Raw genomic sequence first — 69,870 nt, forward strand, 5'->3', positions numbered from 1 at the left:
GTTGGCGCTGCTATTTACAACCTCAGCGCTGAGCCGACGATCTATTTCTAGTTGAAGTTTTTGGCAGGGGCTAGTTTCGAAATAAGTTTTTCAAAAGAACCAGTTTGTAAAAAAAATGGTGAATTCCAACCACGGAGTGAAAAGACGCAATATAACAGTGGTGGCAATTAAGAAGGTTGTTCCTGAGCATGCAAACAAAGATCGATGGATCACATGCGTGCATTCACGCACGTATCGACAGATCCCGAGGGTCCCAATACGCAACCACCGGCTGGTACATATGCATATGCATGCACGCTCAATAATTCTAGCTATTCTATTAGCTAAACACAGTAGATCATCTCCCATCTCCGGCCGGCCGGCCGATCTGGAAGTTTCCTATCGCTAACCAGCTAAGCTAACCTAATTAACCCGGCCTTAATTTCTTTCTTCTCCACCTCCATCTATCGCTAGCTATTTATACCACCCCTCCTCGACAGCTTTGCTCACTCCAGTACTCACCACAAGCTATAGCTTACAGCTCACTACCAGTGTACATTGTTGCTAGTTAGCTAGAGCTAGATCTCGATCGAGACAATGGCGGGTGCTCGCAGGACGATGGCGCTGGTTGCGTTGGTGGCGGTGGTGGCGGCGGCGGTGGTGGCGGAGAGGGCGTCGGCGGCGGTGAGCTGCGGCGACGTGACGTCGTCGATCGCGCCGTGCCTGTCGTACGTGATGGGGAGGGAGAGCTCGCCGTCGTCGTCGTGCTGCAGCGGGGTGAGGACCCTCAACGGCAAGGCCTCGTCGTCGGCCGACCGCCGCACCGCCTGCAGCTGCCTCAAGAACATGGCCTCCTCCTTCAGGAACCTCAACATGGGCAACGCCGCCTCCATCCCCAGCAAATGCGGCGTCTCCGTCGCCTTCCCCATCAGCACCTCCGTCGACTGCTCCAAGTATTCTACATTTTCTCTCTCTATCTGTATTTGCTCCATCCATGTGTTGGCCTAATTAAGCTAATTTCCTCTTTCCTTTTTTATGCAGGATCAACTAATTACTAGCTTGATCATCTCCAGCTGAGATCGATATGTATGGGAAGATCTAGAGAGTGACTGTTCACTGCTAGCTTTGCTTATTTTCTTGCTGCATGCGTACGTGCACTATATAATGTAATAATGCGTTTCAATGTTTACATGTAGTGTACTATGTACACTACATATATATTTTTCATATATAATAGTCTAATAATGATAATAATGTCGTACTGATACATGCGTACACACACTTGAACTTGCTGTGCCCCGTTTTTTTACTTCAATAAGTAATAGTATATGGATGGAATGATATGAGCTGTTATTAATTTGAAGAAATGCCAAATGGAATTCTGGAATATAATTAATGACGGATCAGTGACGAGGCTCCATGCGACCACGTAATGATGAACGTACTTCCGTACATACGTTTTTTATGGGCCGGCAGCACACCATGCCTCAAAACTGAAAGAAAAAAAAACGTAATGCAGACTAGCCTGCTCTCTTTCTTCATATATGGCCCATCAATTCATTTCTTGGATCCTAGCCCATTAAACAATCCAAAGGGAGAAGGAAAAAGTGCACTGAAGGTCCCTCAACTTGTCATCGAGTTACAAAATCGTCCTCCAACCACAAAACCAGATATATAACATCTCTCAATTAACAAAACCGGGTCACTTTAGATCCTCTAGCGGTTTTAACCCCGGTTTTATCCTACGTGGCAGCTGAATCAGCATGGGACCCACGTGGACCCCGCATGTTAGGGTGACCACGTCATCACACACCATCTCTTTCTCTCTTTCTTAGTTTCTCCCCTCTTCTCGTCTTGAAGACCTGGGCAAGCTCCTGGAGGACATCCGCTTCTTGGTCGCCGCCAGCGGCGGCGGCGCTCGCTTCGACGCGACATCGGCCGCATCGTCCGATCCCTCTGGACGCGGCGGGGCGGTGGCAGAGCGGTGGGTGCGGAGGTTCCACGGCCACTGTAGACCCCGCTGAGGTGAACCGCTGATGCCTACGCCGTCAGTGAAGCGGTGGGGCGGCCTTCTCCTCGTCCGACGACAGGGGTGTCCGGCGTCGCGGGTGGGGGCGACGAGGCGGGGTTCTTGGAGCAGCGGAGGAGGCGGTGGGTGCCCCAGCTGAGGTTGGGGAACGAGAAGCGGTGAAGCCACGTGCGCGACAGCGACGGCGTCCTCGCTCTCCCTGTCCCCTACCCGCCAGGCCCCGACGCGGCGCGATGGCAGCGGCTGCTCGGTCGCCGCCTTGCATGACTGCGCAGGTCTGGGGATGTCGCATGGACGGCCATCCGCGCGGCGTCGACGACCTCCGCGGCGCCGCTCGGGCTGGGGGACTTCAAGCTTGTGCGATGCATCGGCGGCCGCGACATCGGGTGTAACACCCTGCCTCCAAAATCCGCATTAGTCCGCTCTATACGTTGAGCGGACCCACGTTCGCATGGTATCCCGCTTACACTTTCGTCCTCGCTTCGTGTAAAAGGGTTAACCCGGGGATACCATGGTTGGAGCACCAAGGCTTATAAGCAGGCCCTCACCCACCTAAACTTCCAAGGTGGTACTAAACCACCACTACACAACCACTTCTGGGCCACATGGGCCAAACACACACTACTAGGCTTCAAACGGGCTGGGGTGTTACATCGGGACGGTGTACCTGTGCCGCCTCCGGAGCTCACCGGCGTAGGCGGCAGTGAGAGAGAGCTGTGCCTGTACGCGATGAAGGTGGTGGACTGGTGGGCGGTGGCGAGGAAGCAGAAGCTAGAGCGTGCGGCGGCGAAGAAGCGGATCTTGCGGCAGCTCGACCACCCCTTCTTCCTCCACCCTCTTCGCCGACTTCGATGCCACGACTCACTTCTCCTGCGTCGTCATGGAGTTCTGCGCCGGCGGCGACCTCCACTCCCTCATCCACCGCATGCCATCCCGCCGCTTCCCGCTCCCCTCCGCCCGCTTCTACGCAGCCGAGGTGCTCCTCGCCATCGAGTACCTCCACATGATAGGCGACATCGACGACGAGCAGGACGACACGGCTGGCGGTGGCGCGTCCTGCTTCCCAGACCACCTCCTCCGGTTCAAGCGGCGGCGGCGGCGCCTCTGCGGTTCGTGGCCGAGCCGGTGAAGGCGAGGTCGTGCTCGTTTGTCGGGACGCACGACTCACGAATATGTCGCCCCCAAGGTGGCGAGCGGCGACGCACATGGCACCGCCGTGGAGTCGTGCAAGGCGGCGTTCGCAACGCCGCCACGAAGCCGGCCTGCCCAGAGTCCAGAGTCCAAAGAGAAGAGAGAGAGAGAGAGAGGAGGAGGAGGAAAGGAGAGGCTGGCCTACTTACGTGGCAGCTTGACATGTGGGGCCCACGTGGGTCCCACGCTGACTCAACCGCCACGTCGGACAAAACCGGGATCAAAACCACCGAGGGACCTAGTTTGCACTGGTTTTGTAAGTTGTGGGATGTGCTGTATCTGGTTTTGCGGTTGAGGGACTATTTTGTAACTCGATGACAAGTTGAGGGACCTTCGGTGTACTTTTTCCAAGGGAGAATGCTCTATATCCTTTTACCTCCTTTTGCCAGGCCCATGCCACACAAAATTTAATTAGTTAATCAGAAAAAAAGGGGTAAAATGGAAAAAAAAGAAGAAGAAAAGAACAAAACAAAGAACTATTGTACACAGTTCAATGGGATGTTTATTGTAAGTAGTAGTCCTCACATAAGTTTGTGTATACCCGCTCCCCTTCTCTCACCTTAATTATTATGAAAAAAAATTACTCTCACCTTTATGTGATACATTAGTTCTGTATAGCAGGATCTTCATTTGTCTCCTCCACTCCCCACTCCATAGTTATTAAGACCGGACCGGAGAATTAACCAGTTGAGCTCTCGGTTCACTAGTCTGGTGGTTCGACCATTGGTTAGGCCGGTCCAACCGCGGTTTAATGTACAATATGACGTAAATGTTTGGTACCAACAAAAGTGAAGAGATAGAGGGTTGGGTAGTGGGTGCTCTTCTCAGCCATGCGACCCAAGGTCGATTTTTGATGGAGTTTGCTCAGTGGGCTAAGGCTTTTGATGGAGTTTGCTCATTGGGCCTCGCCTCAGCCCATCAACAAAAGCCTAGTAGCTTGTTACCCTGTCTGACCACTTCGGTTCAAAGCCGGGTTTATATAAAAATCGCCCGGTTCAATGGGTTTTCCCCGGTTCAATTGCATAGCCGATCTTTTAAGGGGACTAGACCGGCCGAGGTCTTACCACTCCGGTTCAAAGCTCGGTTTATATAAAAACTGCACGATTCAATGGGTCTCCCCGGTTCAATTGCGCAGTCGATCTTTTAAGGAGACCAGACCGACCGAGGCCATGGTTAGGGTTTTTCCCGGTCAGACCGCCAGTCCGGTCCTAATAACTATGCCCCACTCTTTCCTCTTAATGTGAAAGAATATTTTTATCACCAAGATTGATATTCTTTTTATGTTCATAAACAAGGGATACTTCTTTTTTCATCGTAAGAGGATGAGGTGGCCTCTCAAAAAAAAAGAGCGGGTGTGGGGAAGGGGAGTTACAAGATAATTTTTATACTCTAGAAAGGTTGAGAGTAATCTTTTTTTTTCGTCAGGAGGTTAGGGAGTGCCGAAGAGGAGGGTAGGAACGAGAGGGGCAGGAGGGGTCCGAGGGGAGTTTGAAGAGTCTAGGACAAAACCAATGCTTGTGAGAGTATATTTTTTTTACATCACGAGGGAAAGGGAGGGAAGAGGGATAGGTGGGCAACTATGAGGCTCAATGCGTTATTTACCGCTAAAATAAAACTTATCGCTTTTTTTATTTCTCCCCTTATTTTTCTTATCTACTTGTGTTCTATTCATTGACCTGGGTCCTAGTTGGCTAGCTAGCATTTTGTAATAAATCTATCATATATTTATTGAGTTTCAACCCAATAAAAAGATTAAAGGACTTGTTTGGGATGGAAAAAAAACCCTAGCCCATATATTCGTAAGGACATCCCAAGAATTTATTTCAATTTACTGGTGCACCTCAAATCATAATTTCAACTCTCATCGTTTGATATATAGCTAATAGCCGTAAAAAAAAAAAGAACAGAGCAACTAAAATAATTTACAGGATAAAACTTGTATATCCATGTTGGCAATTTAAAACACAATGGCGAAAAACAAACCAAGATAGAGGAAACCTGAAAATCAACTCTAGAATTATGGTTGAAAATTCAAATTTTTGATGTGGTTGATAAGCCAATTTGCAAACGCGCGGTGATAATGTTGTAAACGCTACAAACTGATAGTTAAGGTCCTTGTGTTCGGGTGGCTGCCTAGGCTCTGTCGTTGACATCTCCACTGCAAATAGCCATCGATGTCACGAAAAATTGGTCGACCACTGGAAAACATTATTAGTCGTCCAGACTTCATGATAACGCTCTTTCTCTTGTGATATTTCTCTTGTGATAGAACCTTTTTATCTTGGTTCAAGCCATAGTATAGGCACATATGCTTGTTTCTTTTAGATTTAATCTCTTGAGAGAATATATATATATACTCTACCTACATATACATATACGTTCAACAGTAAAACGTGTGCCCACCGAAGTTATGTGAGTTAGGCCTCTAATCTTATTTATCATATGCTAGTGAGCGTGTGACGTCCAATTCTTTTTTTTCAAACTCTCTATATTAGGCCTGGTTTAGTTCCCAACTTTTTCTTTAAACTTCCAACTTTTCCATCACATCAAAACTTTCTACACACATAAACTTCTAACTTTTCCATCACATCGTTCCAATTTCAATCAAACTTCTAATTTTGGCGTGAACTAAGCACACCCTTATTTCAAAGGGAATAGTGCTCTATCATACAAGCCTGATGAAAACACCAAGGTTGTGTTTAGTTCACACCAAAATTGAAAGTTTGGTTAAAATTAGAACGATGTGGCGGAAAAGTTAGAAGTTTGTGTATGTAGGAAAATTTTGATGTGATGAAAAAATTGAAAATTTGAAGAAATATTTTGAAACTAACACGGCCCAAGATGAACCGATCGTAGCCCTCTTTAATTTGTCTAACGTCTACATAGAAAGTTGGCCACGGGTTGCTGTACGTGGCATCATGATATGCATTAATACCTAGGAGAGGAGTAACGGTTGGCAGGTAGATCGATACGAGAATGACATGAACATAATGGATCGTCGGCTTCAATTTGGAAGCCACCTGCTGGCGACCGACAGCCGTCCCGGCCGGGAGGGATAACCTACGTCAACGATAAATAAATACTCGTACTAACTGGAGTAGCTAGCAGCTTGGTCTTGTGAAAAAGAAAGATAAAATTCTACTACTCCATAGTGTACGTGGTCTTATCTAGAGCTTAATTGGAGTACTCCATAGCATACAGCTGATTGATTAAAAACTACGTTAAACTTAGTAACTGAAAATTCTTAGATTTAATTAATTGATCGATCTGCTGAGAGCTTTGCATTGTGGAGCACATGCCAGGCCATCTAGTACATTTTTGTGATAAGAAACATGAAGTTTCGGTTTAACCTCTTAAATACATGCATGCATGGTTGATACAATACACGTCCTGAACATGAATAAATACTATTAAATATATGTTATCCGAATTTTATCATATAATATATTTGGATTAGTTTCTTAATATGACTTTTATTCTTTTATCCCAATTGTATATCAATCTCTTGTGTACTAACACTGGTGGAGAAGTGCTTTTTAGTCCCGTTTTGTAACCCCCTTAGTCCCGGTTTTTAAACCGGGACTACCAATCCGAGACTAAAGATCGCTATCTTTTGTCCCGAGTGAAAAAACCGGGACTCAAGATCGATCTTTAGTCCCGGTTGGTGTTATCAACCAGGACTAAAGAGAGGGTAGCGGCGGTCCAGCTGGTCCTTTTTTTCTTTTTTATTTTCTCCCGAATCGAGTGGTATGCATATCGTCAAATCAAACCCCAAATCCACATCACAACTCCACAGCACGATTCACAGATTCATCACAAATTCATTCACAATATCCATTCACAACATCACAAATATATTCACAATATTGATTCACAGGTTCATTGACAACATCGAGTCACATACTCATTCACAACATCCCAGATTCATTCACAACATCGATTCATAGATTCATTCTCAGATCAAAACATCCAAACCACAAATAAAAAAAACAAAAAAAAATCGACTCACCGGGCGGCCTCCAATCCCGTCGCCGGCCAGCCACCCATCTCGCCGCTTCCCCTCCGGCCGGATCTGGGGGAGGGGAGGGCGAGGCTGCAGGCGACTGGCCTTCATCCCGCCGGCCCGCGCCGGGCCGCCGCCGGCCGGCCTCCATCCCGCTGGCCCACGCCCGGCCGCCGCCGGCTGCCTCTGCAAGGGGGAGGGGAGGAGGAGAGGGGGTGAGAGAAGAGCAAGGGGAGGATGGAAGGAGAAGAAAAGGAGATAAGGATGGAGAGATGCGCATGCACATGATTCAGAGAGAGAAACGTGGGCTGGTGCGTGCGCTTTCTTCCCGGTTGATGTTATCAACCGGGATTAAAGATCCCTGAGATCTTTACCGGGACTAAAGATCCGGGGGCCTGACAAGGTATGATAGGTTTTGAACCGATATCAAATATATCCGCTGTAGCCACCAACCGGGACTAAATCTTTAGTCCCGGTTTTTAGTGGAACCGAGACTATTGTAAATTTCGGCCGACTGATCAAAGATGGTTTCTCCACCAGTGTAAAATGTGATGTGCTATTGAGATATTTCACTGTGTTTCCTAAAAATACTCATCGTCGTTAATTGTTGGTTGGCATTCGTAGTTTATTTTGTAGCAGCTGAGCAATTTTAATTAGTCTATTTAGCTTGTAAGATTCTTATATTTCTTAGCAATAGCCGAGCGCATTATTGGGCTATAGTGTAACCAGGTGAAGCGTACGCGTGTGCATAAGATGTCCTTGTGGTTGAAAGAAGAATACTGGAAGGATCGTTGGATGTTACTGCTGATATGATGGACACTTGGATCCAAACATCATGAATGCGCTCAACTACTTGCATGTTCCAAGTGTACAACATGCATGCTAGCTGCTACAAACGACTAGCTCTGTTAGGCCGCTGCTAATCATTTTCTCATCACTAATACTAACACTGTGTGACTAGCTAGCTAAACCAGCCCTAACAACCAACCACCCTGATTCAATTGAATTGAATTGAATAACATTAGACGCACCGACGACTAAGTGCAATCCCAACCCTCCATCTAGAATGATGTCTATATATGGTATTAACTAAATTATCATGTAGGACTTTTAACTTATGTGACACCATATTAATTAAGAAGGAGAGTGAAGAGAGAAAGAAACTGGGTCTCATGCAAGACACATCTTTAACACGAGAACCTATGCACTAGACACTATCAAGTTTTGCATTGGGAGATAATAGTATCTTCATAATAGTTGAAGAATAAATATGATTGGTAGAGAAGAGAGATGATGTATTTATTAATGGCTCACTTTAAGAAATCATGAGTTGTGGAGTGTAGTTTCTATTGTGATGTCTTATTGACATGACACTATAGACACTGCTTATGGACATTATGGGTTGGGACTGCCCTAATAACGGTGCCTAAACACTAGCACTCCAAGCTTAATTACACCATGTGTACGCCAATTAGAAAATGTCATGAAACATTCTATAAACAAATTAGATATTTACTCCTAATAGTATTACACATATCTAGAAAGTCTCATACTCAAATTTAATATATTTTAGCTGTAACATAAAGTGAAAAAACCCGACAGTTTTAAGGGTAAAAATGTCAGGATACTGTCTTTTTTGTTATGGCTAAAATATAATGAAACTAAAGATAAGATTTCACATGTAGGTGTAAAACTATTGGAAGTATGTGTCCAATTTTTTCTAGAATTTTTTGTGACATTTACTAATTAATATGTATAGTGTGTACATAAGTAAAGCTTTTGTGTATAGGATATGTTGACTATATATTCCACGTAGTAACTACATTTGACTTGGTCGATGCATCGGCACAGATGAAATCATAGCTATTTAAAGCCCCCTACATTCCCGGGAATTCTCATCGATCGATCTCACCTGCAGCAGCAAACGATCGAGCACCACACACCAGCAGCAGCAGCAAGTCGATCGATCGTCAGCACACACGACCAAGATCGAGATGGCCCGTGCACAGCTGGTGTTGGTCGCCCTCGTGGCAGCTCTGCTCCTGGCGGGCCCACACACCACCATGGCCGCCATCAGCTGCGGCCAGGTCAACTCCGCCGTGTCGCCCTGCCTCAGCTACGCCCGCGGCGGCTCCGGCCCGTCGGCGGCCTGCTGCAGCGGCGTCAGGAGCCTCAACTCCGCCGCCAGCACCACCGCCGACCGCCGCACCGCCTGCAACTGCCTCAAGAACGTGGCCGGCAGCATCAGCGGCCTCAACGCCGGCAATGCCGCCAGCATCCCCTCCAAGTGCGGCGTCAGCATCCCCTACACCATCAGCCCCTCCATCGACTGCTCCAGGTAATCAAATTTTATATCGTTTTGCATGATCGATCATCTAATTAACTAAGTACATATAAATTAATTTGTGCGTGTACGTTTAATTGCAGCGTGAACTAATCTGATCGATCGATCGCTACCGGCCGGAGGGTGTGACATCGCAGGCCGTACATGCACCTGTCGTCGTCTCACGCTTTGTATCTTGTGTTATATCTGTGTTTATGCTGAATAAAATGAGAGCTAGCTAGCTAGGTCGATCGATCGATCGCCATGCATGACGAGACTAGCTAGCATTGCTGCTAGATCGATGCATGCATATGGTTGATCGCCCGGTCACTACGCTATCTGTTTCCTTAATTTATTCGTCGATCGACTACGTACGTACCTGAGAGCTAGAGATCAGTTTTTGTACCATGCATATGCATATGTACTTCTGCATGTACATGCAGTACTACTTGTACTACGTGCGTGTACGTTGTGGATTATACATTATATAGACAGCTCCTTTTGGTATACATATACATGTTCTACACCGATTCCTCCATCTTCCTGGCATTACACATATATACAAACTTGGGTAAAAAAACAGTACTGTGTTAATTTGTCTTGAAATATGTATACTCTAATAATCAATTAATAAATTACTCCCTCCATCCCAAAATATATAAGCATTTTTAAAGTAGCGTCAAGTCAAATATTTTTAACTTTGATTATTAATAGCAAAAAATCAATAATGTAAAATTGATATTACTAGATTTATTATTAAACAAACTGTCGTAATATGCAACTCTTTTCATTTAAAATATGCTGAGTTTAAGAGGAGAAGAAAAGAGAAGATTGAGAAGATACGCAAAATGAGGTGTGCCATTAGCGCATGATTAATTGAGTATTAACTATTTTAGTAGTGTAAAACACACCGTTTAGTAGTGTAAAAAAACACACCACTAACGAGACAAACTTTCTCTCTTTCACATGTTGTCGAAAGCAGCCCTACTTTACAAATATTGTTAGTCAAAGTAGCATCGTTAAGACAATGTCAAAGTACAACAATACTTATAATTTTGGATGGAATTATTAATATAGTCGAAGCCGCACTTTGAAAGACTATTGAAAGGGGTAAAACTATGACAACACTTAATTAAGTTGTTCAACGAATACAATGTTGGAGTATTGTATCAATTAGATAGCCAACAGATATCTTGCAATCATCTGACCAAGCTTTATATCTCTACCCCGCAAAAAAAAAAAAAGAAGATATGTCCAGTTATAACTTACCTCACACATTTTATAGGCTCGCAGAGTGTGAGAATGATTATCCTATCTGCTGCATAATAAAAAGATGCTTATTTTTCTAGACCTTTAGAGTGAATATGATAACTTCTTCAATTTACTCTTATCCTTTTGATATATAATATAATGTTTGAAAAGATGGATGGACGATATATATACAGGCAGGCCGGTGTACTACTATATATAGTTCCTAAAGTTTCTTGTTCTTCATTTGAATCGGATGCACTGCAGGCCGGCCTTGTTTCATTTCTCCTGGCGAAGAAGCCCTTGGCCCAAATACACGTCAAAATAATCTCAAATATGGAAAAGAAGCTATGCCATGCATAAATATTTATCCATTTGGATCATACTCCCTCCATCCCACAAAATATCAATTCCAATCCCAAAAAGAAAGTAGTGGAGAGTAAAAATGACCAAAATACCTCTTAAAGCCTGTTTGGTACAGCTCCAACTCCTAAATATAACTCCAGGAGTTGAGTCTGGAGTGGAGTTGTGGAGCTGCCTAAACCCAGCTCCACAACTCCAGTACATTTTGTGAGAGAGCTCCACCCAACTCCACTCCTAGTTTTGGTGGAGCTGAAACTGTTTGGCTGAGCTCCAGCTCTAGGAAGGGTGGAGTTGGAGCTGGAGCTGTACCAAACAGGCCTTTATTGTTGCAAAAGGTAGTAGTAGTGATAGGTAGGTAAAAGGTATTTAAGGGATAAAACTTCTCGTTTTATGCGTTGAGGGTAGGTAGGATGATAGAAGTTGATTTCTTTGGGACAAAATTTAAACTCTAGAAGATAAGTTTTATTTGGATAGAGGGAATATATACAAGGGAAAGGGCTTCATGGTCCATACATCCTTACTTATCCACTGCTACAGAAGCACTAATTGGTGCCAGTTGAGAAACCCCCTTAGGTGCCGGTTTTCCCAACCAGCACCACGGAGGTGGCGTTGATTACTCGGGTCAAAACCGACACCTTTGAGGCATACACGAGCCAAAAAAAACGGCTTGATGTATCGAGCCGTCAAGCTGATCTCAAATAATAACCAAATCCCAAAATTGCGTCAAATCCATGAACACGTGAACTAAATTGCGTCAAATCCATGAACACATGAACTATAGTAAAAAAATCCCTAGAAAAACAATACATCTAGATCAAATAATACACATCTAGATCACATCAACATGAACAAATCACAAAGAGGGAGGAGAAGAGATGGATCCGCGGCCGCCAACATCGTCGCACCTCCAACCGGCTCTCTCCTGCCGCCGCATGCCGCCTCCCGCCGCTGGGCCGCCCCTCCGGGCTGCCACCGGGTCATCATCTCCACTCTTGCCAGATCTGGCGGAGGGGAGGGCCCCGCCATGTTGCCGCCTCCCTTCCCGCTAGATCTGGCGGAGGGGAGGGTGCCGCCACTTTCGGGCCGCTGCCTCCCCTCCCGTCGGCTCTGGCATAGGGGAGCACGCCGCCGTGCTGCCGCTGGACCACCGCCTCCCCTCCCATCGGATCTGGCAGAGGGGAGGGCCCCGCCATGGTGATGGAGGAGGAGGAGGAGAGGAGTGCTGCCACCGTTGTGGATGGAGGAGGAGGAGAGAGGAGAAGGAAGAAATGGAGAGAAAGAAGGAAGAAGAAGAGAGGAGGAAGTGGATTGCGGGTGCGGGAGATAGAGTTCGAGAGAGAGAGAGAGGCGAGGAAGAGATAAGGATGGGAGTAGATATGGTGGCTCAGCTCGGCTCGGTCAGTTCGGCAGATAGGTGTCGGTTTTTAAAAAACCGGCACTTATAATATATTATAGATCTCGGTTTTTAATTAACCGACACCTATAATATATTACAGATGCCGGTTTTTTTAAAAAAACCACCATCCATAGTATAAGTGTCGATTTTTCTTTAGAACCAACACCTATAGTTGTTTAAAGGTGTCGGGTTTTTATGTTTTCATCCCGTTGAGGTTTGAAAAACATTATATATAGGTGCCAGTTTTAGCACGTCCGGCACCTATAGTGCCGATATATATGTCCCTTTTTGTAGTAGTGATCCCTCGGAATAATAGTAACCAAACAATATTCTTATTCTGCAGGTGTGAACAAATTAAACTTAGTTTTGTCTTGATCATCTGCCAACTATTCTTTTTAAGGTTGACTGTCGACTACTCGCATTTCTCATATACCCATCCTCCTCATGGAAAACAGCTCAACCCTCCTCCTAGGCTGTGTTTAGTTTCTAAAAAAAGTTGAAAGTTTGGGGAAAGTGTGGAGATTATGGATACCCCATATCTACATGACGGTTGTAATTTAGTCGGATATACGGTACCAAATATAGATGGAATATCTCTATGTAGACTCGGGTTAGGTTCTAAACTTGTATGTCAAGGAAATACCCGGGATCTTAGTCGGTTACGATTGTATTTTATCTATAATTCCATATTCCGTTAGGATATGGACTGTATTTTGTAAAGCGGACTCCTTCCCCTATATAAGGAGGGTCCGTGTGCCTCTTGGGGGGCGATTCTTTTTTCCAGTTTATACAATCAATAACATACTCGGCGGAATCATTCCCGGACAGGAGTAGGGTATTACTTCTTGAATAAGAAGGCCTGAACCTGTATAAAATTCCTTATCTTCAAACCCATCCACTTTCCTAGCTTGATAGCCACCCCCTTTTATTATTGCCGAAATCTTGTTTCGACAGTTGGCGCGCCAGGTAGAGGTAGCGTCAAGTTCTCGCCGACTAAGTGCGATGGGTTTCGTTTCTGGCATCGACGACTTCGCCTTCCCTCCCAGGCAGGCGTTCCGGTTCGGCAGCCTCAACTTCATCACCAACGACTTCGGCAAGATCTCTCTCCTTGACTCGGACTCAAACCAGTCGGGGAGAGACCAGGTCCCCATGCCATTCGGTATCCCGAACTCGGCCGAGGCCTACCCCAAGATCATCTTTCCCGAGTCGGCTTCAAACCACTCGGATGGGATCCAATCCACTCTTCCGTGACCAGATCAAGACGACGGGTCCTACCCCTCAATCCTGATGAAACTTTCTGATGATTTGGCCGCTGTCTTCACTGCCAAGACATCTCCCACTCGAAGATCTAGGCGAGCTCCAGCTTCGGCCCTAATTCAATCTAGATCCAGAGAGGTTGGCGTTATACTTCAACCTCTTGGGATAGTCTCGACGGAAGATTTGGATGGCTACCTCAGCTCCCCCGGCGTCAGTTCTTGACTAACCGAGATCCTCGACTACGACGATTTCGGCTACCACTACGACCACGGCGACCTCGACAACTTCGACGACAGCTATGAGGATAACTACACGCCCCTCTTCTTCGGCGTATTCATGGCTGACAACGAAACGGAGGAACAGTGCCAAGCTCGAGAAGCGGACCAAGATCGCGCACAGCAAGAAGCTGAACGTCGCCGACTGGAGGAAGAGCGACAGCGACAGGAGCGAGAACGACTATAGCGTGAGCAACAAGATCGCGAACGGATTGCAAAGGAGGCTGAAGATCGACGGCAACGCGCCTTGGAATCTGGGCGCCGAGCGAGAGAGCTCATTGGGCAACAAGACGTCGATGGAATAGCGGTCTTTCGTACCCCCCAGCAGAACGCGGTTGCAGCAATCACTCTCCTCGACACCCTCCTCAAGGAAGACGCACTCAACCAAGCCGATCATGTTGTCAACATCTTGAACCAGACGAAGACCATGATCGCTGCCTCGGTTCCAGCCAACTCCGCAAGCACCCGCACCCCGACTGGTAGCCGAGTCCCTCACTTTCGATCTCATGATTATCATCAGCCAAGCCTCAGCATCACCGGCACAGGATCTAGTCGCAGGAGCAGGGGTCACGACGAACGATCTGTTCACTCGCCTCCCGAACGTCACAGGGAGCGTTGAGCTGAACGGGCACGCTCTCCACCTCGCCAGCGTCCCGTCGACCTTCGCGACACGATCAACCAGCGCCGTGCAGCACGAGGTCACCGCCATTCACCAAATCGCTACGACGACGATGTGGATGGAGTAGCTGCCTTCACTAATGACCTGCGTCGAGTGGATTGGCCAGCCGGCTTTAAACCGACTGGAATCGAGAAGTATGACGGCACCACTAATCCGGAGTCTTGGCTCACCGTCTACAGACTCGCAATCCGCGCAGCAGGAGGAGACAGCAAAGCCATGGCAAACTATCTACCTGTGGCCCTAGCGGACTCCGCTCGATCCTGGCTCCACGGACTACCCCGTGGCACGATCGGATCATGGGCGGAACTTCGTGATCACTTCATCGCGAACTTCCAGGGCACCTTTGAACGCCCCGGAACACAGTTTGATCTCTACAACGTTGTTCAGAAGTCTGGAGAATCCCTTCGAGATTACATCCGGCGCTTCTCCGAACAACGCAACAAGATCTCTGACATCACCGACGACGTCATCATCGCCGCCTTCACTAAAGGCATTCGCCACGAGGACCTAGTCGGCAAGTTCGGACGTAAACCTCCTAGGACGGTTAAGCAGATGTTCGAAAAAGCCAACGAGTATGCCAAAGCCGAAGATGCTATTACCGCGTCCAAACAGTCGGGCACCACTTGGAAGCCAAAGAAGGATACACCGACCACAGGAGGGAGTGGAAGTAACAACCACAAGGATCGCAAGCGTAAGCCTGAAGAACTTGTGGCGACTACCTCTCCATCTTCCCGACAACGTTCCCGCGTCAACACCTTCGACAAGATAATGAACTCCCATTGTCCGCATCATCCCAACTCCAACCACGTGGCCAAAGATTGCTTCGTCTACAAACAGTTTGCGGAGCAATATGTCAAGAACGCGCGTAAGCCCTCAGACAGAGATCAAGGCACATCAAAGAAGAACGATGATGAAGACGATGCCCCGACTGGTTTTCAAGATCATCGCAAAGAACTTAATCACATCTTCGGCGGACCCCTGGCTTATGAGTCTAAGAGAAAACAGAAGCTAACAGAACGAGAGATCAATGCGGTTCAGCCTAACACGCCCCAATATCTTCGGTGGTCAGAGACTGCAATCAAGTTCGACCGCTCGGATCATCCCGACCGAGTGGTCCACCCGGGGCGGTACCCCCTGGTACTAGACCCAATGTCAAGCTCCGACGGACTCTCATCGATGGTGGTAGTGCACTCAACATCCTTTTCGCTAAGACCTTGGACGATATGCAGATTCCTCGCACGGAATTAAAGCCGAGTAATGCACCCTTCCACGGTGTCATCCCAGGATTGTCAGCTACACCACTCGGCCAGATCACGCTTCCAATCACCTTTGGCACTCGGGAGAATTTTTGCATAGAAAATGTTTGTTTCGAAGTTGCTGATTTCGAGACAGCATATCATGCTATACTCGGACGACCGGCTCTAGCCAAATTCATGGCCGTCCCACACTACACCTACATGATGATGAAGATGCCTGGTCCTCGAGGAGTCATATTACTACGGAGCGACATCAAGCAGGCCGTCACATGTGACAAAGAAAGTTGCGAGATGGCCCAAACCCACGAGACTACTCTCGCCCGCGAAGAGATCCGACTGGCTGCGACCATGGCAAGCGAGGGAGAAGTGCCTGCAACCAAGCTAGCAAAGACCGAAGAGGGTGATGCCAAGATGAAAAAGATTCCCTTAGATCCCTCCGATCCTGATAAGACTACTGTAATAGGCGTTGAGTTAGATTGTAAATAGGAAAGCGCGCTCATCACCTTTCTTCAGAATAATAAAGATATTTTTGCGTGGAAACCATCCGATATGCCTGGTATCCCAGAGAGGTGATTGAGCACTCTTTACATGTCAAGGAAGATGCCAAACCCATCAAGCAACGACTCCGCCGTTTTGCGCAGGACAGGAAGGATGCGATCAAGGAGGAATTAACCAAGTTGTTAGCAGCAGGCTTCATTAAGGAAGTCCTTCATCCCGACTGGCTGGCTAACCCAGTCCTGGTTTGGAAAAAGACGGGGCAATGGCGCATGTGTGTCGATTATACCGACCTCAACAAATCTTGTCCCAAAGACCCTTTTGGGTTACCTCGCATTGACCAGGTGGTTGACTCAACGGCCGGCTGCGAGTTACTCAGCTTCTTGGACTATTACTCGGGATACCATCAGATCCGACTAAAAGAATCCGACTGCTTGAAGACCTCGTTTATTACGCCCTTTGGGGCCTACTGCTACATCACCATGCCCTTTGGATTGAAGAACGCAGGAGCAACCTATCAACGCATGATTCAAAGGTGTTTTTCAACTCAGATCGGTCGCAATGTTGAAGCCTATGTTGATGATGTAGTCGTCAAGACCAAGCAGAAGGATGACCTGATTGCGGATTTAGAAGAAACTTTTACAAGCATTCGTGCTTTCAAGATAAAACTAAACCCGGAAAAGTGCATCTTCGGAGTACCGTCAGGGAAGTTGCTCGGATTTATGGTATCTCAGAGAGGCATACAGGCCAACCCGGAGAAAATCAACGCCATCCTCAACATGAAACCGCCAAGCTCCCAAAAAGACGTCCAAAAGCTGACTGGTTGCATGGCGGCGCTCAGCCGGTTCATCTCACGACTCGGCGAGCGAGGGATGCCCTTCTTCAAGCTGCTGAAGAAAACTGACAATTTCCAGTGGGGACCCGAAGCACAAAAAGCCTTTGAAGACTTCAAGAAATTTCTCACCACTCCACCAGTTTTGGCCTCGCCACATCCACAACAGCCGCTACTGTTATATGTGTCGGCGACCTCCCAGGTTGTGAGTACGGTCCTGGTTGTCGAGCATGAAGAGGAAGGCCATATTCAAAAAGTCCAACGACCAATCTATTTTGTCAGCGAGGTTTTAGCCGACTCCAAGACAAGGTATCCTCAGGTTCAAAAGTTATTATATGGTGTCTTAATTACCGTCAGGAAATTATCTCACTATTTTCAAAGTCACTCGGTCACGGTGGTCACATCGTTTCCGCTCGGGGATATACTTCATAATCACGAAGCAAATGGACAGATTGCGAAGTGGGCCTTAGAATTGATGTCTTTGGACATATCTTTCAAACCACGAACTTCGATCAAGTCACAAGCTTTAGCTGATTTCCTTGCCGAGTGGACCGAGTGCCAAGAAGACATGCCAGAGGAAAAGATGGAATATTGTACTATGCATTTTGATGGGTCGAAGAGGCTTACAGGCACTAGAGCTGGGGTCGTCTTAATTTCCCCGACTGGAGAAAGATTGAGCTACGTATTGTGGATACATTTTTCTGCGTGCCATAACGTGGCAGAATACGAGGCGCTACTCCATGAATTAAGGATTGCAATCTCTTTAGGCATTCGCCGATTAATCGTCCGTGGAGACTCTCAGTTGGTTGTCAATCAGGTCATGAAAGAGTGGTCATGTCTAGATGATAATATGACCGCTTACCGATAAGAGGTACGCAAGCTGGAAGGTAAATTCGACGGACTTGAGCTCACCCATGTCCTTCGACACAACAATGAGGCGGCCGACAGACTGGCCAATTTTGGTTCAAAACGGGAAACAGCCCCTTCTAATGTGTTCGTTGAGCATCTTTATGAACCAACCGTGCCCAGAAAAGAAACAATTGAAGCCATGGATACTCAAGGCGTAAGCATGATTGAAGCCGACTGGAGAGAACCTCTCATAAAATTTTTGACCAAACAAGAACTCCCTCAAGACAAAAATAAAGCCGAGCGGATTTCCAGGCGCAGCAGACTCTACATTATTCATGAGACTGAACTGTACAAGAAAAGTCCATCAGGAATATTGCAGCGCTGCGTATCTTTGGAGGAAGGGAGACAATTGTTGAAGGATATACATTCTGGTATTTGTGGTAATCATGCTGCTGCACGGACCATCGTCGGCAAAGCTTACCGGCAAGGTTTTTTCTGGCCTACAGCTGTGTCCGATGCGGACAAGATTGTGCGGACATGCGAAGGTTGTCAGTTTTTTGCCAGACAAACTCATTTGCCAGCCCAAGAGTTGCAAACCATCCCGTTGTCCTAGCCGTTTGCGGTCTGGGGGCTTGACATGGTCGGCCCATTTAAAAGGGTAGTCGGCGGTTACACGCATCTCTTTGTGGCTATCGACAAATTCTCCAAGTGGATTGAGGCTAAACCGGTCATCACGATCACAGCAGATAAAGCTAGAGATTTTTTCATCAACATTGTGCATCGGTTTGGGGTACCTAATCGGATCATCACTGATAATGGCACTCAATTCACTGGCGGAGCATTTAAAGACTTTTGTGAAGACTTCGGCATTAAAATTTGTTACGCCTCCGTGGCACACCCTATGAGTAACAGACAAGTCGAGCGCGCTAACGGCATGATACTTCAAGAGATCAAAGCACGAGTTTTTGACCGACTACGTCCCTATGCTGGTAAGTGGGTAGATCAGCTGCCGTCCGTGCTTTGGTCTTTACGCACTACTCCTAGTCGGGCTACCGGCCAGTCGCCGTTCTTTTTGGTTTACGGCGCAGAAGCAATGTTACCGAGTGAAGTGGAATTTGAATCACTACGATTTTGGAACTTCAACGAGGAGGGCTATGAAGAGGGCCGAGTAGACGACATCAACTGACTAGAAGAAGCCCGAGAAGCAGCTTTAATTCAGTCGACTCGATATTTGCAAGGGTTGCGCCGTTATCATAATCGGAATGTTCGATCGCGAGCCTTTTTAGTCGGCGACCTGGTTCTGAGGAAAATTCAAACAACACAGGATCGGCATAAATTATCTCCCTTATGGGAAGGACCGTTCATAATTGCTGAAGTCACTTGGCCAGGTTCTTATCGACTCAAGCGTGAAGACGGTACTCTCATCAACAATTCTTGGAATATTGAACACCTTCATCGATTTTATGCTTAGGCATCTCGCTTGTATCTTTCCTATTTGACTGCTAACTTCAAGTTTTTTCTTGAAGTTTTCAGTCAGGGGGCTATTATGATAATAATGGAGTGTGATTTTTATCAATTCAATTTGCTTGCTTGATGTATCATTGCCCTGTTTGATTTCTTGGCTTAGTCAATGAGGACTGAAAGTTTTTTAACAACTTTTGCGGGTTTTAGGCTCAACAAGGTTTGACAAAAACTTTTAAGAAATCAGGAGCTAAGTTAAGATATCAAGCACAGCATAAATTCATCAGTATTGTACAAATTGTGCCTCCATCATCATTAATTATCAAAATCATTGGTACATTAATCAGTATCAGTTTTTTCATCATCAGACTTATCAGACCCAGTCGGCCGAAGGTCGACATCTTGGAATCTCTCAACTACATCAGCAGCAATTTTGTCAGCCGCTTTCTGCGCATCACTGATGAGGTCAAGAGCAGCTTCTTCGCTCGTCCCGTCTGCAAAGCCATCAATGGCATCAATATCAACTCTTGGATAAAGGGATTTAGTCATCGCCAACGCCAGACTTGCTCCCATACTTCCAGCTTCTTTGATGTTCTTGAAGTAAGTATCTGGAGCGACTCTCAGCTTGTCGAAGATTTCGGCAGCATCAAGTGTACTCGAACCGGCGTTATTGAAGAACATCGCTTGAACAATTGGGGCAGCAACGTTAGCAACCTCATCCTAGGCTCCTTCAAGTTTTTTGATCTTGCCAACCAGGACGTCGAATTGAGCTTGAGATTTGATCTTGCGGTCTGCATCAACAGATTCACATTAATAAGTCAGTATATGGAGGATAATGGCTTTTGAGGTATTGGTTGTTGATACCTTCAACTTCCTTTAAAGCCAGGTCTCTTTGTCTTGCAAGTTCTGCCTTATCATTTTCCAGAATTTGAATATGTTTCTCCAACTGAGCTATCTTGGCAACTTGCACTACATTGATTATGGTTAATCAAGATTGCAAAGATAACAGTATGAGTCAGTTGAGCAGAGTTTGTGCGTACCTTTTGATGAGCCACTCAGTTCAAAATTTGATTCCTGGAGCTCAGCGATCCGATCCCTCAGATCATGTTCATTCTTCCTGGCAAGTTCTTTCGGTTCGTGCAGTTGATTCCTGGTGGCTTCGAGGGTTCCGAGATGAGGGACTAACCTCTCTAAGGTTACCGTTTTGGCTTCATTCCTAAGATGAATCCTCTGCAAGACAGTTTAATGAGCACATGAATTAAATGGCAAACAAGATGGTTGAGATCAGGTACCAGAGGGCTTACATTTACAATACAGGTTGCCTGACCAAGTGCCTTCTTCAGTAGGCATAACTCTTCGTCCTCTTTTTGCTTATTTATCACGATCCTTTGAGGCTGCATGTTGTCATCCCACCACTTGACCAGAATCGGAGGGCGTGAATCCTCAGTTGCTTGTATCCGGAGGATTTCTTCTTCATCACCAATTATTGGCCCTAGTGTATCCATGAATAAAGATGAAGCAGCTAAATAAAGTTTGTTGGATCAAAATGATTTCAGATAGCGTGGCTACTTGTGATGATTCCCGGTCGGGGACGAGTGGACTTTGGTGTCTTCACAGGAGATCTGGTTTCTGATTCACTGTCGGCATTCTTCCCGAGAGGACTGTTCGTTTGAGCTTCAACCTCGGGAACCTTTTGGCTTGGCCTTGCATCCGACTGGTTTCCAGTCGGGGGCTCCTGGTTAGCACCGACTTCAGCTTCGGCTGACTGGTTCCCAGTCGGGGGCTCGTGGCTGGGTTCTACATTGTCGGTTGCCGGCTGATTGTCACTCGGATGATCCTCAACAGATGGCCCGGTTTCTTTGGAAGAGCTTGTGTCCATGTTAGTCGGGTCAGAGTCTTTCCCAGACGGATCTATATCAGATGGTTTCCTGCAAATTTGATTATCAGTGTTATTACCGCAATGGGTGCGCGTCAATGCAAGGAAGATCGTTATATGAATTGCACCTGGAAGACTTCCTGATCTTTGGCACAGGACGACTGGATGTTTTCTTCTTTGGAGTAGCCTGTTTTGGTAGTTTCTTGGTTGTCTCTCGGTCTCCAGGCCTCCTGATGGTATCATCAGCTTCGTCGTCACTTAGAACCAGCTTCCTCTTTCGAGAATCTGGCTGGCCGACTGGATTAGAGGCACTTGGTTGAGTTTCAGACCGAATTCTTGGTCCTCCGCTCCCTTGCCCAGTTTGGTGGCGGGGAGATCGGCGTTGAGCGATTGGGGGATCCGACTTCATTAAAGCAAATTCCTGGGTGTAATATCCTTCATTGTTAACTGATTCAGCAAGAAAACGAGATCATATTTTGAGGAAGGTTGCAGTGTATGGATACGTACCGGTGGAGGAGGGTTGAATGCATTGAATGGCACAACGGGCAGCAGATGTGAGTAGCTGACAACGATGGCGTTCGAGAAGATCTTATACATCCTTTCCTTCATGACCTTGAAGTCAAGAGAATCTGGATCTTCACGATTTGGGTCATGCTTGCCATCAAATTCGAAGGCTATGCGAGATCTTTCTTTGATTGGAGCTAGCCGACACTTGATAAAGTGTCGGGTGATTTGTTCCCCTTGAAGGCCCTGTTCTTTCAGCTTTATCATCCTCTCCATCAGTTCTACTGCTTGTGCAGCTTCATCCCCCATTGGCAGTGAGTTCCATGTGTCCTGGTAAACCGGAGGAAGACAGCAGTACTCGGGGAGTGCGGGCTCAGGATTCTGAACGTAGAACCAATTTGCATGCCAGCCTTTTTTGAGGTTTTGAAGGGCATGGAGAAATATTTTTGGCTCAAGGTTCCTTTGAGTTGGAAACCAGCTCCCCCAACAACGCACGGTTTGCTTTTGTTTGGCTGGGGCTTGAGGAAGAAGATGCGGCGGAACAAGGCGAAATGAGGCCTAATGCCTAGAAAGGCTTCGCAGGCATGGATAAAATTGGCAATATGCACTATGGAGTTTGGGTTCAAGTGATGCAAGCTAATCCCGTAGAAGTTCAGAATCCCCCAGAAGAATCTTGAGGTTGGAAGAGAAAATCCGCCATAGAAGAAATGAGCAAATACTACGATTTCGTGTGTGTCGGGGGTTGGGAATGCCTCACCAAATGCCGGTCGCCACCCGATGATTTCTTTTGCTGGAAGAACACCGTGCGCCACCATCTCCTTCAGATTATCTTCCGTCACATCGGAGGGCGCCCACTGACTCTCGAAGCTTTCTCTTTCTTCCGCCATGAATGTGAACTGGATGGTCTGATTTAGTTCGAGATACGGCTGGAAAAAGATGGGGAATCGGAGCGGTGCATGCGGGGAGAAATTTCGTGAAGTTTTTGAGAGTGGATTGGAGCGGATTGATGAACCCTAGTTTGCCCGGCGCAGTTTTGCACTGTAGCAAGAAATGGGAAAAATGGCGAGAGTCTCGGCGGGGAAGACGAAGAGACATTTTTCACTTCGGTATTATTAGGGTATCGGGAGTACTAATGGGCCTGGGCCTGTACAGTACTTCAGCCCAGTCTTATTTCCAGCGTGGCCCGTTGTGATCCTTAGGGACTTAGGCACCTTTTGCTTTGGCAATTTGTGTTCACAATGATGCGGCCCAATGCTGTTAAAATCCTTTTTAGTGCGGTTTGATAATTCTTTAAGAATTAACACGATGCAAACAAAAGGTGCCCGACAGAAAGGTGTTATACCGTTTTTGAAAGCTTTATTAGGCTGCAAAGGCTGTCTGGGTTGATTTGAGATGACTGGTTTATTAATAGTCATTCTTTTAGCATGTTATATACTTATTTTGGTTATGGTATGGGTCACAGCCTAGGCTATTGGACTCATTAATTATCATGATTTTCTATCCTGTTTGGTGGGTCATTTTATGAGATTTTTTACTCGGATTCCTATCAAACATGTCTATTTTTGGACCTTTTGAGTGTTTATCACTCGGCCCTTCTTGTATTTTTTGTCCTTGACATATTCAAATTGAGAAGCAGTCGGCTGGGTATCTTACTAAGTACCATGCGTGCTTCGCTATAAAACCACTCGGTTCTTGACTATATGTTTAGTTTTTCAACTAATCACATAGTCGGGGGCTACACCTAATTAGGTGCATCTACTCGATGCACCATGTTTTATTTTCGCCCTTCACAGTTTTTGATTTTTAGTACTCGGCAAGCTGGAGCAAGTTGAATTGAAGCACTCGGACTACTGTTTTTTGTTTCGAGAAGACTATTTTGTCAACTGCGAAGGTCTCGGGGGCTACTGTGGAGATTATGGATACCCCATATCTACATGACGGTTGTAATTTAGTTGGATATACGGTACCAAATATAGATGGAATATCTCTATGAAGACTCGGGTTAGGTTCTAAACTTGTATGTCAAGGAAATACCCAGGATCTTAGTCAGTTACGATTGTATTTTATCTATAATTCCATATTCCGTTAGGATATGGACTGTATTTTCTAAAGCGGACTCCTTCCCCTATATAAGGAGGGTCCGTGTGCCTCTTGGGGGGCGATTCTTTTTTCCAGTTTATACAATCAATAACATACTCGGCGGAATCATCCCCAGACAGGAGTAGGGTATTACTTCTTGAATAAGAAGGCCTGAACCTGTATAAAATTTCTTGTCTTCAAACCCATCCACTTTCCTAGCTTGATAGCCACCCCCTTTTATTATTGCCGAAATCTTGTTTCGACAGAAAGTTAGTAGTTTGGAAAAAAAAAGTTGAAAGTTTATGTGTGTAGGAGAGATTTGGATGTGATGTGATGGAAAGCTGGAAGTTAGGGGTGAAGTAAACACGGCCCTAGTGGAAAACCTCGAGGACATGTTCTCTCGTTCCCCAAAATTAATATAAATATATTTACTCTTTCTACACATTTACATCAACACAATTCGCAATATGCGGAGATCGTTTCATATTGCCTTCCACGTGTACCGTAAAAGGGGAGCAAATACAGTCGACAGTAGATGGAGGGGAATAGCTCTGGTTTTCCCAACAGCCAACCACCAGCTGCTAAGCTAGCTCCCAATCGTATTGAATGAACGTATGGACACATGCACCGTCTAAACACCACAAACCCATCCTTGCTTTGTTAATTGCTCGATCTCTTGCAGCTGCGTGCACCGCATCTGTGCATGCATCCACACTAGCAACTCTACCTATTTAAGCCCCTGCATTCCCGCGTATTCTCCTCATCCATCTCATCAGCAACGAACCAATTCACACCGATCGATCGAGCAACAGTAGTAGGAACCATGGCCCGTGCACAGTTGGTGTTGGTCGCCGTTGTGGCAGCTCTGCTCCTCGCCGCCCCGCACGCCGCCGTGGCCATCACCTGCGGCCAGGTCAACTCCGCCGTTGGGCCCTGCCTCACCTACGCCCGCGGCGGCGCCGGCCCGTCGGCGGCCTGCTGCAGCGGCGTGAGGAGCCTCAAGGCCGCAGCCAGCAGCACCGCTGACAGGCGCACCGCGTGCAACTGCCTCAAGAACGCGGCCCGCGGCATCAAGGGGCTCAACGCCGGCAACGCCGCCAGCATCCCCTCTAAGTGCGGCGTCAGCGTCCCCTACACCATCAGCGCTTCCATCGACTGCTCCAGGTATTCATCTCATCATCTCTAATTATATATATTCTGTTAAATATAATTAATTAAGCATGGCTAATTGCATGATATATACTCCATCATCTAATATATATATGTGCATGTGTGCAGGGTGAGCTGAGCTATCGATCGGATGGATCATTTATATGTATACAGAAGCGCGACGGTGGGTCGATGTGTGGAGCCGATCGAATTCTGTATCCAATATTAGTAGTATCTGTACGTATTCTGGAATAAAAAGATGAGCTAGCTAAGGTCGATCAATCACCATGCATGCATGTGTGTGCATCCATGGTTGATCGGCCCGGCCGGTCAGGCTAGCTAGCTTTCTTCTTCTTGTGTGTTCATCTCGTACGTTTTGCTCCTTCTCGAGGTGTACGTGTACCAGAGAGAGCTAGCTAGAGATTCTACATGCATGTACTGCAACTCCTTGTACTACGTGCTTGTTTTCGAATATTACACATACATATAGCTCTTTTTGGTACATATATAGCTCTTTGTAGAGCTCCACGCTAGTACAGATCCTCTCATCTGTGACGTCATCTAACATGCCTAGAATTAGCGGGCTGTCACAAGGAAGTCATTTCAGTTGGGCCGAAAAAGCGTCCGATTGAGATATGGTTATAAAACTCAGGCCCGTCACGGATGACACCTATCTGTGACGGGCCTAAACTACGGCCCATCACGGATGACCATCATCTGTGACGGACGCCAACATGAGGCCCGATTGAGATAACAATCATATCTCAATCGGGCCTAAACTACGGCCCGTCACGAATGACAATTATCGATGACGGGCTTTTATTTAGGCCCGATAAAGACCAGCAGCAGGGTGGCCTGCGCCTTGTAATAAAAAGAAAGAAAAATGTTGCTCGTCAAGGGATTCGAACCAGGGTTTACCTTACTGCGGGGTACGGTAATATAAATACCGCGGTAACCTCCTTAAATTCAAATAAATTTTGATAAATTTTACATGGTTTTGTACGGTTTTTCACGGTTACTGCGGTTACCGCGCAGTAACTGTGCTTACCGCCGGGGCACGGTAATCCCGGCCCCGGCGGTTTGGGAAACCCTGATTCGAACCCATGACTACATGAACAATAAGCCTAAGGACTAACCACTGAGCCACTCAAGTGTTTTGTCACAGTACATGCACTTTTCTTTATATATCAAAATGTTATCAGGTAATGGACCTGCATCACTACTCGTGGGTTCATCATAAAATTCACAAGAATAGCGGCACATTTTTACTTTTAATGCGTGAATAAAATTTTAAAGTAGTTTATCTCGCTCATATGAACTCGAAATTGGACGATTCCTTTTTCAGTATTCTTATAAAAATATTGTCTACGATTTCGAGCACTTATAGCATGCCGTTAAGTAAACAGTGAAGACTCATATATTGAAATTCAAAATTTTGAATTGTAGAACAAGTGTGGTTTTTCTTTTTAATCTCTGGCTAAAACTTGTAGGTTGTCTTTCTCCCCCATACTAACTTCAAATTTGATTATTCTTTTTTCTAAAATTCTCTAAATTCGTGATCTATCAATTTATTGTGTTATTACAACTATTATTTTTGACATACTTTCATGTGACTTTGTTTTATCAATTGAAGATTTAAATTTCAAAAAGTGATAACTTCAAACGACATTTAGAAGCAGTAAATGATTTCAGCTGAAAAAGTCATGAACACAAAAATTGTAGAACTGATCGAGATCTACAAAATTTATTTTGGTCGTTCATTCAACAAACCGATAATAATGTTGTTCACAAAATTTACACATCTCTATTATAATTTATGAAACCATATGGGAGATACGTAAATTTTGTGAACAACGTTACTATCACTTTGTCAGATGAACAAATGACCAAAATAAAAACTGTAGATATAGATGGATTATATAATTTTGTTGTTGATGACTTTTTCAGTTGAAGTTGTTCACTAATAAAAAATTCTATTTAAAGTTCTCAAACTTTGAATTTCAAATTTCAAATTGTTCAAATAGAGACAGATGGAGAAATGACCAAAATAAAAATTTTGCATCTCGATGAGCTCTACAACTTTTGTTTTGGTGACTTTTCCATTTGAAATCATTTATTAACCCCAATTATTGTTCGAAGTTGTCAAATTTTGAAAATTCAAAATTTGAATTATTCAAATGAACTTATTCGTAAAAAAGACAAATACAATAGTTGTAGATCTCGATGAGTTATATAATTTTGTTGCTTATAATTTTTGCATTTGAAACACAAAAATCGGCCTAAAATTAAATTTAAAGTTCTCATAAATTGAAATTAAAAAAATACCACATATGTTAGTAGGCCTAAACCCTGAAATCGGCCCGTTACAGAACTCGGCCCATAAATTTCTGGCCATTGATTCTTGGTCGAATGGCTATCGTTGCGCCAATGAAGCATATGTAGGGTTGCAAACCCTAACCCTCCCCACTTCATCTCGCATCGCGTTCGCCGCCGCTCGGATCCCCTTCCCACGCGTCCCTCCTCCTCCCTTCCTCCACCATCCACAACCCCCTCGGATCCCCTTCCGCCTCCCCCTCCGCTCCTCCCGCCGCTAGCCCGTCGCAGCTGCAGCCCCTCAGGCGTCCCTGACGAGTGGGGCGACTGCTCGCCCTCCGCGCCCGAGCCGCCCTCCCAGCCCGACCCCCCAATCGACGACGACGAGTGGGGCCGGGACGACCCCTCGTCCTCCGGCACCGGGTGGGGCGAGCCGGGTGTGTCCGAACCCCAATCCACCTCCGCCGCCGACGACGAGTAGGGTGGGGAACTGGGGATCCGGCGCCACCGCCACCACCACCTCCTGCCACCGGCGGGGATGGACCGTGGTGGGGGTGGGGGTGATGCCTCCGTGGCGGTGCTGCTGCTGCTGCCGTCGGCGCCGATGGCGTACGCGGTGGTGACTGACCCGGGGACGGTCGACACCCCTGACATGCCCAGCTACCAGCCATACGTGTACGGCCGCCTCGACCCCCTGCGCTGATCCCGCTCCAGATGAAGGAGGTCGACCTGTCCGTCGACTGCGCGCTCGGCGAGGCCGCCGTCATCCGTCCGCGCGCGGTGGTGGCTGCACTTCATCACCCGCAGCCGCGACTGTGACGTCCGCGTCGTCGTGCCCATGGGCGACCAGGTAAATCTCGATCGGATCAAATTTGGAGAGCGAATGTTGTTTAATTTGGTACTACTTGGTTGGCGTGCATGAATCAAATGCTTCTTGAATGATGGAGTGCAAACCAAATATTTCTGGTGGGAACTGGCGTACTGCAGTGTTATACATGCTGAGGTTACTTGCAGATCAGAGATAATGAAACTTTTTATGCACTGAAATGTGCTTTGTACTGTGAGTCACTCTGAAGATATTTCTCCTGTTTGCAACTATGAGACATGCTCAATTTTGTATTTATTTTACGCTCTTAAATTAGTTCTTTTGCTATATTTCTGGATAGATCGAGTAGGTTTCATTTTTAAGAATTTTGTTTCTGGATTTTCGGCTAGCGATTAGTTCGGATACTCCAATGTTAATGTTGTGTAGAGGAAGATAGAACTACATGAGCAGAACATCTACCAGTCACTTATCCATTTATCTCTTCAGAATTTTTTTGGTCTCAGATCAAATGACAGGAGAAAATAATGGATGCCTTCTCTATTTTTCAATAGATATAGACTCAGAAAGGGAAAAACCCATAGCTTATTTCAGTTTCATTTTGTTTTATGCCTCATGAACTTGTTGTTCTCTGAATTTTCTAAAGATAATTAAACTGGCAAACTGCTTGTGTATATGTGTCTCTCCAATAATGCCTGCCATTTCATGGTTTATCATGTCATGTTCCTGAAGTCAAAAGTCTTATGGCATAAGCAAGTGAAAGTAATCCCTTGCTTTGTCCAGTGGAAATCAAATACAACAAGGAATGTGCTGGTTTAGCAGAGTGGTAACCTGACTTGTGTATCAAAATTTTGGCTTCGATTTGTATTATGTGATTGCCCAGTAGTAGATCTAGAGTTCGACACAATTAGTGGCTAGGGATTTGGTTATTGGCCCTTGACCAGAAGTTTAATGATTGCCAGTGGAATGTCAGTAGATCTAGATTGGGTTCTTGTGTCAAACCCTGGCTCGCTTCATTTATCAGGTAGCAAACCATCCATCCATTACTATTGTTGCCAATTACTATTTTTTCTCAGAGCTCTGATTCCCAGACATTAAGCTAGACAAGTTGATTCCCATATTAGTCTACATTGTGTGATTTGGTCCATAAGAGTAATTTAATTTCTATAATAGAGATTTAATTTTCTTGGATTAGTCCTAGCTTATAATATTTATTTTACATCTAAATGATTTGTTTCTTGTTTCAGCCTTCTAAGACAATTATGTCAGGACCAACTAATTTTCCTCCCTCTGGCCATTTTGTGAAGACCTAATGTTGTGGCACCACAGGTACTTCCACACTAGAGTCCCTGCTACTCATAAAACTTTGTTTGTGTCTGGTAGTGAATTGTTTGGGATGGAATTAATCGATCAGTGTCTTATCATACACTATGCTTTTCTTGGTCACATTTAGTTAGAATGCAGATGTTGGTTAATATCTTCCCTAGAAAAACAAATTTAATTAGAATGTAGATGCTTTTCTTATGCTCTTTTTGCCTTGCAATTCATGGTAAGGATTGTGTGAATAATTAGTGTTACAGTGTTTTGTTTTCTCTGTTTCAGTAACTAAGAAAACATATTTTTAGCTTAGTTTGTATGCATGAAAACATTAGAGCTTTCTAGCCTCTAGAAGTGCAAATACATACTTCACAAGTCTAAGTCCATGTATATCTTTTGGCAAGACACATGCTGCTACATGTGTTGGATAGATACATGCCATCCAAATAATAAATTAGTTTTAGTCTCTTGTTTTTTCTTATTTACAAACCTTTTATAATTTACCTTGTTCACGGCACTTCGCATTTTTCTTAGCAGGCCATAGTTTGAATCTAAAGTGCTGCAGTTAAATATCTACAGAATGTTGCTCATCATGAAAATCAGGGTATGCTTCTCATTCAGGCCATAGCTTGAATCTAAAGTGTATGCAGTTAATTCAGAATGTTACCCAAGGTTGAAGCACCACAGAACACGGACTGTTGCTGGAAGACAATTTTCTTGTACATGTGTTTGATGAATTGTAACTGAACACATTTAATTTTCCTATGGACCATTTGTATATTTCTAAATCCGATTTGAATGAATTTGTTGGTACTGAACTTAGATGGACAATTTTTGTATACTTTAGAAACTTGAATTTTGATGTATGAATTGAGATCAATGTTCATATATTTATCCAAATTGCTAGCAAAGGCCTGAGGCTAGCTAAAAAACAAAATTTATTTTTTTTTGGTGGATTATACTAATCCGTGACGGGCATTAACTCAGAGCCTGTTTGAGATGAGAGTCATCCGTGACGGGCTATACTTTAGGCCCGTTAGAGATGAGAGTCATCTGTGCCGGGCTATAGTTTAGACCCGATTGAGATAAGAGTCATTTGTGACGGGCTTTAGTTTAGGCCTGTTAGAGATGAGAGTTATCTGTGACGGGCTTTTGTGTTGGCCCGATTAAGATGTGTGTCATCCGTGACGGCCGGATGCCCGATTGAGATATTTTACCACATCAGTGACCTTTACTTAGTGACGGGGGCTATACTCGAAAGAGATGAGGCTTTTAGCCCGTTAGAGATGACCGATCCTATTCTAGTGCCATCTATCTCTGCGGCATCGGCGCCTGTGTTGCAATTTCCATAAGCCATTATCTCGATACATAATTGCTACTATCTCATCCCACAATATAAGAAGTTTTAGAGTTCGATACGTTATTAAGAAAGTAAAGTAAAATTAAATGGAGGATGAGTGTGATTAGTTGAGAATTGGATGTAGGTGGGAAAATTGAATGGTGAAAAGTTATGATTGGTTGGGGACAGAATGTTGGTGAAGAAGATGTTATATTTTGGGATAAATTCTAAATCCTAGAAGTTGTTATATTTTGGGACGGACGCAGCGGGTCTGGGAGGCCAGCGGCGGGCAAGCGGCGGCAGTAGGTGGCAGGCGGAGGTGGCCAGAGGAGGAGCGTAGCGGGCGGTGGGCGAGCTCCGCCGAGCTACTCCGCCCGCCGCGTCATCGTCGTCCTCGCCATCGGCCGCGCCATCATCCCCTACGGCGCGCACCATCATCCTCTATGCCGCCATCATCCTCGGAGGTGCTCCGCTCCTTCAAGGAGCTATGCCTGCGTTTTGAGCTCCCCGCCGACGAGCCCACCATGGTAGAAGGCGTGTTGCCCGGGTCTCCTCTGCACCCCACCGCCGCTACCCCGCCCCGCTTGCCGCCAGCTCCGGCTATAGTCGTTCCTCCTGCCTGCTTCGTGTGTGGCCGCTCCGCCCGATGCCACCCCGCTTGCCCTGCTCCTGGCTGAGAGAGTATAGAGAGAAGAGAATTAGAGTGAGGATGATATCTGGGCCCCACAATTTTTATTCCCTCTTTGCTAATTCGGAAGCCACGTCAGCGAAACCACCCATATATACTGCCACGGAACCTATTTTGCACGGTTTTGAACATTTAAGGGGTAGACATATCTAGTATTGGGGATTGAGGATGTCATATAGACTCGATGTAAAGTTAAGGGATGGTAGGTGAACTTATTCCTTTTGAAAACGGCTAGGATTGGCCCATCCAAGATTGGTAATAGGATTGAAGGCGATTTAAAATATGGCCCATGGCCCACTACAAATTATAATTATATTGGCCTACTGATGAATGCTACCACTGAGGAAATTTTTTCATTTTTAGATTTTTTTAAAAATATTTACAGAAATAAGCTATCGGCCAAAAAAATTGCAAAAATAGACCCTGCCGCCCACCTCTGGGGCGGCAAGCTGACGTGGCAAACGGGGGAGGGACGGGCGGTGACGGAGGGAGGGTTTTTTGCAGTAAAGCCCTTTGCCGCCCTCTGTTGGGGCGGCAAGGGGCCCGAATGCAAAACAGCCAGTCGGGGCCGGCCATTTTGCAGGCGGCCCCTTGCCGCCCTCTGGCCGGGCGGCAGGCCTCGCTGCCTATAAAAGGCCTGCCGCCCAGCCCCCAGCTCTCATTCCTCCCCCTCAAATCCAGTGAAAAAAAAGAAGAAAGGGGAGGAGAAGAGAAGAAGGGGCGAAGCCCTGCCGGATTCAGACGCCGATTTTAGGTAATATTCATAGATCCTGTATGTGACTATTGAGTTAAATAGTGTGTATTTTTTAAAACTTTGTTTGAATAAATGCATTATATTTTTAGGGTTTTAGTTGTACTAATCTAGAAGTGCGTATTGTAGATATCGGTAACTACGTAGATCTGCTAGTTTGGAATCAATACTTTACCGTTGCATTGGCATACACAAGAAGATATTACGTTGTAGATGTTTATTGCATGAAAGAGTAATATGATCTAGTTATTTCGTTGACAGATATGTCGAACAAATAAATATTCCAAGTTTACCATGGCCCAGGAAACGTCCGTTATGGGCCAGCTGGGGTAGATCTGTCAGATTTTATTGTATCAGAAAGAGGAATTGATAGACCGGCTGAGAGGAATGTACCTTCTATAAAAGGATGGTTAATGAGGGGCTTGAGAGTTGATCCACAGACAAGTGACATAACAATCAATGTTATAGTAAGTCGGGCAACTGAGGGTTTTTATTGGGAACTAATGCCAGTTCAAAACTCTCGAGTATGGAGATGGTATGTGGAAAATGCATTGCAATGCGGGTGGCCTCTAGCTATGGTTCCGTTTGTTCACCCCGAAGGATCCATGTGTACAGATGAACATGGATGATGGCGAGGGACCAAGTGCTGAAGTAAATGAGACTTCTGTGGAGGAGGTCAACGCACGAGAGGACGGGGGTGTAGTAGCTCCAGTGGGCGTTCAACCAGGTGGAGTGGCCGACGAGGGGGAGACTGTCGGTGCCATTGTGGATGAAATGGAGAGGGAGGATTCTGACAACGAGCGTGTAGAGGAAGGTGATTCGTTAGATGATGAGACGGATATTAATCCAGCAGAATGGGCTAGTGACGATTTTTTCTGGGCTGGTCGTCTCTGAAGAGGATAGTGTGAGATGGGAGTACAAAGAAAAAGAGGTTATTCAGGGAGCGATTTATAGTAGAGCAGAAGATATGAAGGAGGCGGTAAAACATTTTGCAGTGTCACTTCATAGAGAGTTTTAGGTTGCCAAGTCCAACCGGTCGCAATATGAAGTTCGGTGTGTTAAGGAAAAAGATGGTTGTCCCTGGAGAGTGCACGCATATAAGGGGAAATGGAAGGATTATTGGACAGTGTCAGTCGTTACCAAGCATACATGTTTTCTACCTGGTGTTCAGAAATACCACAGGAACATTACATGTGCATTTGTTGCATGTGAGATGTATGCGCATGTCATCGATAATCTCACATATGAACCAAGGTCAATAATCCGACACATCGAAGAGACATACAAGTATACTATTAGCTATGCCAAGGCCTGGAGGGCCAAACAGAAAATAATAAAGATGAGATTTGGAACTTACGAAGCCTCGTATGACAATTTGCCACGCCTGCTTGGTGTTATCGAGGAAAGAAACCCTGGGAGCTCTTACGAAGTGAAGAAATTCCCCTCAATTGAACATCCTGGCAAGAGTGTGCTGCAAAGGGCGTTTTTAGCTCTACATGCATGCAAGATGGCATTCGTGAACTGTCGTCCTGTTCTCTGCATTGATGGGACATTCATGACAGGAAAGTATCGGGGCCAGATACTAACAGCAATAGGGGTAGATGGGAACAATCAGGTATTGCCCTTGGCATTTGCTTTTGTTGAGAGTGAGAATACCGACAGCTAGTACTGGTTCCTGAAATTGGTTAAAACAAAAGTTGTTGGTATGAGGCCAAATGTGTGCCTGATACATGATAGGCACGCTGGCATTCTGCGAGCGATAGAAGAGTTGCAGTTCGGGAGTATGGAACGAGGATACCCTGGTGAGTGGGAAGATGTACAGAGCAGGTGGTGCATGCATCATATGGGAGCTAATTTCTTCAAGCAATTCAAGAACAAGGAGCTCATGAACATGTTTAAGAGGCTATGCAATCAGAACCAGGAGAAAAAATTCAATGAGCTTTGGAAGAGATTAGATGAGTTGACAGCCAAATGCAGTGATCAGCGTACAGCGGCTCCATCGACCGCCGATGCTGACCCTCCTCAAGCTCTTGGACCTCTCCCAACGGATAGTCCAACATTGGTTAGAAGAACTGGATTGGAGATTCGGAAATTTTCTCAGTGGATTCTGCATGAACCAAAAGAGAAATGGGCCAAGGCGTATGACACAGGTGGTGCTAGATATGGAATAATGACAACAAATTTGGCAGAAGTTTACAACTGGGTGATGCGCGGTGTCCGTGGACTGCCACTAGTTGGCATACTGGAGTTCATTTTACATGGGACATGTAGGTATTTTAGGGATCGGTTCCAGGCAGCTCTTCCTTCTATGCCGAACAACAGCATTTTGTTTGGAACTTTCATGCAGAAAAAGCTAGAGGAGTTGCGTAAAAAGGCCATGAAACATCGAGCTCTAGTGCAAGGTACCCAACAGCACAGGTTTGAGATACTATGTCAAGATAAGGCAGGCAGGGGTATCTACCGCAAGAGAGTGAAGCAGGAGTGTGTTCTCAAAGCCGACGGCACATGTCATTGCTCTTGTGCAAAGCCAAAGCTGCTCCACAGGCCATGCACCCATGTTATTGCTGCCGCAGCGGAGTGTGGCATACCAGATGCAGTATATGTTTCACAGTACTTTAGTAAGCAAGCAATATATCATACATGGAGCGGCGAGATTTATAGGTTCGGCATAGCTGGGGAGTTCACAGAGACTAACGATGAAGTACTCAATATTCCTGACCCATCGAAGCTCCGAGGCAAGGCTGGAAAGAGGAAGACTCGTCGTATCCGCAACGATATGGACAAGTCGGAGGCTGGCAGGGTGAAGCGTTGCAGCAAATGCGATGAACGTGGGCACACCTACAAGCATTGTCCTAAAGACAAGGAGAAACCAAGTGCGGCAGAGGCAGGACTATCAGGATCAGCAGCAGATGGAGCTCACCCTATGGTCATGGGCACGCGGTCGACAAGGGACTCGTGCACTACGCCAGGAGCATCGCCGACGCCGCGGTAGGCGAGGTGCCTCAGTGGAGCTGGGGTTCCGCGTTGTTGGCGGCTCTGTACCGTGGCCTTTGTGAGGCTTGCACGAAGACGGATCCCAGCGCAACCTTTGGTGGGTGCCCTCTCTTTCTTTCTATCTGGGCAGCTGAGAGGATTGCGATCGGCCGCCCTGAGGTGGACCAGCACGCGTACGAGGAGTCACTGTACGCGGAGCGACCAGAGGTCGACTACCGTACGATGGGTACTCTGTGGTGCCGTCGTCAGGTACGTTGCATCGATCTTCTTGTATTGTTAAGTTAATTGCTAAGTTCATTTTACATCACATCGATCGTCTCGTATTGCAGCGTCGATGGGCTCACGTCTAGGTTAGGCGGTCGTATCCTGAGTTTGTTATGGAGTTCGACCGCCTTCTGCCGACTGACGTCGTGTGGGAGCCCTACAGTGCCGTGGCTACCCAGGCTCGGGCGCCGTTGGGTCTGTCCACACTCTGCACCAGGGACCAGGCGTACTGGATGACTACGGTTCCGATGGTCTTCGACATCTGCGTTGAGCCTCATGCCCCTTTCCGCGTGATGCGGCAGTTCGGCTTCCGTCAGCCCTTTCCAGTACCGTTTCCGACGACCGTATCAGCTGCTGTTCACCGGTAAGATCTTTCACTACGCTTTGAGTTGTTGCATTAAAATCTACCTGTCCACAATAATTTGCAACATCTGTTGATTCACACTAATATGACACATTAATTCGCAGTTACTCGCGCAAGGGTCAGCAGTCAGCTGGCGACTGGCCCGCCAAGTTGGTGACTTTTGTTGAGGACTGGTTGCTCGCAACCGAGGAGGTCGTGGACCACGAGGTAGAGCCACACACTGAGGAGGCGTACCAGGCCTACCTACGCTGGTACAAGCCACGCACCCGTACTAGGGTCACCTTCGCTCTCTTGGAGCAGCAGCCCCACGTTGCGAGCACTAGAGACCTCTACGCCAGGCACCGCGACCAGGACTTCGCTCGTGCTGTGAGTACCATGCATCGCACCATTCCTTTATGTTTTCATGTCTTTCTCTTCGTCAAATTTTACGAATATGTACGAAAAAATTAACCATGCAGGTCGACGACATCAACCGGGTCGTCGTTGACGGTTCAACGACGATCCAACATTTAGGCGCGAGGATTCCGATACCCGTAGAGGAGCACCTGATGACGTACACGCGGATGGTGGAGTCGATGCGTTCGATTCTCCGAGTGCTCACCTGTCGTGCAGACGACGTTGCTCGGGCAGACGCAGTTGTACAGCGGCCACCCGTACCGACTGGTCCCCGTCCAGCTGCGCACGTTCCTAGGCCGACTCCCCCTCCACACGGAGGTAAGTATTTTTAAGGATTTTTCTGTACATTCCTCGCACATATATGTGAACCATTTCACTTGCCGATTGCTTCAGGGTTTCGTGCACCGTTCAGCACCCCGCCTTCCTCGGCTAGGCCTTCTATTGTGCCCCCCACAGGTACCTAAAAAAAACAACATTACTTCGACAATCAATTTACATGCATTTTATGTCTTAGCTTACAAGGGTCCCGTTGTCGATGTGTAGGTTTCGCCCAGTTCGCTATGACGCAGGCCGCCCACTTCTCCTAGGCTGCAGGGTCAGCGTCTCAGGCAGCTGCGTCGACCTCGCACTCAGTGCAGTTTTAGCAGTACACCGGGACTTTGTCACAGGCAGCCGGCACGTCGAGTCAGGGTCCACCACTGGACCATGCTGGGACCTCGTCGGACCGCTTGCTGCCTTCCACCTTGCTCTTCGACATCACTGACTTCGACTTCGCTTCAGGCTCGACAGAGGATGTCATCGGCCCCTTACAGCTGGGAGGTGCACCGCCGGTGCAGACGCAGGACCAGGCGCAGGCCACTCCGCCGCCAGAGACTCGTGCTACCTGTGCTGTGCCACCAGATCGTTTCACCTACTCCCAGGACCACGTGCGAGCACAGGCCTGGAGGACCAAGCGTGGTCGCGGCGCGGGGCAGGGCCAGTAGAGCAGTCTTCTCTTTGTTTATTTGCTTCAGTTTCCAGTACTGTATGCTTGTGTAATGACTACGTTGTTGTTATATGTGCACGATACCTTTCGGCGCATGCACGACTACTTTCTGCCGCACCGATGCAGCCTCCTTTATTCGCGTGCGATACGAGTATTTGCCCGCCATTTGCCGCATACGACCAATGTAACTTTCGGCGCCGATCAGGCATGTAACTTTCGGCGCCAATCAGGCGCACCCACCATGCCCCGCCACGTTCACATGTCAGGGATATAACTCGATTTTTTGCGCCTATATAAGTCGCCTTAACGAGTGAGGCCTCACAATCTTTCAGAACTCAGTCACATTCAGTACTCTCTTCCCCACTTGCTTCACTACAAATCCTACCGGCTTTCGTCAATGGCTAGACGCCGGGGTGTTGAGGATCCGAACTAGCGTAGCAATCCTTGTGCATACCTACTACCACCTTGGTGCCAGCGTCCTCTCTGCCTATGCGGTGATCGATGCCAACTAATGGCTTCGAGGAATCCTGATATTCGAGGAAGGCGCTTTTTTAGGTGCCCTAACTATGACCGTGAGGTATTTTATTATCTGCATATGCTTATTCATTCCGTATGGGCAATCGCTTTATTCTTCGTAACACTATTCTATTCGGCAGACCCGCACTACGGCTTGCGCATACATCAAGTGGGTCGATACAGAAAATCCCGTTCTCAATCTAACCACTTGTTTACAAGAAGGTCGATGGTATTTCGCATCCGAAAGTACTGAGCAATACTTACAGAGAAAAGCGGCTTATGAACGACAATGTCGTGAACAACAGAGCGACTGGCAGGTGCTAACTACGGCACTCCCTCCATGGGAAGCCCGTCCAAGATGCAGGTGTGGTGATCGTTGTCAGGTTCTTCGTTCCATAAAGCCTACAACATTGGGTCGAAGGTTCTTTGTTTGTCCAAATATTCTTGACGACGATTTCATGGTAAGAATATTTTGATTACATGAATCCTTATTTTCTCACAACATTTACTAACTTGGCTCGCTTTACATCTATTCTTTCCTCCTAGGAACCACCAAGGAGATATCAATACAGAGAATGGATAGACACCAGAAGGGTTCTAACTCTACATAGCCGTGTTGTGCAGCTTGAACTACCAGAGCAATACAGGGTTACTAAAGCGCGTTTTGAGAGAGGAGAGGGATCCTCACGTAGGGGTTAGCTATTATCGGACAACTTGGCATATTGAAATTTCTACTGTCATGCTTCCTTGTCCCATTACTACATCGTCGTTGTATTCAACTATTGCACTACCTCCCTCCTAGTTCGAATCTAATATCATCTATGTAACCGCAATGGAAATAGTTGTATCATGTTCAAATTGTACTACTATTTCTTCATGTTACATAATTCTCCTCGTTTAAGTCCATATAATGTTCTACGCACGAGACTGCGATAGGCCTATTAATTATCCGAGTACTAATACGTCGAATAAGTTACAAAATAATACCTTACTTAACATATGAAATTGCGAAACAACCAACTTTAATACATTTTTATAATAATATTAACAAGTTTTACCAATAAATACTTCTTTATTTATTATTAACATAACATAGAAAAATCGTTTGGCCGTACTTTTTACATCTGGGTCCCTTGCCGCTCTCTACTGGGGCGGCAAGGGGCCCAAATGCAAAAGGTACGAGCGCAACCTCTTTATGGACGGCAAAAATTGCAATTAGCCCCTTGCCGCTCTCTGTATGGGCGGCAAGGGGGTAATTGCAATTTTGGCCGATGGCGGCAGACCGCGCGGTTGACCCGCCGTCTGCCACGTCAGCTTGCCGTCCAACACTGGGGCGGCAGGGTCTATTTTTGTAAATTTTTTTGGCCGATAGATTATTTCTGTAAATATTAAAAAAAATCTAAAAATGAAAAAAATTCACCACTGAGAGCTGCCGAGCTATGCTTGTGTGATAGCACAATCCTATAGCTGTAGATGTTTAATTCAAGTTAATAGTGTCTTATTTAGCATTTATATATGCTTTTTAAAGAAACAAAGTTGATAAAGTACTCTTGTTTCTTTAATATGGACACCTTCTTATGTTTATCTGCATGTTATATTTTCCAGCAATTAAAACATATTAATTCTTTCTTGAGTAAAATTAAACTTAAGGTGGATACAAATAAGTGCAACGAAACACTTTTTGCGATGTGACAACTTGCTTAGTCCGTACTAACTTTAAACCGACCACTCAAGTGAAAATGATCTTACAAGACGCTCTCTATAACACGCTTGTACGTTCCAACCCATGCTAGCAGGATAGTACTAATTAATTGTTATTTTGCAGGAAAAAAACCCATAACTTGCACTGTATAACTTTATATAAGTATTTAAGGTCCCTGCATTTTTCAATGGCTATTTTTATTGGAGAATTTGGGCTTGAGGACTAATGTTGTCATACATTTTTAACTAAGGTTGAGGACAAAGTAGAGTTGTGACAGGAAACGAACAATATCTATTAAAATTATTACTTCCTTAAGGTTAGGTGTGGAAAATTAGTTGCCAAGTAAAACTCCATGGGGGTCCATGCATGCTAGCTAGCAGTTCCAGTGTGGTTTCCACCAGTGACCGCAACTTTGCTCTTCATGCAATCAATGATCAATCTGGGCTTCTATTATGGCAAGTAAAAAAACAAGATTTTGAGAAAGAGACATCATTCTAAACATATTATTTTAAGAAGATATTATGAGCATATTGGAGATTGAACACGAGACTTCATGATTAAAACCACGCACTAACCCTTGCCACTGCACTTGCATCTCCCCTTATGACAAGTCAGGACGGCCCAGTAATGGGAGAGGCAAGATTGAAATTTTTTGTCTACAAAATACAAATTTCCAGTGTGGTTCCACTGTTCCAGCCGGTGATCACGATTTTGCTCTTCATGCAATCAGTTTGTGCTACCTTATGACAAGTCAGAAAGGCAGAATAATCGGAGATGCAAGATTGGATTTTTTTTCTTTTTCTACAAAAAATACTACAAATTTCTAGCACGGCACATACTTCCTCCATCCCAAAATAAACATGTGAGTCCTCTACGAGCTATATGTTTGAATCTGCATATGTTTGCATGGACTAAACAGGTTATTATATTATACATAAATGAATGTTTTATAAGTTGCTATATTTATTTATATCCACCATATACGTTTGTATATCATAAGTGTAATTTATCTATATTTATTCTTGCTTGGTAGCTTGAATTAATTGAAGGTCATGGTATAATTTATATAACTGAAACAATCAAATGCGGCAGAGATGTGTGCGTACAGTTGGAATTAATTGAAGCTAATATATGTGTTGCACTGTTTCATGGTTGAGAAGATTTGGCGGGTCATTATCGATCGATCAGAGCAAATATTAATGGTGAGAATTAATGTTTACCTTTAAAATGTCCTGCTACTGCGAAAACTATATACATTTTTCCTCCGCACGCTGAAAAAAATAGAAGGTGTGCATATAGCCTTTTGATACAGTTTCCAAATTCCAACTTTAATAATTAAAACTTTTAAATATATTGTCACTAACCACGAAATCAATTGAAAGTAATACAAATCCAATACATGTCACCTATATGACCCTAAATATATATAGTAATAGAAAAAATATCCATGCGTTGCAACGGGTAAAGTCTTTTTTATATACAATAACTGTTAGGAGCTAAGTAATAAATTAAAATATTATAATCGCTAAACATTATAATTAAAAAGTTAATGAAAATTATTCTTGTTTTTTTGGTCGAAAGCCCATTTCTTTTTTCCTTTTCAGTCTCGGCTTACTACGCTACATGTTTTCGCCCTAGCCCACAAGTAAAGCTGCAGGCCCAGCTTGTACACTCTACTAAGTCTTCAACCTCGCGAAAGTATTCTCGTGCCCATGAAATGCCAGAGCTGATCCTCCTCGTCAAATTCGGCCGAATATTTTTCGATCTCTCAAAATTAATAGAGGGCTTTTGATCCACTCAATCTGCTATATCTGTTTTTCCAATATTAGAATGAACCAAACTCACCGATCGGTCTTATCAGAGCAAATTAGAGGCGGCGCGTGCGGATCGGACAAGAGGAGATTGAATAAAAAGGAAAAAAAAAACTCGTGACCACTAAAAAATCGAATGAAAAAAAGGCAGGTGGAGAAGGGAAAAAACCAGGCCCACAAAAAAACGAAAAAAACTAAAAGAACTAATCGTATGGTGGGAAAAAAACCAGGCACACAAAAAATCGGACGGAAAAAAAAGGCAGGTTGAGAAGGGAAACACACCGGGCCCACAAAAACGCAAAAAAACCAATCCAACGGTGGAAAAAAAGGGAAAAAAACCAAGACAGAGAGAAACGGTGCACGGATAAAAAAAGAGTCGGACAAAAAAAAAATCATGCGTTGTGTTGGTGTGCTGAACGGAGTTGGAAAATAAAATCCCGTGCTATTGGGCTGACGTACGAAACTCACGGGCAAAAAACCCTTGAATTTTTATAATAGGTAAAGATTTTTGAAAAAAAAATATTAGTATCAGCTTATAATTATTTTTGGAAAACTACAAATGTTACTTCTCCAAATACGTGTTCAACGATCGCGCGAGGAGCGATCGAGCGGGGCAACATTATTACAACAATGACTTTTCAGCAGAAAAATTTAAAGCTATCACTATTAGCCATATTTAATGAAGTGATTGAATATCAGCTGAAGACCTGCTGGCCAGATTGTTGATTGGCTGTAACAGGATAGCCATCGATCGACGCCGGTAAAATCGTGAATCCTAGACACAAACTATTTTATCATGATTGCGGTTGGGCAAATTTAGCTTGGCATGCAGACATCGTGTTGACTGATCATGAGTCGTCGCATGAGCACACAGATCGACACCAGATGAGTCCATTTCTGATGGCTGTAGAGGTACCGCACCCTGAGGGAACCGGTAGAGAATAACCGCACACACACGATCGCTTCCATACACGTTGCAGTATACTTATATATCCGTTTTAATTAAATATATGGTACGGTTAACTTTTGAAAATAATGTTAGATCGATCATTCGTTTCCTTCAAAACCTTAATTTATATGTGCATCATTTTTTTAAAAAAAACTTTTACACTAAAGGTTACTTTATTAAAGATTTATTTTTTCATATTTACACTAATTTTTAAAATAAAAACAATCAAATATAATGTCTAAAAGTGAATAAAACCTTATATTACAAAACTGAGAGAGTATGCCAGTTACTTAATTTTCCTAGCTAAATATATATAATTGTAACTGATCAACATTTATCAGTTCAACCGAAACAAAGCTCGATATATATATTATTAGCGAAAAATCAAATCTAATGTTCAAAAGAATAACTAATTGCCTTAATTAGAAGATGAATGCTCTATAGAGCTAGAAGCAAGTATAGTAGTAGTGATTACTACTCGCCCATGATCAGTAAATGTCCTGATACTGATAGAACACTAATAGCAGTTACAATAGCAGACTATTAGCTAGCTACAAATATGAGATAAAAGATGAGAGAGAATAGTAGCAGGCTACAGATCTGTAGCTAGCTGCAGCACGAACTCCAAGACATAATATGTGTATGATAGGTCGAACCATATATTAATAATATAGTAACCAACTATTATATGAATCAGCTATTAGATTGGCTATAAATGACTTGGAGCTAGTAGTTGGCTATACCATTAACCTTGCTCTAATAAGAGCAAGTAGAATAACAAGTTACTCCCTCCGTTCCACTATACAAGGCGTAATTGCTTTGATGTAAAAACCAAGGAAGCTCATATAACTACCGCAGAATTAGGGGGCTTTAAAACAATCAGAGCAACCAACCAATAGTTTTCACTGCATGCATGCATGTGCATGGATGAGAATTACAGGATTCAAAGAGGCGCCTCTGCAGCTTCCTTCAATGCATGCATGCGCATGAACGAGAATAATGGAGTCAAGGAGGTGCGGCTGCATGTGCCGCCCTATATTGTACTGGAACTTGTGAAAAAAAACAGTTACGCCTTGTATAAAGAACGGAGGGAGTACATAATTAAGTAAGCTGAACGAAGCTACACGAGAGACACTCTCACTGAACGACGAGTAGTAGTGATTACTACTCGCCGGTTAATTAAGTACTAGTAGAACACTAAGGACACCAACAATGATTATATATAAGCTCTCTACAAGAGATCCATGTCAGCATATTTTCCTACTTGAAAGGTATTAAATGAAGAGAGAGAGCAAAGCTATCTACTAACTTAGAGATAGTCTTTAGAGAAAAACGAGACAATGCATGAGAGAGCTATAGATACCAATGTAGACATACTATTAAGGTGGTTTACTATTAATCGAATCTATTGCTGATATATACATGTTTTATAGATAGCACCTTACTTTACCATTACGGGTGCTCTAAGAGTATTATATGTATATGAGAGAGGAATCAAGTATTAATGGTGCTGTTTGATTAGCTATAGAAAATTTTAAGCTCGCATTTAATTAGCTATACTATTATCAAACTTATTTTAATGGAACACATATTAGAACAAGTTTAATAGTATAGCCAACTACTAGCTTCAATTCATCTATAGCTAATCTAATAGCTCATTTGTACAATAGTTACATACTATACTATTAATACTGATCTCACTTGTTATACATACACCGTGTCTTGGAGTCCATGCTATAGCTGGCTATAAATCTGTAGCCCGCTGCTTTTCTCTCTCTTTATTTATCTTCTTAAAATATGTTTGCAGCTGGCTTATAGCTTACTATTGTAATGCTCTTAGTATATACATCATTGAGATTGAGAAGAGTCTAGTATAGCTAGCTCGATGGAGTCCAACTCCCAACGACTTAGCAGCGACTGCCATCAATGGTTGATTCTATATCATAGCACGTGGCCGCATCTCCTGTTGGCTTCCTATTTATACCCTCCACCCATCGACCGACGATCCATCGATCACCGGCGACGAGAGACACTCTCACTGAACGAAGCTACCTAGCTTAATTACCTAGCTACTCGATCGATCATCAGTCTAGATATGGCGGCTTTGAACGGTAAGGTGGTGGTGGCGGTGATGGTGGTGGCGATGGTGGTGGCGGCGCCGGGGGCGTCGGCGGCGATCACGTGCGGGCAGGTGGGGTCGGCGATCGCGCCGTGCATCTCTTACGTGACGGGGAGGGGTGGCCTCACCCAGGGATGCTGCAACGGCGTCAAGGGGCTGAACAACGCCGCCCGCACCACCGCCGACCGCCAGGCCGCCTGCCGCTGCCTCAAGACCCTCGCCGGCACCATCAAGTCTCTCAACCTCGGCGCCGCCGCCGGCATCCCCGGCAAGTGCGGCGTCAACGTCGGCTTCCCCATCAGCCTCTCCACTGACTGCAGCAAGTAAATTAATCATCCATGCATATGCATGCTACTTTTTTTCAAGTTAATTCAACTTAATTTACTGACTAATCCACTGTATATATGCATGATTATTTCATTGGTGCAGGGTCAGCTAGATCGATTAATCCTGCTTGGACCGACCGATCGATATATCGATCGATGCTGGCTCGCAGTTGATCAACTAGCCAAAATAATAGCTACAGTAAAAATAACAGCTGGGGCATATCAATGCAGCGCTGGTCATCTCTCTCTCTATCTCTGTATACTTTATGTTGCACGCTCCGTGCGTGCATCAGCATGCTATCTTAATTTTCTTGAGTCTGTACACTGCTCTGTGTACGTGTAATCCTACGTTGATGAATTGCATCTTGTCCAGACTTGGACCTAGCTAACTACGTACTCCAGCTTGGCAGCTTCTTGCTGAGGCAATCTGTAGTAATTTCCTTGTTACATTCCCCTGTCCCCTCTGCTCCCTCTATCCCATAAAAACAAACCTAATATACTAAATATGACACATATATTCTAGTACTATAAATCTAGACAGACGTATATTTAGATTTGTTGTACTAGAATATGTCACGTCCAGTCTTATGTTCGTTTTTTTGGACAGAGAGTATATCATATGCAAAAATTGATAAATGCACATCATGCTCCCTAGCTCTGCACTTTATTATTATTTTTAATTTACATGACAGCTGTACACACATACACACCACTATACACACAACATTACACTCATACCTCCGTGAATGCGTCCTCTAACACATGTTTCAAGAGACAAAAACCAACAGCACATCCCTAATGTTACTAAAGTCATGTTGAAATCCTATCCGCATCTGTGTAATACTCGTGGCCACTCTATTACTTGATTGTTCACAAGGAAGAATGATACTCTGAAATTGATTCTACCGAAATATGAAAAATATTATATATTAAAATTGATAAAGGGAGAAGAATGAACATAAAAACAGATAATAAATCATTTTCTATCGTCGGAATCACACATCTCCAACGGATGGTGTGTGATGTTATAGCCTGATCCAACGGTTTAAAATGGTGATAATAAGATCTATGTCTACTAGCTAGTAGCACTTTCATAAGAAAACAGCTGGGTTATGACTGGATGGATAGACGGTTCGGTCGTTGTACACCCAAACTCACCAGGGTTAAAGTACTACTACATATATGTTTGAAACTAGTGTTCACTAATTCTAAGAGTACATAGTGGAGTATATGTGCTTATTCAGTGGTTATATATACTCCTCCGTCTAGATATTAGCGGTGAAAACGGATGTGATAGTTTCTGATCCGATACTCTCCGAATTTGGTTGGAGCAAGATATGGTATGTGTTTCTTTAAATCCCTCGGATGCGAATTGTATGGTGCAGGTGTGGATCGGATGTGGTATTGCAAAAAATCGGTGGATATAAGTTATTCGGTATTTCGAACATATTATCCGATGAACCGTTTAGCAAATTAAATAATCCGAATTTTTCAGCCCACCAGCTCACTAGCCGACTATCTGCCCATGAAAACGGTAAATTAGCTCAACCCACAAATTCAGGACATCAATTAACCCTTGACCTTAACTCACCATCTCAACTTCTGTCTATTTCGCTTGTGCATCTCACGGATGCTGCTGCCATGCACACCAAAATAATGGAGATCATGCATGTATATATGTTATAATGTTACTGTGTTGATGTATGTACATTATACTGAGTCCGCACCATGTGAAAATGTAGTGAGGTTGACACGTAGGTTGTAGTATTTTATTTCTTTATTTTGCTGCTATCTATTTATATTGATTGTTATCTTGATGTCATCACTACTCTGGACTCTGTATATGTTGACACCACGTCATCGATAACGATCCCAGTTCAGGTACAGAGATAAAACGGAATTAATTGGTTTGGATGGGACTAAAAATTTTTAGGCGTCATGTCGGATGTTTAGACACTAATTATAAGTATTACACGTAGACTATTGACAAAATCCATTCCATATCGCTAGACTAATTCGCGAGACGAATCTATTGAGCCTAATTAATCCATGATTAGCCTATGTGATGCTACAGTAAATATGTACTAATTATAGATTAATTAGGCTTAAAAAAATTTTACAGGAATTAGCTATCAATTATGTAATTAGTTTCGTAAGTAGTCTATGTTTAATACTCCAAATTAGTGTCCAAATATTCGATGTGACATGGACTAAAGTTTAGTCCCTGTATCCAAACACCCCCCAACATCAGAAAGCTAACAAAGTACTCTCGTTTCTAAAATACTAGGTGATCCTCGCGCTTTGCTGCGGAAATTACTGAGTAATTTTTAATATTTTTTTTCGATTATCGAGCTAGGATTAAAAAGAAAAAAAATGAAACGCGAGGGTTTATGAGGACTTGTCATAAAACAAACAGATGATACCCACGATTTAACGTGGAACATGTATATGTTAAATATTATAAATGATAGATATATTTGTTAAAATATTTTGGAAATGATGTGAGGAATAATGATTAGAGATATACTTGTATGCTGGTTTGTAGAATTAAATAAATTATAGATGATTTTGTATGTTTACATGAGGTTAAATATATAATTATTGTTAGTGGGTGATGATGCATGTGACATGGTTACATGTTGAGATTTAGAAGTTAGGGGGTATTAGCTTTGTAGTAAGATAGTATTAACATATATCTTTTTAAATTGTCAGTCTGTTATATTTTCCCAGAATTCTTGCTATCAACACCACTCTTAAATATTGCAAATTAATTCTTGATTGAGTAAATTATACTCACGATAGATGAGTTTACAGGTGGATACAAATAGGTGCAATAACTTACAAAACACTTATTACTCTGCAAACTTGGTTAGTCCGTGCAAAATTGGTTAAAACCTGCCACTCCCAGCGAAATTGGTTAAAAATTAGATGACGCTATCTTTCTTATGATTCCAAGTTTTCAACCCATGCTAGCAGGATAGTACAAATTTCTTCTTAAAAAAGCAGGACAGTACAAATTGTTCTTTTTCTGCAAAACCCGTAACTTGTAGCTTTATATTTAGGCCGGGTTTAGTTTCTAATTTTTTTTTCAAAAACATCACATCGAATCTTTGACCGCATGTATGTAGCATTAAATATAGATAAAAACAAAAACTAATTGCATAGTTTACATGGACATCGCGAGATGAATCTTTTAAGCCTAATTAGTCCATGATTAGCTATAAGTGCTACAGTAATCCACATGTGCTAATGACGGTTTAATTAGGCTCAAAAGATTCGTCTCGCGGTTTCCAGGCGAGTTATGAAATTAGTTTTTTCATTCGTGTCCCAAAATCCCTTCCGACATCTGGTCAAACATCCGATGTGACACCCAAAATTTTCTTTTCGCGAAGCCTTAAGGTCTCTATATTTTCCAGTGGCTAATTTTGTTTTGAGAATTTACTCCATGCTAGTAGTTCCAGACTTCCAGTGTGGTTCCAGCGGATGAGGCTATCCTTGCTTTATGCAGTTTTCAGTTGTGTGAAGTTGTGTGCCATTAACAAATCTTTTCACTCCAATTTGTTCTCACCATAACTGGCTTATTCTTTGAATAAGCCAAACAGTTTATAAAAAATAATTTATAAAAAAAGCTTTTATATATGTGTTTTTAATGAGTTAAAAATAAAGACTAAAAAAATAAACTTCATAGAAAAAAAATCCTAAAATCAAACTCTAAATTTAAATTTTAGCTGATAAGTCGATAGACATATGCATAGTCAGCCTGCTAACCTGTTTCGGAATCCACGCGGTGTAGCACGTGAAATCTTTTCTAGGAGCTCTAAAACAAACAAATGTTGCATTGTTGCACGGCTGAGAAGATTTGGCTGGTCATTATCGATTGATTAGAGCAAATATTAATGCATCACTTTGTGACTTTGTGAGAGAATTTTTGACTCCTTAATATGTTCTGCTACTATTAAAGTATTAATACTATCCTGCTGAAAAAGATATAAGGTGTACAGCCTTCAATTTGATACAGTTTCCAGTGTTAAACTTTAATATCATTAAAATTTCTAAATATATTATCACTAACCAGGAAATTAATTGAAAGTGATACAAATCCAATACATGGCACCTATGTGATGCTAAATATATTACCCGCTCCGTTACTGAACAATGCACAATCAAACTTGGCATGACCTACAGAATTAATCTTTAACTTTAAATTTCTCATATACTATAATATTTATGATCACAAATCATAATTATAAGAAATCAAATTAAAATATCAATCCAATAATACTATTTTCATCAAATAAAATTTAATTTATAATAAAATAATTATTGACCAGATATTTAAACAATTGAATATTAGAATACGTGTGTGTCTTATTCAGTGAGAACTGAGATGGAGGGAGTAGTATTTTCACAAAAATTAATTGGTATTAGCTTAATTATTTTTGAAAAAACTACAAATGTAATTTTCTCCAAATACTCCCTCCATCTACTTTTGATATATAGGTATATTTTCAAATCTGAAAAATTTACTTTTGTTAGGCATATTTCAATCGAACCACCTATCATCTTAATGATTTTCTCGGATTTAATGTGTGACTTTTTATTTTTCCACACAAGATTAACTACATAGGAATCGAGGAATGTAAATATTAATGAATTGCTTGTCTACGAGAAATAACTAGTAGCATGTTTAAATAGATGATAAATAGAATTACTTGTCCTTTGTCATTGTGCCAAGATGAAATATAGAGAACGTATGCACGCGAGGAGCTACCGGGGCTACATTATTACTATAAACAATGACTTTTCAATAGAAAATTTAAAGCTATCACAATTAGCGATATATTTAATGAAGTGATTGAAGATCAGCTATAGTGAAGACCTGCTGGCAGATTTTTGATTGGCTGTAACAGGATGGATAACCATCCATCGACGCCGGTAAAATAATCCTATACACATACAAACTACTCTTATAATCATGCATGCACGCAGCGGGGGGTAATATGGCAATTACTCCTATAGTCCTATTTGCTTGGCATGCATATATTACACACATGCATTCTCCTACATATCGTGTTGACTGCAGATGAGTCGTCGCATGAGCAGACACCAGATGATGAATCCATTTCTGCTGGCTGTAGAGGTACGCCGCCATGAGGGAACCGGCCGTACCTAGACAATAACATCACACACAGTAGCATCCCCACACGTTGCATTGTACTGCATCTGTTTCCAAATATGTGATATTGTTATTTTTTGAATTTGATGTTTAGCTATTCATCTTATTTAAAACTACTTATGTATATTTATTTTATTGCCACTTATTTTTATTGTTACATATAAGAAATTTAAACACAACCTACGTATTTACATATTTATTACATGCACTACTTAATTTTTAAATAAAAGAAACGGTCAACACATAACGTTTAAAAGTAAACCATGTCATCAGTAAAAAAATAGAGAGAGTAGTACTAGTAAATTAATTTTGCTAGGCACATACTCCCTCCGTCCCACAAAGAGAAGATTTCCGGAGGGAAGGCTTTGTCCCACTAAAAACCAATTCCTGCACACAAAACCGGAAACTTTCTCTCTATCGTATCGTGTGTGGGCCATAGGTGGACGGCGACTTCTCTTGTTCACACCACACAAAACTTATCGCATCCCAGATTTCTCTCATCTCTCTCTCTCTCTCTCGCTTTCTCCCCGCCGCCCTCTCCTGGATCGATTCCATCGACACGGCGGCGTCCAGATTCCCTCCCTACCTCTGTCCCGCTCCTCCCCGCACATCCCTCCCCACTCCACGCTGCTCTCCCTCGCTTCTGCATCTCCCTACAGAGTTCCTCGTCTACCAAGATGCGGGCGCTTGGATACGGCGGGGGAGGGCTGCGAGCAGGTAGATCTGATGCCGGAGGCGGTTCCGGTGGAAGGATTTGGCTCGGTAGCTCCTTCCCCTTCCCCATGTCCCTCCCGCTCCTCTCTGCACGTCCCTCCTTCTCCACGCCACTCCCCATCGCTCCCGCATCTGCAGTGACGGCAGGAGATGGATACGGCAGAGACGGCAGGAAATGGATGCGGTGGATGGTACGGCGGCGACAGCAGGGCATGTTGTTGTGATGCAGGAGGTGAAGGCGAAAGTTTGCATACCTATCTGTGGCAGATCTGATGTAGGAACCTGATTTCATTTTTTTTCCCTCTATTCTTAGTTCTTCTCTGTTCTTTGTTCTTGCCATAGTTCTTGCAGGTGAATTCAGAATATTTCTTTTTTTATTGGAGAGATGTTCCCTTTTCGGCAAATGTAATCTTTTCTTGAGGCAAATGCAACTCAATTTTTTTTTGCCTTTCCTCCAAAGTACTGGAGTAAGTATACTAAATTAATGTGTGCAGAGAATAGCAGTGTTGATGGATGAACATAGTTAATGAGGGTATTTTAGTAATTTCATGTTAATTCTAAACTTGCCTCGGGAATCTTAGGAATCGCATTTTTTGGGACGGAGGGAGTACATAGTAATGTAAAATTCAGTTGTACCGAAATTAAAGCTTATGGGAATATTGATTCTGGTGTTCCAAATAATTCATTGCCGCAATTAGAAGATGATTTCGCTAGAAGAGCTAAAAGCAAGTATAATTAATAATGATTCCTACTCTCCCATGACCATGATTATATCACCTGATACTGATAGAATTATATAACGGAACACATGCATGTTGTACAAACGTCGAGATTCAGAAGACTTTTACTACGTCGTTAACGTTGATATTCAGAAGACTGGAGCAATATTCATCAATATTGTTGAAGATGAATTCGCTCGATAGAGAGATCATATTAATTCCAACTGGATCGCCCATGATGTAATTAAATCACCTGATACTGATAGAGAACACATGCTGTAGTACATCATTGAGATTGAGAAGACTCTAGTAGAGTACCTAGGTCGATCTGAGTCCAACTCCCAACGACCTAGCAGCGACTGCCATCAATGGATGTATATATGATTCCATCTATCATCCGCATCTCAGCTCGTTGCCCAGCATCTTCCTATTTATACCCTCCACCCATCGACCGACGATCCATCACCGGCGACGAGGAGACACTCACTGATATAATCAAGCTAGCTAGCTTAATCACCTAGCTATCCGTCAGTTTAGCTAGATATGGCTGCAGTTAACTGCAAGGTGGTGGTCGCCGTGATTGTGGTGGCGATGGTGGTTGCGGCGCCGGGGGCGTCGGCGGCGATAACGTGCGGGCAGGTGGGATCGGCGATCGCGCCGTGCATCTCGTACGTGACGGGGAGGAGCGGCCTCACGCAGGGATGCTGCAACGGAGTGAAGGGGCTGAACAACGCCGCCCGCACCACCGCCGACCGCCAGGCGGCCTGCCGCTGCCTCAAGAGCCTCGCCGGCAGCATCAAGTCGCTCAACCTCGGCACCGTCGCCGGCGTCCCCGGCAAGTGCGGCGTCAACGTCGGCTTCCCCATCAGCCTCTCCACCGACTGCAACAAGTATATCATCTCTCTATGACTCCTCTCTCTCTCTCTCTCTCTCTCTCTCTTTATATATATATACACGCATATATCTCTTTATTTTTTACGTGCTATCTAAATACTCCCTCCGTTTTAGGTTGTAAGACGTTTTAACTTTGGTCAAAGTTAAACTTCTCTAAGTTTAACTAATTTTGTAGAAAAAAGTAATAATATTTAAATACCATCATAGTTTCATTAAATCCATAATTGAATAAATTTTCATAATATATTTGTCATGGGTTAAAAAAGTTACTACTTTTTTACTACAAAATCAGTAAAACTTACAGTATTTTAACTTTGACTAAAGTCAAAACGTCTTATAATCTAAAACGGAGTAATAGTTAATAAAAACTTTTACAAGTTAAGATAGATTACCATGTGTGAGATATATCTCACTTCATAGACATAAAAGATTAAATTCAACTTATACAAGTTAAATTAAGAAAAAACTAAACTAACACTAGTTAACGTATTTTCGCTATTATATCTGTTATTATTGTTATAACTTGTACAAGTTTAATTTAAACATGTATATTTATGGACATGCATATTTAATACTAATCTATCTTATCATTTTGTTTTACTTTTTAATGGCTATTAAGGTGGGGGGATGAAAGCAACAATGAGATATTTCTCGAGATATGAAACATTTTCCCATAAAATAACTAACTTCCTATATATATGCATTTTTTTTCTTTGGTGCAGGGTCAGCTAGATCAATTAATCCTGCTTGGATCGATCGATCGAGCTTAACACGCTAGCTCGATCGGAGTTGATCAGCTAGTAATTAAGCACGTACTTGCTACAGCATATATGAACAAAGTAATTAAAATAACAGCTGCGGCAGACATGCAGCGCTCCATTCTCTCTGTGTATCAGCTGTATACTTTATGTTGCACGCTCCCTGTGTGCATGTTCTATCTTAATTTTCTTCAGTATGTACACGATCTGTGTGTACTACGTGTAATCCTATACGTTTTATGAATTGCATGTTGTCCAAATGTCTTGGTCCTAGCTACTAGCTACTCCAGCTTCTTGCTGAGGAAATCTGCAGTAGTAGTAATCCCTCGTTGTGATACGCAACAAAATTGTTTAATGTGATCCTGCTATATATATAGAAAATCATCTCTATTATTTTACAGGCATAAAACAAGCCCACTCTAAAAACAATTAGTGCAGCCGGTTGTCTTAATAGACCCGTATGTGAAAATCGTTTTTCACAAGCAATTCCTTAAGACAACTTCATGTATCATTATTGTAGTATGTCAAAAAGATGCACCACACTATGCACAGTCATACAAAATGGCACTACTACACAACTGATCTTTTATCGGGATATCCATTTCGGATAGATTTAGAACGGGTATTAGAGATATTTTTAAGCATCGGTTACCAAAAACATCTTTAATTCCGATTGGTGTTACAACCGGTACTAAAGATGCCTACAGGGTTAGTTTAAAAAGAAAGCATCCATATCCATGTCTGATGGGTGGAGTTGGTGGATGGTTACACACGTGAGGGCTGAGGTGAGAGATCTTGAGTTCGAATCACATATCCCACACATTTTTTTTTATTTCGTATGCATCTTTAATACCGTTTATTTCAACTGGTACTAAAGATCGAGATATTTAGTCTCAATTTGTTAGAACCGGTTCTACATCTAAAACGGTTCCCAACTGGTGCTAAAAATGGGTTCTCCACTAGTGTGGCAATACATTTACATTCACACATTAAGGATTCACATCGTCACCCATATTCACGTTGACACTGTCTTTTAATGTATAATTTAAATGTTCACATTGTGAATATTCGATAATGATAGGGAGCCTGATCCCTATCTACAAGTCTAAACCTAAGATTAATTTGATCGCCATGAGTTAATGAATAGATAAGCGCACTATCTATTGCTTGAAATGGTAGATCCATTAATTTCCTTTTCGTAGATAGATTATTGTAAAAAGTTGTCGTTGGCTGATTGGAAATAGACTTGGGCATGAAACCTATACCCTCTGCAACTCCACGTAATCGAAAATCATCCTGGAATAGACCCAAGGATGAAATTTAGACCAAGGAACGAAATTGGGCATCTATAAGTGTTGGGAGACAAAAATAAACGGTTTCATAGAGTTAAATGATCAAAGTTGGAACAATATTGCAATAGTTGATGATTAAATTAATTAATGTGGACTTCTCTAAACCATATATAGGCTGTGTTCGGCAGCCCTGTTCCTAACACCACCAGTACGCACGAAAAAATGGAACGGTCCATTAGCGCGTGATTAATTAAGTATTAGCTATTTTTTAAAAAAAATGAATTAATTTGATTTTTTTTCAAGCAACTTTCGTATAGAAACTTTTTAAAAAAACATACCGTTTAGCAGTTTAAAAAATGTGCGCGCGAAAAACGAAAGAGGAGGTTGGGAAAAGGGTGCCAAACATAGCCTGTATTGTGCGCCAGATACTGGTAGGGGCATTGTTGTTCATCCTCGAAAGTGGCACAAATATAAATACGACATTATTTCTTACACGAAAACGAAACAGGGAAAACTAATTTAACAAATAGAGACATATGTAGCGCTGCCGCTAGCTAGCTTTCAGAGTCCACTTTTTGAGAGAGCTCAATCCAATGTGTGGTTTGGCTGCGGCGACGAACCAGAATCTCACTCTGCTGGTGCACCCAATCCAATCACCAAATCCAAAGGAAATTCAATGTACAACAAAATTAAAAAGAACATCTTATAATTTGTCTCCTCCTCCTGCATATGCTTGACTCCTAGCTTAACTAGAGGTACCTGCAGCCAGCCATGCGGCGGCTGGGTGACGTCGTGGAGGCGCCGGCGCTGGTGCTGACGCCGGCCTCCATGCAGCAGGCCGGCGGGAGGGGGAGCTCCGGCGCCTTGGACGCCAGCATGGTCGTCATCCTCGCCGCGCTGCTCTGCGTCGTCATCTGCGCCCTCGGCCTCACCTCCCTCATCCGCTGCGCGCTCCACTGCGCCCGCGGCCTCTCCCCCACCACGGCGACGCTGACGCCGTCGGTGTCGACAGCTGCGACGGCCGGGCTGAAGAAGACGGAGCTGAGGAGGATTCCGGTGGAGGTGTACGGCGCCAAGCAGGCCGGCGTCCCCGACGGCGAGTGCGCCATCTGCCTGGGCGACTTCGCCGACGGCGACAAGGTGCGCGTGCTCCCGAGGTGCCACCACGGCTTCCACGTCCGCTGCATCGACACGTGGCTCGCCGCGCACACGTCCTGCCCTACTTGCCGGGACTCCATTCTCTCCGTCCATGGAGTCGTCGCCGGCGGCCAAACATAGCTAGTAATATAATTTCTTGAACAGAAGAGGTCTAAAATGTAAATAGAATATAGGTGGTAAAGTACTCCAAAATTGGGATTGCGTAAATGCAAGGGATTGGACACAATGTTTGCAGTGTCTCTGTCACTTGGATTATCCATCTGTTTAGCTGTTTCTATGAGTTTTCTCCTTTAATTTGTGTGCTAGCACATGATATTTCCCCCAAGATTCGCTGTTCGTTTGTTCTGGGCATAATTTTGTCACCACTCAACAACAAAACGAAAGGAGAGAAAGCACTGAATTGGTATTTTCTTTTGGAAGAATTGCATTGGTATTTTGGATGCTTGTTCAGCCAAACTTTTCCCCCAAGTGACAAGTCCTTTTTCTCAAATTGGTGTTGTCCAGCATCTAATCACCTCCCATGCCAGAGACCTTCCTTTCCCCTTTTCTTCACGTTGCCAACTAGTACTAGTAGCTAAGAATAAGATGACTCCATGCCAACGTTCTGCGCTCGAGTTATGGCATAAGCATTGGAGTAAAAACTCAGAAAATGTTCAATTGTTCTGTTCAAATAATGCTTCAAAAAAATAACGTAGGATTTTGGGGATAGGATTTTGGGGAGAGGGTGCCTGGGGTGGCACATAGTAATACGTCTTCGGTGATGCTAAATCTTATGTTTGGATTCCTCTAAAATTCTCTACGGATATATTAAGTCATTCCATATAGGTTTCTAATTGATTATCTTTTCTTCTTGTTAGAGTTTGTGTGAATATGTATATAAAGTCGGTTTCAGTTCAGAACTTCGAGTTTAATAGGAGTAGGGTAGAGTTAGAGTCAAACTCTTTCAGCTCTCTTAAATAGAGAGGCAAACTTATTATAATTAACCACATGACAACTTAGCATAGGCGAGAGGGAATGGCTGTCGACGATGTCCGACCGAAGTTTGTTGTACCTCTGATACGCTGTAATTATGCTACATCTAGTACGAGTGTTCATAATCAGTGTCCGGAGATATAGGATTCGGTTGAATTTCGTTAACAAATATTGTATCTCGGTGTCGTCATCACGTTTGGATATTCTATGACGTTTCTTAGTGTTTGGATCTCGATGTGCAGGCCACGGCCAAAACGAATACTACGATGCCTGCACGTCTCAAATTTCCTTCCTTGGAATCTGCCGCATCTCAAATTTCCTTCTGCATCTCAAATTTCCTTCCTTGGAATCTGCCGCCTCCACTGAAGTAGCCGAGGCCCAATAATATGCCCCGCCACATTACTGGAGCTCCCCCACCATGTGACCTATAAAAAATGTTTTGGGTTTTCATACGTGAGCTTTGATACCACTTGTTATAGTGTGCAACCCGGCCCACCAACTGTGGTCACATTGGGTCTACTCCACTACAAACTCAATTGGTACCATAACTTTAGCTCATGGGCTTACACAACCTAAAAGACTAGTCTGATAAGTAACGACCGTCCTCACCTTTTAAATTGTACCCCTCCATTAACAATTACGAATGTGGGACTAAACCCAACAATTTCAATGGATATATATGTGATAAAAAAATCCATGTGATTTTGATCCTATGAGATTTCTCCCTTAATTTGTTCCTTTATTCGAAGTGGTGTCTATCTTATCTCCATTGCTATCCAAATATAGTACTATATTCTTTGTAAAACAAAATGAAGAACCGACTTGACTGTGGACTAGTATCTACCTTTTGTTGGCAACATGCATCCTAACTTCCCCTTAGAAGAATATTTTTTTTAGATCATCCTTAGAAGCATGGGCGGAGCCACCATGATTCCTGCGTATTCCCAGGAATACCTAACTTTTTTTTATCAAAAAACAAGTATACTTCAATATATGCACATGTACATATATTAGTTAGCCAAGTACTCTTCCTCACTGAGATGCGTATAGATAAAATAGTTGAAAGGTTTAGAAAAGTGAAAAATCTTCCTGATCTTTCCATTATGATTGTTGAAACAAAGTTGCACAATAGACATGAGATTATTTACAAGCTTCTCAAATTGGTTATAGTACTTCCAGTAGCAATAGCTAGTGTTCAAATAATCTTTTCTGCCATGAATTATGTGAAGAATAAATTGAGAAACAGGCTGAGGGATCAATACTTGAATCATTGCTTGGTCACATTTATTGAGCGTGAGATGTTTTTGAAAGTCAAGGACTGTGATATTATAAACCGCTTTCAAGCCATGAAGGAACGTAGAATTAAAGCTACTCTTCCAAACCATGAATGAACCGAAATAGAAAATTAGAGTTACCATGTAATAATTTGTAGTTTTATTTCTTCGATTATCGGTATTGACATACTGTGAACCATTGATTTTTTTTTACTATGAACTTTATTTTGTTAAACGGGAATACCCAACTTCGAAATCCTGACTCCGCCACTGCTTAGAAGAAGTTAAAGCAGAACATCTCTAATTTATTTATTTGTTGGAGTAGGTAACTTGTATGGGTTGGTTGATTCCAAAATGAGTACAACACTGAAAGGAGGTTTTAAAGGATGTACAAGACTGAAGACTGCACACCAAACTATGGCAGTACAGTACTATTCATGAATTTGTGGCATGATGTTGCTCTCAAAGATATTCTGGTGTCGTTTTCCAGCTTCATTTTGCAAGCTCAATACACAAGTTGGAAGTTGGAACCACTGGTGGACTTAATTCGAACACATGAGCAGTACAGGGACAGATTCCTACCTTCACTTCTATCACTGTCTTAGGCTGCTTGCATCAGATACACAAGTAAATTTGAAACATATACATTTGAGTATGTTTCCTCTGCTTTGGAGCAAGTAAATCATGCATTTGAAGTAGTAGGGAAATCAATACCATTATCAATTGTAGCATGCACATGAGAGCAGCTGGACAAATCAAAGCATGATCGAATTAAAAATGAAAGGGAAACGGGCAACATTACTACAGTAGTTTATTACTCCATGCCTCATGCAGAGAGCAGTGCTGCGAATTGATCTGCCAGGCTCTTCACAGTCGTCGGAGAAACTGCAGATTCTCCACCCAGGTACCACTTCTGAATCATCTCGGCCACATTCTTGTTCTCCACTGTCAGCTTCGCCTCGCCCTTGCCTTCTGTCACAAATGATATCTGCACACATATATGCATGATTCAATTAGGTTTGCAAGAACAAAGATTTGATCACTTGATATCTTAACCAAACCCAGCTGAATATAAGGAGTACTCTACAAGATTATACCTCTGCAATTCCAGGGGTGGTAGGAAAGTGGAAGGTGATGACGGAGTTGGGCTTGAAATACTTGGACTGAAAGAATTCGGTGACCTTCTCCAGAGCCTCTTCTTCATCCTCCTCGTACTTGTCTACTGACACGAGACGGTCACGCACTGAACTCTCCAGCTGCACGCCGTATTGTGATCCTTTGATCTCCTTGATCACCACTATCCTCAACAATTTCTCCACCGGAGCTACCACACGTAAACATCATCAATCAGCATGATTCAAATGAAATAATGAAAAAAAAAGTTATTGCTGTAATGCATGAGCTGTCGAGCTGAAGCTGAACCTTACTCTGTTTTATTTTATAGGATATAACAATGTTCTATAAACTCTACAGAGAAAATACTACTATTTGTGATTTGTCACTTGAAATGGGAGAATGGCATTGACATACTGTAGAACAGGCAATTCTAAATCAGCTTTTACAGATTCTGAAGTGCAAAATCTGAATGATGGGGGTCATTTTAGTTACCAGAAACTAGGGCCTGAAAGAAGCCATCATCCTGCACAAGCTCCTCGGCCTTCTTGCCCTTCCAACTCTCCAAATGCGCTAGCACATTGTCCTTTTCAAGATACACCCCGATGGCGTTGTATTTGATCTGAAGGAAATGGATCTCAATGTCTGTGATGCCTGCAATTGGTTATTTCAAAGGCGTTTAGAGGCTTGTGTTGTACTGATAATCTGATATTAGGTAACAGCTTAATTCGTTAGTAGATTAATTAATTACCATTAGCAAGCAGTGACAATGGCTTACTGACGGTTATCTCCTGAGGAAATGGGATGCCCTCCACCTCCACGGTGGCTATCTCTGTGCCCACTGCACTTACAACAATCATGCAAAATGCAACTAATTGGGCATTGAAATCTTGTAATTACCAGTATATGTATGGTCATGTTTTGTATATAAGCATATTTCAACAACCTTCACATACTACTTTCAGAATTTCTCTAAATGTACAAGCTAGTGCAAAGTCCGAAGTGGGTATGAAGCTACCACCAGAGTTTCAGATGGAATTAGATACATTCATTCATGAGAAAGTCTTTTTGAGTTCTTGATATCCCTTTTTTTTAGAACCATGAGAATGTCTTTTCTTGATATCCCTCAAGACGGACGAAAGACAGAAGGCCTATTTGGTTGGTGACCTGAGCACCACGCCTGAAGAATTTGCACTCCAACAAACTCATGGGTTCCACCTGACGAGTTGATTGTTTGGTTTGCTGCTGCTGCCTGATCGAGTAGATGATTACTGCTAACTCAAGTATTAGACGGGAAGAACAAAAATCTCGACAAAACGGCTTGGCGTCTCGGGAAAAATCTCACAAAATCCATATGCTACATACCTAACTTTCCAAAAATATCCCCAAAGTCGCAATAACGATCAGCAAAATCAGCAGCATCAGCTGAATTGAAGCTTCGCTCTAAGCTGGATCCGGCAAAGGGGATCGCGCGAAGCTTCGTACAAACTCGACCAACGCGGGGACTTCGCTCAACGACGACCACGGCAGGGGCTTCGCTTGCCGGCGGTGGCGATTGAGGTAGGTGTGGGCTTCACGCAGTGGCGTCAGATCAGGGGCAGCCTCGTGCGATGGCGGCACGCGGTGATGACTTCGTACAGTTGAGATTTCGATGGTAAAGCACGCATTTGTTTACGCCCTGGGCGACAGAAATCAGCCGCGCTAATTGCACGCCTCTATGGCTGGAGTATGCGTCAGGCCAGGCCAGTGGAGAACATTCTTGGGTAGCAACCAATCAAGATCGACACAAATCTTTTAATCCTAATTACTCCATGATTTAATAATATGGTGTTACAGTAAATATTTTCTAATGATGAATTAATTAGGTTTAATAAATTCATCTCGTAATTTACAGGCGAAATCTGTAATTTGTTTTGTTATTAGACTACGTTTAATACTTCAAATGTATGTCCGTATATTCGATGCGACACGGTAAAACTTTTCACCCCTGCATCTAAACACAGCCTAAAACTTTAGTCCCTATCACATCAGATATTTAGATGCTATTTTAGAGTATTAAACATAGACTAATTACAAAACTAATTGCATAAATAAGACCTAATTCATGAGACGAATTTTTAGGCCTAATTAATCCATGATTATAGTCTATGTGATGCTAGCATTAAATATGTGCTAATTATAGATTAATTAGGCTTAAAAAATTTATCTCGCGAATTAGCTCTCATTTATGCAATTAGTTTTCTAATTAGTCTATATTTAATACTCGAAATTAGCGTCTAAACATCCGATGTGACAAGGACTATATTTGACACTAACTAGAAGTATTAAATATAAATTAATAATAAAATAAATTACATAAATAAGAGTTAATTCGCGATACAAATTTTATAAGCCTAATTAATCTATAATTAGCACATTTTTACGGTAGCTTCACATAGGCTAATCATGAATTAATTAGGCTCAATAGATTCATCTCGCGAATTAGTCCAAGATTATAGAATAGGTTTTGTCATTAGTCTACGTTTAATACTTCTAATTAATATCAAACATTCTATGTGATTTAGTCCCTGGATCCAAACAGGACCTAAGTCCAGGCATGCTTCTCTCAGGTAGCAACCAAATTAAACATGCTCGGAGTAATACTACTACTAGCAAGGATCCATCAGAAGGAAGCAAGAAAGAGAGATTAACTTACTTCTTCTTAGCAATGGAACCAGGAGGTTGGAACTGAAACTGCTTTTGCTCCTTGCGATGAATAGAGAGCGCTAATTGTTGACGAGAGAAATAGAGAGGAGCTGAAGATCGAAAGAGCGTGAGTAGGGAAATGTTTTTATTCGCCAAGGACAACATATGAGGGTTGATGCAGGCAGGGGTTAGGTAGGAGATGAAGACAGGACAGAAGAAAAGAGGCGTGGCACATCTCAGACTTTCAGATACACCTACCACTCCGAAAGTTCCAAACTCCCCACGAACTTAAGGAAAAAAAAAAACAAGAAGAGCAGCTAAATTGCTAATAGAAGGGGTAGGTACCATGTTCTAGATCGTGGCCAAAACATATACAGGTTCACACCGAACGATGCATTTAGCTTCATATGTTTAGCTTGATGTTATTTTAAATCATATCTTTTTTTAAGTTGTTAAATATGTACATTAATTTAGTTTTTTTATCAAACTTTAGTACTCCCTCCGTTCCAAAATATAGGTATTTTTGGACTTTGACACGGTCAACAAGATATTATTGTTGACCAATAATATCTATAAAAGTTTAAATAAAAAGAGTTATACATTATTGATACTTTGTTTAATGATAAATCTAATAACATTAATTTTACATGAATGATCTTTTTTATTTTTTCTATTAATAGTCAAAGTTGAAAATGTCTGACTTGTCACTATGCTAAAAATGCTTATATTTTGGGATGCAGGGAGTAAATACGTAATAAATCATGTCAAAACTTGGCAATATTGCTAAATTGACAAAATTTGATAAGGTTTATTTTGGCTACAATCTAAGGCATAGCGGCACGACACCTCCCTCCACCGCGCAGTGCCTCATCCCTCGCCCTCGAGCCACATGCATACAAGCTTAGCTCCCGAGGAGGCCTCACCGACCAAGCGAGCAGCGGGGCGCACATCCACCGGCGCACGGGTGCTCGCTAGCTCATGCCGCGTTCGTCGACCGCGCCTGCACCGTCTCCTCCCTCCCATCGTACATCCCCACGGCGGGTCAGGTCCTCGTCTCCGGTCCCTTACTAGCGCTCGCGGAGGTCCAGGGCGGCCGCGTTCGCCTCCCTCAGCTGCCTCTTCTCCGCCCCTCTCCCGCCGTGCGGATCCGCGGCGGTGGCCCCAGACCAAGTGCTCAACTAGCGCTCTCCTCGCCACCACCTCCCCGCGGACGGTGGAGTTGACCGCGGCTGTGTGCACGCTAGCCTCGCATGGCTTGCGTTAGGAGGCTAGGCATTGAGGTGGACGTCGTCGGCGCCAGGAGCTCCGCTGCGAGCAGATCATGGCTCATCAAGCAGTGAGAGGAGCAATTTGGTCTCATCAAACTGCATTCTAGCGAAAATGGAGAAAATAGCGAAGTGGCTGTGATCACACACTCTATATTGGCATTTTAGTGAAACCTTTTTTTTTAACGTGGCGAAATGTCCATTTCGTCAAAAGGGTGGGGACGGAGCACATATTTGATGGGCCGCCTGAACATTTAGGCCTAAACTGATGCTGGGCCGATGGGCTTCATGTACTGATGAACCAACCTGGGTGGAATCACCTCTTCCTTGGAATTCCCCTCTTCCTTATCGTCTTCATCGCATCACTTGAGCTGCCAGGTGCCAGCGTCACTCAGCTGAGCTATGGCTTCTCTCCGCCTCCGCCACCTCTCTCCCTCCGGCGCCACTGCACCACCCTCCTCCTTCGCCCAACTCCGCCGCCCTTCCTCCTGCCTCGCCGGACCACGACCTCTCCGCTCTCGTCTCACCCGTACGCTACGCCCGTATCCTTCCCTTCATCCCATTGTCCCAATCCCGACTTCTTCTTTTCTCAGCTGAGTGCCTGAGTACTACTGCTTGTTCCTTTCTTTCTTGCAGGGGTGTATGCGCTGTCCAGCAACGACATCAGGGTGGGCTCCAACCTCGAGGTCGACGGAGCTCCCTGGAAGGTTATTGGTTCGTAATCGTATCCACTCACAATCTCATCTTCTTTCTTCCTTTCTGCTAGTACTAAAAACATACCTGATTCCTGGTTGGAGTCTCCCAGTGGATACAGTAGCTTTGTTGAACATACCTCATGTAGCCACAAATTTCATTATTTCAAGGCACATTATTATCTGCATTGCATATATAGGACCAGATGGGGGGACGAAAGCTGCTACCTTGATTTCTTTATCACATTTTAGGAAGAATTACAACTCCCTTTTATACAACTGCAATCCATGTTGTTCATAAGCAATGTGACACTCTAGTGCTATAAAAACCAATTATTTTCTTGCTTGTTACATCCACTGTTTCAGAAGAATTACCTCCTTTCATACCTTTCAGTGTGTACTTGAGCAAATTTGCTTCTGTTGGTTCGATTTTTCAAACTTCACATATAGCTTAGCTTGCCACAATATGTGAATGTTATTTGCTTTCCCAAGTATTCCCCGCTTTTCAGATCACTCACTGCTATGTTTCTTTCAGTTACTAGAATGGAATGGTAAAGCATACTCTAGTACCTATAAAATGAGCTTTAAGAGTTTCATTTGTTACGTTTGATCTAAATAAAATTATGTGTTTTTCAAAAAAATTCCAGACAAATCTATATCTGTGAAAAAACAAATGTTGAAATGTCATAGAGTATTCTGACAGATGTATATAATTTCTTGCCATCTATTGCTCATCTATTCCATTTTACTTTAGATGCTCGATATAAGAAATATAGCATATAAAACTTTCTGTCTTCATGCAACAACAGAATTTCTCCATGTCAAGCCTGGAAAAGGTGCTGCTTTTGTAAGGACAAAAATGCGTAATTATATCACTGGCAACACAGTTGACAAAACCTTTCGAGCTGGAAGTACGGTAATCCAAGCAGAAACTCACCTTTCTAAACCTGTAGAAATTACTCTCTCCGTTTCAGATTATAAGACGTTTTGACTTTGGTCAAAGTTAAACTGCTTTAAGTTTTACCAAGTTTGTAGAAAAAAGTAGTAACATTTTCAACCCAAGACAAATTTATTATGAAAATATATTCAATTATTGATTTGATGAAACTAATTTAGTATTATCAATATTACTATATTTGTCTATAAATTTAGTCAAATTTAAAGCAGTTTGACTTTGACCAAAGTCAAAATGTCTTATAACCTAGAACGGAGGGAGTACTATTCTGTGACTGTATCAGATCATGCTTTAGCTTATGTAATCAGAAGCAACTGATATGATACTCATCAACTCTCCTTCAATGTGTTCTAACAAAGAAGAGCACTTATTTTGTCACTTTTGTTTTAGATCCCAGAGGCATCCATTTCAAAGGAAACTAAGCAATTTACCTACAAGGATGGAGCCCAGTTTGTGTTCATGGATCTGGTACATGTTTCAGTTTTTCATTCAAACATATCATGAAAAGAGTAGTCGCTAGCTGTCTGTATGCTTCAGTAATCAGTATGCAATGGAACACCCATGTTTGAAATTTAAGCACGTGCTAACCATATGGAATATGGTACTATAGAAACATATGAATTGAACTCGCTGATTTCTACAATGTAGAAACTACTGGTAGAAGTATCGTTTAAAGTTTTACGGACAGTCGGAAGTTTTACAGACAGACAGTCAAGTTTTAGAAACATATGAATTAAACTTGCCGATTCCTTTTGTTTTCAGCAAACTGCTGCCAAAAAAGAAGGCAAAGAGAATGAATGGTTCTTTTATGGTGTGTTCCCCAAGTGCATAATGTTACTTATCTTTATAATTTTCCTTTCCAGACTACCTTTGAAGAAAGTCGCTTAAATGAGTCAGATGTTGGCGACAGGCAGAAATGGTTGAAAGAAGGAATGGACTGCAATTTGTTATACTGGAATGGACGGGTATTTCCTGTTTTGTTTTTACATAATCTGCTGTCTAAATCCAATCAATTAATTGGCTGTTGTCAGTTCATATGTTCCTATTTTGTTTCAAACTCTTGATAATGTGCTGTTTGATTAGTTATGTATTCTTGCACAGAATAGGATATTGGTCACTGACATTAATATGTCCTGCAGATCATTGATTTTGATCTCCCCATCACCGTTAGGCTGACTGTAACTGATACTGACCCAGGGCAAGGTGACAGTGCACAAGGTATAACTGCATGTGAATATCACAATTAGAAAAAAAATGTTTTCTTATTAAAGCTGACACGATCAGAATAATAATCTTTTAACTGTATATTTTGTAGGAGGAACAAAACCAGCAACCGTGGAAACAGGAGCTGTTGTCACAGTGCCCTCGTTTGTGAACGTAGGCGATGATATCCTGATTGATTCAAGAACTGGCCAGTATATGAACAGAGCATAGAAGAGATGAGAGACTAGACATCAACAGAGCATTAGTTTTTGTCTCCGCATTTTTGGCCCATTCCCTCACCTCACCCAGGCTTGACTGTATTGTTTACAGCATTTGAACCCTCGACAGGATCAAAATGCTTTCTCAAATTTTTGTACTGCATATGTGCGTACATATTTCACCAGAGCAGATGATTAATGAGCCAAACACATTGTAAGATCCATCATCCATCTCATGGCATTTTCACATGTCTGCACACTCAACCCGGGGTTCCGTTCTGAATAACATCACAAGGAAGCGAGAGTTTAGCTACCGATGTACACCCCGAAAATGGCACGTGACTTGGCGACAGTTGAGCAAGCGAATCTGCAGATGGTTAGTGATGAAACAGAATGAGAAGCTGTTACCAAGAAAATTCTCTCTATCTCAATGCACACATTTCTGACCCTTAAGATTTTCCATGTCCTCTAATATAAGTGACTGTATTATACAAAGAAGAATGCTCACTCTGGGACTACCTTGTGTGATATTGGCATTGTAGTATGAATCCTGAAGAGAAATCTTATGACCTTTCCAGTGACTGGAGCTAGCTGGAACACATCACCTAGACTAGAATCTCTCACAAAATCTCAAGAAGGCCCCTGTGCCAGCATTGTGATCAACAGCATACTCCGCCCTTACCGCACCAAGCTTGACACCAACGCCATAGGATGAGCCATGGCCAACACGTCTGAAAAACTCAGTAGGGTTCCCTTTCACATCCTTGGAGTTCCCAAGATCAGTGCCATGCTCAGCAAATGCATACACCTGGGTGTGTCTGTTCTTTACGGTAATAGGCACGCTCAGCTCAGTGGCAACCTTCATAGGTCACAACAATTCAGAAAACAAAGCGGCAATTTTTTGGAAATCTGAGTCTCTAAGCATGTAATATCATAAACGGTGAAAATTGTGCATCTGAAATTCTGAATTCAGCAATTCATGAGACTCAAAATTCACTAATGGACTAGCTAATACTCACCTCAAGAAGATTTCTGGAAGCACCCAATTCACCCATACCGTAGCCCCTTACTGAATGAGGTCCTCCAAGTGCAAATGCATCATAGCTTGGCAAATCTCCTACACACCCAGCATAACGGCCATGAAGAGCCAAAATAGCTGGTGGTGGCTTGCGAGAGCCTTTCTCTTGCTTGTTCAAATTTATGAATTTCGTCACTGTAAGCTGACGACGGTTGAAGAACGGGTTCTTGCTTCCAATGCCGAGACCTTGGTCCATCTGTAGCCGACAAGAAAACTTTGTTCAGAGAGTTTACTTTAGCATGGAGAATTTTGTATAAAAACATGCTACTTTTGAACAAAACTTATTAGCCCAAATATCATCAATATGTTTGCAAAAATGTTTTTTTCCCAATAACGCACGAATTACTTGTTCACTATTCCTTTGAAACTCTTGAACAAATGTACCGAAACATTTCCTAAAATTTTCCAAAATATCGATCAGTCTCATTGGTCTTTTCAGGTGACAACTTTTTGCTACAGAGCTACCTGGCAATGAGTAAAGGTTGAGTTTGTGTTCCTAGAACCAGGGTACAAATAAGCATACCTGGAATATACATCTGTCACCGATTGTTGCACCATTGACGAACTCTGTATTGTCTCGAGTTATATTAGCTTGTAGAAACGCCATTCGGTCTACGCCAGTCCCACTTAAGGTTGTGGGAGGTCCAATCATGCTCAAGGCGCCACTAGGCAATTGTCGAGAACCATGTGTACATATATTGTTATTCTCATCGCGTGTTGTAATCTCTTCCATTACGAGGCCATACGTGAATTTGCTCTGCTTTGTGAAGCTCTGAATAAAAGATCCAAAATGCAGTTTCCTATATGTTGTTAATAACTGTCCATGATAGTTAAAAGGAGTGGAAGGTAATATCAATTGTGCAAACCTCTGTTATATTGGCTTTAAATCCAGTTCTATCAACCCAGATAGGTGGAGCTTCATACATATTGGGACCAGCAACGAATATAGGACTCAATTTCCTGGAGTTGAAACAGCTAATTTTGAAGGTGCGGTTCCTACTAAGGTTGTCGATACCATCCAGATAAGGATGGGCATACTCCAGCTTGAACGAAAGATCATCCTAATACTCACCAAAATACCATACTATCATGTATGACTGATATAACAGCAGCCAAAAGCAGCATCGAAGCTGATGGGAAAAAGAAAAAAAAAAAACTAACTACCAACTCACCTCAGGGTTGAGCAAGTTGCTGGATGTAACAGAACCAATGAGAGACCTTTTTAGACCACAGATGTTGCGGTGCTCAAATGACACAGTTCCTCCTGGTTGAATGGACGCCTAAGAGGAAGTTGTGAGGTTATACAAAATGACTTGCAGTGATGAGGGAATGTATATATTCACAATGGTGTCTAGCATGTTAGTACATATTCGATCTGGAAGAACAAAAGGTTGCACATTACCAGAGTTGGTCTTCCTTGAGAGCCAGGCACAATGCTCCAATCTGTGATCCCCTGAGCTGATTTTGGGTCATGTTCCTTGAGCTTAATTGCAACTATTACTCCCCCTTGATTTGTCTCATCAGGGCGAGGCTGTACTTCTATAGTGGAGAACAAACCAAGCGAATCGATATTCTTCAGAGCCTGCTTCCCCGCCCCATTGTTGTAGATATGCCCAGGACGAAGCTGTAAGATATCAACAGCCATTTTATTGCACAACAGTCACATTGGCACAACTGGTACAATTATCAGAGAATCATAATCAAATATACGCAAAGCCAAGAAATTTGTTGCAAAATCAAACAACAAAATCATAGCCATCTGCTATTAAAAATGTTAGTTTTTCTTGTTAGACATGGAGCTTGACAGTGATACTAGCAACAATAACAAAACTTGGATCAAGAGACATTTTATTGCAAAACAGTCACGTTGGCTCAACCAGTATAATTATCGGAGAAATCGGCTAAGAAATTCGTCGCAAAATTAAACAACAAAATCATAGCCATCTGCTATTGAAAATCTGAACATTAATTTAGACATTGAGCTCGACAGTGATAGATACTAGCAAAATTATTTGTACGCAAACCTGTTGAGGAAGCTCCTTGTCAATGAGAGGGATGCTGGTGTTGCCGTCGACGACATTGCCGAGCTTGTCCAGGAACTGGTACTCCACCTTGGTGATGTCCCCCTCCACCACCTCGCACACCACCTCGCCGGCGTCGAGGTTGCCGTGGTAGCTGACCACCTGCGCGCAATGGAACCCCTCGTCGTGGTACCACCTCTCGATGCGCCCCGCCATCCTCTTGAGCAGCCCGGAGCTCACCTTCCTCTGCCTCTTCACCATCCCTTGCAGCTCCCTCTGCAACTTCTCCGGCAGTACGCACGGCTTGGCGCGGCGGACGAGCTGCTGGTACTCGCGCTCCTGCCTCCGGAGGTGTTCCATCCTCTCCCTCGCCGTCATGTCGTCGTCGAGCTCGAGCTCATCGCCGTCCGGCCGCGCCATGGGGCCGCCCACGTTGATGCACTTGAAGTGTTCGACCTCGGGCCACTCGGTCTCGGCGTAGGAGACGGTGAGGCCGAGCGTGCCGTCCGGCTTGGGCTTGGTTTGGAGGGTGACGTGGTCGAACATGCCGGAGGTGGCGAGCGCGTCGAGCTCGTTGCGCAGCTGCGCCCTGGTGTAGACGCCGCCGGGGCGCAGCGCGTCGAAGAGGGGGGCCTCCGCGGCGGCGGCGGCGCGGGTGCGGCGGTTGAGGAAGGTGAGATCCGAGACCTTGTACCTCTTCTTGCCGTCCAGCCTGGAGAGCGGCACCGGCAGCGCGCTAGCCGCGAGGCCGTGCGCGTCCCAGTCCGGCGACGGCTTCCCTC

General features: G+C 43.6%; 9 protein-coding genes and 1 long non-coding RNA gene across 12 annotated transcripts in view; 8 read left to right on the forward strand and 2 right to left on the reverse strand.

The window, feature by feature from the left end:
• Positions 1-479: 479 nt before the first annotated feature.
• Positions 480-1,254, forward strand: LOC127753905 (non-specific lipid-transfer protein 3). The gene is made up of 2 exons (XM_052279354.1): positions 480-932; positions 1,021-1,254. The coding sequence occupies exons 1-2, from the start codon at positions 577-579 to the stop codon at positions 1,028-1,030; spliced, it is 366 nt and encodes a 121-aa protein (XP_052135314.1). The 5' UTR covers positions 480-576; the 3' UTR covers positions 1,031-1,254.
• A 7,829-nt stretch (positions 1,255-9,083) lies between these two features.
• LOC127753801 (non-specific lipid-transfer protein 2B) lies at positions 9,084-10,034 on the forward strand. The gene is made up of 2 exons (XM_052279227.1): positions 9,084-9,540; positions 9,630-10,034. Exons 1-2 carry the CDS (start codon positions 9,197-9,199, stop codon positions 9,637-9,639), a joined length of 354 nt encoding a protein of 117 aa, XP_052135187.1. The 5' UTR covers positions 9,084-9,196; the 3' UTR covers positions 9,640-10,034.
• Positions 10,035-24,839: 14,805 nt separating this feature from the next.
• Positions 24,840-25,746, forward strand: LOC127753906 (non-specific lipid-transfer protein 1-like). The gene is made up of 2 exons (XM_052279355.1): positions 24,840-25,259; positions 25,374-25,746. Exons 1-2 carry the CDS (start codon positions 24,919-24,921, stop codon positions 25,381-25,383), a joined length of 351 nt encoding a protein of 116 aa, XP_052135315.1. The 5' UTR covers positions 24,840-24,918; the 3' UTR covers positions 25,384-25,746.
• A 1,973-nt stretch (positions 25,747-27,719) lies between these two features.
• Positions 27,720-30,597, forward strand: LOC127753650 (uncharacterized). Its single transcript, XR_008012662.1, has 3 exons — positions 27,720-28,407; positions 29,628-29,709; positions 30,235-30,597. It is a non-coding gene; the product is annotated as an uncharacterized LOC127753650 (long non-coding RNA).
• A 13,852-nt stretch (positions 30,598-44,449) lies between these two features.
• Positions 44,450-45,348, forward strand: LOC127753986 (non-specific lipid-transfer protein 1-like). Its single transcript, XM_052279434.1, has 2 exons — positions 44,450-44,898; positions 45,005-45,348. Exons 1-2 carry the CDS (start codon positions 44,552-44,554, stop codon positions 45,012-45,014), a joined length of 357 nt encoding a protein of 118 aa, XP_052135394.1. The 5' UTR covers positions 44,450-44,551; the 3' UTR covers positions 45,015-45,348.
• A 6,606-nt stretch (positions 45,349-51,954) lies between these two features.
• On the forward strand, positions 51,955-53,422 carry LOC127753959 (non-specific lipid-transfer protein 1-like). Its single transcript, XM_052279406.1, has 2 exons — positions 51,955-52,400; positions 53,127-53,422. The coding sequence occupies exons 1-2, from the start codon at positions 52,054-52,056 to the stop codon at positions 53,134-53,136; spliced, it is 357 nt and encodes a 118-aa protein (XP_052135366.1). The 5' UTR covers positions 51,955-52,053; the 3' UTR covers positions 53,137-53,422.
• Positions 53,423-54,972: 1,550 nt separating this feature from the next.
• Positions 54,973-56,021, forward strand: LOC127755078 (RING-H2 finger protein ATL74-like). The gene has a single exon (XM_052280714.1). It carries the CDS (start codon positions 55,226-55,228, stop codon positions 55,730-55,732), a length of 507 nt encoding a protein of 168 aa, XP_052136674.1. The 5' UTR covers positions 54,973-55,225; the 3' UTR covers positions 55,733-56,021.
• Positions 56,022-58,525: 2,504 nt separating this feature from the next.
• Positions 58,526-61,849, reverse strand: LOC127755444 (chalcone isomerase-like protein 2). The gene is made up of 5 exons (XM_052281123.1): positions 61,667-61,849; positions 59,723-59,812; positions 59,467-59,625; positions 58,956-59,182; positions 58,526-58,846 (listed from the first exon to the last, which is right to left on the reverse strand). Coding segments are annotated over exons 1-5 (639 nt in total). The 5' UTR covers positions 61,668-61,849; the 3' UTR covers positions 58,526-58,684.
• A 1,411-nt stretch (positions 61,850-63,260) lies between these two features.
• Positions 63,261-66,211, forward strand: LOC127755443 (uncharacterized). Its single transcript, XM_052281122.1, has 7 exons — positions 63,261-63,450; positions 63,558-63,635; positions 64,423-64,529; positions 64,959-65,036; positions 65,432-65,533; positions 65,708-65,786; positions 65,884-66,211. Exons 1-7 carry the CDS (start codon positions 63,324-63,326, stop codon positions 66,000-66,002), a joined length of 690 nt encoding a protein of 229 aa, XP_052137082.1. The 5' UTR covers positions 63,261-63,323; the 3' UTR covers positions 66,003-66,211.
• A 25-nt stretch (positions 66,212-66,236) lies between these two features.
• The window catches only part of LOC127755440 (protein TOC75, chloroplastic-like), a 3,764-nt gene continuing 130 nt past the window's right edge, over positions 66,237-69,870 (reverse strand). Inside the window, exons 1-8 of one of the 3 annotated variants that reach the window (XR_008013018.1) lie at positions 69,092-69,870; positions 68,470-68,691; positions 68,240-68,347; positions 67,934-68,128; positions 67,591-67,839; positions 67,009-67,263; positions 66,509-66,848; positions 66,237-66,356 (exon numbers count right to left, since the gene is read on the reverse strand). The exon at positions 69,092-69,870 is cut by the window's right edge and continues 130 nt beyond it. Coding sequence is in view for 1 of the 3 variants with exons in the window: in XM_052281120.1 (XP_052137080.1) it covers positions 66,600-66,848; positions 67,009-67,263; positions 67,591-67,839; positions 67,934-68,128; positions 68,240-68,347; positions 68,470-68,691; positions 69,092-69,870 (2,057 nt within the window). In the remaining 2 variants the exon portion in view is untranslated. Of the gene's footprint in view, positions 66,849-67,008; positions 67,264-67,590; positions 67,840-67,933; positions 68,129-68,239; positions 68,348-68,469; positions 68,692-69,091 lie in introns of all 3 variants that reach the window. The other 2 variants (XR_008013019.1, XM_052281120.1) reach the window with 2 other exon arrangements.

This window comes from Oryza glaberrima, chromosome 11, assembly GCF_000147395.1.
Source record: "Oryza glaberrima chromosome 11, OglaRS2, whole genome shotgun sequence".
NCBI classification, from domain to species: domain Eukaryota; kingdom Viridiplantae; phylum Streptophyta; class Magnoliopsida; order Poales; family Poaceae; genus Oryza; species Oryza glaberrima.

Coding starts and splice junctions, on each gene's coding strand:
- LOC127755078 (XM_052280714.1), top strand. CDS start 55,226: ATGCGGCGGCTGGGTGACGTCGTGGAGGCGCCGGCGCTGGTGCTGACG.
- LOC127755443 (XM_052281122.1), top strand. CDS start 63,324: ATGGCTTCTCTCCGCCTCCGCCACCTCTCTCCCTCCGGCGCCACTGCA. Junction 63,451..63,557: donor TCTCCGCTCTCGTCTCACCC/GTACGCTACGCC, acceptor TCTTTCTTGCAG/GGGTGTATGCGCTGTCCAGC. Junction 65,787..65,883: donor GCAAGGTGACAGTGCACAAG/GTATAACTGCAT, acceptor TATATTTTGTAG/GAGGAACAAAACCAGCAACC.
- LOC127753986 (XM_052279434.1), top strand. CDS start 44,552: ATGGCGGCTTTGAACGGTAAGGTGGTGGTGGCGGTGATGGTGGTGGCG.
- LOC127753906 (XM_052279355.1), top strand. CDS start 24,919: ATGGCCCGTGCACAGTTGGTGTTGGTCGCCGTTGTGGCAGCTCTGCTC.
- LOC127753905 (XM_052279354.1), top strand. CDS start 577: ATGGCGGGTGCTCGCAGGACGATGGCGCTGGTTGCGTTGGTGGCGGTG.
- LOC127753959 (XM_052279406.1), top strand. CDS start 52,054: ATGGCTGCAGTTAACTGCAAGGTGGTGGTCGCCGTGATTGTGGTGGCG.
- LOC127755444 (XM_052281123.1), bottom strand. Junction 59,626..59,722: donor ATTGTCACTGCTTGCTAATG/GTAATTAATTAA, acceptor AACCAATTGCAG/GCATCACAGACATTGAGATC. Junction 59,183..59,466: donor CTTTCAGGCCCTAGTTTCTG/GTAACTAAAATG, acceptor TACGTGTGGTAG/CTCCGGTGGAGAAATTGTTG.
- LOC127753801 (XM_052279227.1), top strand. CDS start 9,197: ATGGCCCGTGCACAGCTGGTGTTGGTCGCCCTCGTGGCAGCTCTGCTC.